At 40.2% G+C, this 65,182-nt stretch overlaps 2 protein-coding genes and 1 long non-coding RNA gene across 9 annotated transcripts in view; 1 reads left to right on the top strand and 2 right to left on the bottom strand.

The window, feature by feature from the left end:
• The first annotated feature begins 22,589 nt into the window (after window positions 1–22,589).
• Window positions 22,590–28,752, top strand: IRX2 (iroquois homeobox 2). 3 transcript variants are annotated; one of them, XM_080580565.1, is made up of 5 exons: window positions 22,590–23,394; window positions 25,204–25,609; window positions 25,945–26,697; window positions 27,412–27,475; window positions 28,154–28,752. In XM_080580565.1, the coding sequence occupies exons 1-4, from the start codon at window positions 23,152–23,154 to the stop codon at window positions 27,453–27,455; spliced, it is 1,446 nt and encodes a 481-aa protein (XP_080436691.1). In that variant the 5' UTR covers window positions 22,590–23,151; the 3' UTR covers window positions 27,456–27,475; window positions 28,154–28,752. The 3 variants fall into 3 exon arrangements, with proteins under 3 accessions (XP_080436691.1, XP_080436690.1, XP_080436689.1); XM_080580564.1 differs by having other exon boundaries at window positions 27,412–27,479; window positions 28,098–28,752; XM_080580563.1 differs by having other exon boundaries at window positions 22,592–23,394; window positions 27,412–27,479.
• Window positions 28,065–37,374, bottom strand: LOC308189913. 2 transcript variants are annotated; one of them, XR_013946721.1, is made up of 4 exons: window positions 37,052–37,351; window positions 33,630–33,766; window positions 31,321–31,465; window positions 28,065–31,225 (listed from the first exon to the last, which is right to left on the bottom strand). It is a non-coding gene; the product is annotated as an uncharacterized lncRNA (long non-coding RNA). The 2 variants fall into 2 exon arrangements; XR_013946720.1 differs by having other exon boundaries at window positions 31,321–33,766; window positions 37,052–37,374.
• A 15,618-nt stretch (window positions 37,375–52,992) lies between these two features.
• The window catches only part of LOC308191055 (uncharacterized protein), an 18,090-nt gene continuing 5,900 nt past the window's right edge, over window positions 52,993–65,182 (bottom strand). For 2 of the 4 annotated variants that reach the window (XR_013947680.1, XM_080583026.1), the window contains 2 exons: window positions 62,012–62,059; window positions 55,052–56,242 (listed from right to left, as the gene is read on the bottom strand). Coding sequence is in view for 3 of the 4 variants with exons in the window: in XM_080583026.1 (XP_080439152.1) it covers window positions 55,999–56,242; window positions 62,012–62,059 (292 nt within the window). In the remaining variant the exon portion in view is untranslated. The other 2 variants (XM_080583028.1, XM_080583027.1) reach the window with 2 other exon arrangements.

The raw sequence follows: 65,182 nt of genomic DNA, 5'->3' as shown, positions 1-65,182 counted from the left end.
TCAGTGATAGATGTCCAGAGCCTTGAGACGGGTCATGGGTCAGCAGGAGAACATCTGAAGAGTAATACAAAGGAATTCCAGCCACTCCAGCCAGTAAGTCAGCTTTATCAGGGGCCCAACTTAAATGTCACTATGCTAATATATGTGGCATAGGGAATAAACAAGAAGAGTTAGAGATGTATGCACACCTGCCAGGCTACGACCTCACTGGCATTACAGAGAAATGGTGGGATGGCTCCCATGACTGGATAGAAGGATACAGGCTCTTTAGGAAGGACAGGCATGGAGGGGCGCCACCCTCTATGTCAGTGAGCAGCTGGAGTGCATGGAGCTCTGCCTGAGGATGGATGAGGAGCTGACAGAGAGACTGTGAGTCAGGATTAAGGAGAGGGCAGTGACAGGGGACGTTATAATGAGGGTGTGCTACAGGCCACTTGATCAAGAAGACCAAGCAGATGAGGTTCTCTGCAGACAGATAGAAGCAGCCTCACATTCGCAAACCCTAGTTCTCATGGGGGAATCTGTTGGAAGGACAGCACAACAGGGCACAGGCAATCCAAGAGGCCTCTGGAGTACACAGATGACAAATTCCTTTTCCAAGTGATAGAGGAGCCAACAAGGAGAAGTGCTATGCTGTATCACATTCCCTCTAACTAGGAGGGGGTGGTGGGGAATGTAAAGTTCAAGGGCAGCCTTGGCTGCAGTGACCGTGAAATGGTGCAGTTTTGGATTCAGAGGGCAGTGCGGAGGAAGCACAGCAAGCAAAACTACCCTGGACATTGGGAGAGCAGACTTTGGCCTCTTTGTCTGGATAGCCAGGGGTCGGGTTGGGAAAGCTACACTCTTTACATCTTTACATTAGAATTACGTTAGAATTAAATTTGTCCACAGACATGAAGGACAACAAGAAAATCTTCTACAGGTACAACAGTGATAAAAGGAAGAGTAGGGAAGTTGTGGGCTCTCTCCAGAAAGAAACAGCAGACCAGGTCACCTAGGATCTGGAGAAGGCTGAAATACTCAATGACTTTTTTGCCTCAGTCTTCAATGACACATGGCTCCAGACACATGGCCCTAGAAGGGCAAAGCCAGAGACAGGAAGAATGAAGAACTGCCCACGGTATGAGGTCAGGTTTGAGATCATCTAAGGAACCTGAAGGTGCACAAGTCTATGGGACCTGATGAGATTCACCCGTGGGTCCTGAGGGAACAGGTGGATGTCGTTGCTAAGCCACTGTCCATCATATTTGAGAAGCTGTGTCAGTCCATTGAAGTTCTCACTGATGGGAAGCATGGTTGATAGCATGGGCAGTGGGATCGAGTGCAGCCTCAGCAAGTTTGCTGATGACACCAAGCTAGGTGCTGCGATCAACACCCTTGCAGGAAGAGATGGCATCCAGAGGGACCTGGACAGGCTTGAGAGGTGGGCCTGTGAACCTCATGACATTTAACAAGGCCAAGTGCAAGATCCTGCATCTGTGCCAGCACAATCCCAAGCAAAAATGCAGGCTGAGTGGAGAATGGATTGAAAGCAGCTCTGAGGAGTTAGGCCTGGGGGTGCTGGCTGATGAGAACCTCAACATGAGCCAGCAATGTGTGCTTGCAGCCCAGAAAACCAACCATATCCTGGGCTACACCAAAAGAGTGGCCAACAGGTCAAGGGAGCTGATTCTCCTCCTCAACTCTGCTGTCATGAGACCCTGCCTAGGGTACTGCATTCAGCTCTGGGGCCCCCAGCACAAGAAGGAGATGGAAATATTAGAAAAAGTCCAGAGGAGGGCCACAAAGATGATTGAGGGGCTGGAACACCTCTCCTGTGAATACAGGCTGAAGGAGTTGTGGATGTTCATCCTGGGGAAGAGAAGGCTCTGGAAAGACTTTATAACCACCTTCTACAGGGGGCCTACAGAAAAGCTGGGGATGGACTCTTTGTCAGCGAGTGTAATGATAGGACGAGGGGGAATAGCTTTAAACCAAAAGAGGGTAGATTTAGATTAGATATAAGGAAAAAAAGTTTTACTCAGTGGGTGGTGAGGCATAGGAACAGGTTGCCCAGAGAAGTTGTGGATGCCCCATCCCTGGAAGTCTTTAAATAGAGGTTGGATGGGGCTTTGAGCAACCTGGTCTGGTAGAAAGTGTCATTGCCCATGGCAGGGGGGTTGGAATTAAATGATCTTTAAGGCCCCTTCCAACCCAAACCTTTCTATGATTCTATGATCTCTCACGTAACTCTCAATTTAGTATTCCTAAAAGCTGAAATGTACTGCTTGGGAGAGGGAATTCATAGAATCATAGAATCATAGACTCATTCAGGTTGGAAAAGACCTCCAAGATCATCTAATCCAGCCATCCCCCTACCACCAATATCACCCACAAAACCATGTCACTAAGCACCATGTCCAACCTTTCCTTAAACACCACCAGGGACAGTGACTCCACCACCTTCCTCGGCAACCAGTTACAATGCCTGACTACTCTTTCTGAGAACAAATTTCTCCTAATTTCCAACCTGAACCTCCCCGAACTTTCCCTGAACCTGAACCTGATGCAGCTTGGAGCTATTCCCTCTTGTCTTTTCACTAGTTATCTGAGAGAAGAGGCCAACACCCAGCTCCTGACACCTTCCTTTCAGGGAGTTGTAGAGAGCAGTAAGGTCTCCCCTGAGCCTCCTCTTCTCCAGACTAAACAACCCCAGTTCCCTCAGCTGCTCCTTATAAGACTTGTGTTCCAGATCCTTCACCAGCTTCATAGCGCTTCTCTGGACACATTCCACGGCCTCGGTGTCTTTCCTGTAGTAAGGGACCCAAAACTGAACACAGTACTCAAGGTGCGGCCTCATCAGAGCAGAGTACAGGGGGATGATCACCTCCCTGGTCCTGCTGGCTACACTATTCCTGATGCAAACCAAGATGCCCTTGGCCTTCTTGGCCACCTGGGCATGCTGCTGGCTCATGTTCAGGCAAACATTGACCAACACCCCAGATCCTTTTCCTCTGCACAGCTTTAGAGCCACTCTGCCCCAAGCCTGTAGCATTGCAAGGGGTTGTTGTGGCCAAAGTGCAGGACCTGGCACTTAGTCACGTTGAACCTCATCCCACTGGCCTCTGCCCATTGATCCAACCTGTCTGGGTCGTTCTGCAGGGCCTTCCTACCCTCCAGCAGATCGAAGCTTCCCTCCAACTTGGTGTCATCTGCAAACTAACTGAGGGTGCACTCAATAAGTAACTTAACTGAGTAGAGGTAGCTGAGACACTTCTGGTAGTTACAGCTGGACACCGGAAGCAGTACAGCTGCAGCTGGGAGTTGTTGTACTTGGACTATATTAGCTATACCACTTTCAGCACTGCTCCCAGCTTAATACAGCTTTATTGCTTCTTGTATTTCAGCTAATTTGTTCAGAATTAGTGCAAGTGTCTCTGTGCAGCACCGTACAATGCCATGTGCATATACTTTTTATGTCCTGTAATGCACAGGATCTCAGACAAAGATGATCTAATAATCGTTTCTGGCCTTAAATTGCATGCAACCATCATCAGTCAGTTCCATTAATCTTCCTTGAAGGAAAGACACCTGAACATAGCAAGACAGTGAGATACAGCAATAAAAATTTTGAAAATGTTTCTCATATGCACCCTGCTCTCTCTCTACTTCTGCCATTAATTACTGGCATGAGTCATCCACTGCCCATAGAAACACCAAGGCATACTCGGACTTCACCTGGCTTCTGCAGGGGCCATAGATTCAGGCTCATTTCCTAGGCAGTAATTAGCATAACTTTAGTGGAGGATAAGGAAGAGACAGTTGCACATGAAGAAGTACAGTATGCTTATCAAAGCCCCCACGTTTTACCACAAGGATTTTTAACTAGCCCATAGGTCCACAATGTTAAGTTGGCCCTACAGCCCTTGCTATTTACATAAGCATGAGAGAGAAACAGTCTTGGATTTACTCCCTCTGTTTTCGTGTGTGTCATGTAAAATACACTGAGTTAGTAAGTTGCAATCTGGAAATGGGTAAAAGCTTTGGATCAAAAACTCTGATGGATCTTGGCCAGTTTGTGCAGAAGTTACCAGAACATGGTCTCATTGCTCCACACACAGAGAACAAACAGCTGGAGGGTCTAGGCGTCCACATGATGGGACTTTGAGAGAACCAAGCCTGGGAGATGTGCTGATTTTCTCTTCTGGCATGTGAGTAGGTTTATTTTGGACAGCATCTGTTTTATTTTTTTGTTCTCCGTTGTATGTCATGTTCCTTTAAAAAGGGAGTGACTAGGTCAGATGGACCCCCTGGAGGGAGCAGAGATTCCTCCTTTCCCTGGAGAGCAGATGAGCATGCTTGGGGACTGGGTGGAAGGAGGAGGAGGAGAGGAGGAGCTCCCAGGCTTTGGGATGTAGCAAAGAGAGGAGAAGAGAATGGGAGCCCCAGTGAGAAGATGGGAGCCTGCTGTTCATGAAGAGACTAATGAAAGAAGCAACAAACATATGTACAGCCAGGCTCCCTTGGTGACAGGAAGAAAACTTCCTAGGGATCAGAGGACTGTGCAGAGTTTGCTGCAACCCAGAAAGTCACAGGGTTGACTGAAACCAAACCTGAAAGAAAGCACCCAGCTCATACAACACAGGGGGGAGAGGGGTGAAGATGTTATAAACTTTTCCTACTTTTTTTTTTTTTTCTCACAGAGAAAAAAATGTTCCTGTGTTTATAAAGTTAAACATTCTCGTTTCTATTCCATGGAAACCATCTTTTTGACTTTAAAAGATCCTTTGGTCTCTTCAGGGACCTCGCAGTAAGGAAAACCTCTAGATCATCATCAAAGCCTTGGCTGTCTTGTCATGAGGTGCAGAACCAGAAGTGACACCCTGTTTTGCTCGTCAGGACTAGAGATATGTGAATGACAGAAATACTCTGAAATAGTTAATTAAATTTCACTTGTGGCATGGGATTACCTCTGAAAAGTGTATGAAAAAATATGAAAAATATATGTTAACACCTCCTTAATAATCCTTCATTTAGTTTCTGAAGGTTGAACAGAGAAAAAAAAATGATTTAGTTCACTGATAGCTCAAAAAAAAAAAAAAAAAAAAAAAACAGGGGGAGTTGTTTTGGATCAAATTGAAAATGATTTTTTTATAGATTCATGAAGCATTGCAAAAGTGATGCAACCCAAAATATTTTATGTGGGTTCAAACCTTTCAAAATTATTAAAAAAAAAAAAAAGGAAAGGAAATTTCAAAATGGAATGTCAATTCAAATGAAATAATTGAAATACTTCACTTACAAAAATGTCAAAAGGAAGCATTTGATTCTTTCAGAAATTTTCAAGGTTCTTTTCAAATTGAAACACTCAAGAAGATGAACCCAATTTTGCAAAATGTTTTGGTATATCTCTGACTCCACTGCTGGAAAAGAAAACAAACAAACCAACAAACAAAATAAAAATAAAACAGCTTCACAAACAAACAAACACTAAGAGCTAAGAAATATGTAGGCAGTGAACTTTTTTTGGCCATACAGACCAGAAGTACCCCCGAAGTGTTAGCGTAGTCATAACCAGAATAGCCTACCAGAAACCCAGATCCATTAAGAAGAAAAATTAAAAACAGATATGGCATGAATGTTTTTGTAGCTCTTTATTATTTTCCATTTTCTTTTACATTCCGTCTCCTCTCCTTTTGCCCAGTCCTTCTTAGATGCCTGTGTACCAGACATTCCAGGACAGAATGTCTTGTGATCTCCACATAAATACCTCCCCCAGAAAATTAGGGGTGAAAGTCTCTGCCAGCATAAACTGACTCCATACTCACAAACTGAGTTATGCTACCTGGGAATGTTACCTGATGACTTCAGATACAATGATTTCAAAAGCTTATTATATAGAAAGAACGATTTTTTTTGCTGTAGCTTTTGGCAGGTTTTATTCCATGGATTTTCGTAGGCTTGACAGAAGTTTCTTATTTGAATTTTGGAGAGGAAAACGAGTAAGTGCCAACATCACTCATGGATTTAAATTATTTAAGAAATTGAACAGTTTTCAGGACAAGGTGAAAGATATGCAATACTCCATTAGCAGGCTAAGGATTCTCCTAAATAAGAAGATCTGAGACATAGAGCAGAAGAGGAAAACTTGTGGCCTTTAGGACAAACTAAGCCTAAAGAGTATTTTCACGTGTTCCCAGACCCCCCAGAAATCTACAAGCACATCAAACTGTGCTGGGGGAAGAGTGCCTTGAGCTAATGCTGACCTGAAGTGCTAAGCCATACGGCCTGCTGCTGTGCCATACAGATGCCCCATCTCCAACTGTCAGCTGAGTTTACTGGTTTCAATATCACACCTCAAGAACAAAGTTACATGGCTTTTGAATCCACGCAGGCTCCCAAAGCACCATGTAGGCAAGATTCTAGGTCACTGGGAAAAATATTGTGTAAACGTGTCGATATGGTTTAGGCTTATGCTGTCCCTATTTAATAATGCTGGGTGAATGTGGACCACAGCAGGTTTCAGGATACAGGCAAAATCTGTTTGATGTCCCTGAAACAAAAAGTATTTGTCCTGCTCCAAATGGATTGAGTCCTCTGGTGCACATGAATTCATATGGAGGATTTTTTTTTTCAGTATTTCTTTTAAGAACAAATCTTCCTTTTCTTAAAACAATTTTATCTTTTTTATTTTTTTATTTGCAAAACAAAATTCATTGCAAAGCTCTCTCACTTTTTTTTTCTTCTTCTCTCTTTTTCCTTCTCTCTTTTTTATTTCTATTTCCTCCTCTATGTTTCTCCTTCTCTTTCTCAATTTAATCCTTTGAAGGCTTATTAACATTATAGGAGTACCAAGTTTCATCTTTGCCATTTTATTTTTTTCCTGGAGCAGCTCTGAGAATCTTGTGTTCTGGGTGTTCTGGCACTGTTGAATAAAGAATGAGGATCTTGAACAAAGACTTTCTTTGCCCAAAATCGTAATTAGTTGCTGAAGTTGCTAACAAAAGCAGACACAGATGAACAAAATGATTCTAGACCTTAAAAAGCTTGTATGATGACAGATTGAAGAGATAGCGACTCTTTAAGGAAAAAAAAAAAAAGTCATTTTTGTTCAGAAGAACAACTTTATTAAAGCAATACAAATTGGGTAAAAAAAAAAAAAAGAGCACAATTACTCCACAATTGTGTGAACTGGTGTTGTACCTTTTTGTTAAATACTTTCCTCTGTTGGCTAAGGTACCCTCCTTGAAAAAAAAAAAAAAAAAAAAAAGTGAAATCAGATTTGAAAATGATTTTAAGTTTCTTTGCTTTTGCCACACTGAGGACATCTAGACCTCAAGAGTGGACGGAGCTTTAGATAAAAAAAAAATCACATCTACATTTACTGAACCTAGCTAATGCAAGAGATTTACACGATGAATTTTGCCATCTTTTTCAAAAGTCCAAATAAATTAGGGTTTCCAATCTGCTTGTATTTGCTCTTTTGTTATCACACCCAAACAATTAAAAGAATGTGAATAGCTTACAGAGGCACAGATTTCTTTTACAGAAGCCATGGTGATCTGTCTCCATCATATTATTTTCAGCTGGGTATTTTATAATTCTGTTTTTAATTAACATTTCAACCAACTTTCTTGGTACTAAAGTAAGAATTCTCAGCCCTGAATTTCCCAGAATAACCTTTACAGTAAAAGAGTATTAGCAACAGAGCTGTTCTCTGAGACAGTAGCTATTTAATTCTGATTTCTCTTACTTGCTTTTTGAACCCTTCTGAGTAATTTTATTTTTCAGTTCTTGTTTTCAAAGGCTGTAATGCTATTATTTTTTTTTTGTATCATTCCTCACCTCCCAGATTTTAGATAGAATCTGCTGTCCTGTAACACCACATTAAAGAAATTGGGTGAAGAAAAAAAGTAAAGAAATTCTCCTAAGAAGGGGCCGAGTTCTCCTAAAAATGTGACAGAAAGTCATTTCATATGGAGTAAAAGAGGATTAAGAGAGCTCAGCAGTCAAGTTACAGGACAGAAAAGTAACAACAGGGTAGAGAGGGGGCTTGTATTTTCAATAGGTGATTGACCAGATTTCAGTACCTTGTTTGTGGTTCCTCTCTACCTATCTTGGGCATAGAGGACTCTCAGTGCCTCAGCAGACTAGCTGAGTGTAGCACGGCTGTATGACTTGAACAAGGCCTTTTTTTTCAGATGCACAAAACCTGAGCACACTGCCCAAGGTTCAGACAGGTCATTTTTTGCCATTCATTCCTCAAAAAAAAAAAAAACAAACAAAAAAAAAAAAACAGTTCCTGCATAAACCATTTTTTCCAGGCTTTCAGGCTCTGTGTTTTTTGTAATTGCAAGGCCTAGGAACCAAATTCTTAATCAGGACATTAGATACTCAAACATTTCAGAAGTTTTCAGAAGTTTTCTTCTGTCAAATACCAGTTTTGGCCAGGGTTTAGGCTCTTACTAGCCCAAAACACATTAAGGCCAATGAGGTACAGGCTGCTTAGTATGTCACTGTCTTTGAAAATGTCTTTTAGGCCTGTAAATTTTGTTGATGCAATAGCAACAATATTTACTTAAAGCAAGGCTGAGATACTGATGCAGCTTCTTCAGACAGATCTCAACCATGGAAAATTTATATTTTGTTCTTGAGCTTTATCCCCCCATATAGGGTGATGTATACATTTTATATAAGTTCCTATGATAAAATATTGTGTGTTTGAAAGCTTGAAAAATTTTATACATATACATGTTATTTGATAGAACTTCTTTATATTATCCTACTGAAATCTAGAGTTATATATCACACAGAATAACATGTACAAAAAGGAAGGGAGGGAGGGAGGGAGAAAGGAAAGAAAGAAGGAAGGAAGGAAGGGAGGAAGGAAGGAAGGGAGGAAGGAAGGAAGGGAGGAAGGAAGGAAGGAAGGAAGGAAGGAAGGAAGGAAGGAAGGAAGGAAGGAAGGAAGGAAGGAAGGAAGGAAGGAAGGAAGGAAGGAAGGAAGGAAGGAAGGAAGGAAGGAAGGAAGGAAGGAAGGAAGGAAGGAAGGAAGGAAGGAAGGAAGGAAGGAAGGAAGGAAGAGAATGTTGTTGGTTTTGCTTTTATTTTTGTTTTTAATCAGGAAGATCAATAAAAACATAATGTTTAAAAGTACAAAATATTCTAGTATTATAGCCAAAGTAGTAATCTACCTTCCTACCTGGAATCCAACATCTGTTCCCACACCTGAATTTTCTCTCATGTTGGTGTTGACCTCCAGGCATATTTTAGAAACCAATAAAGATTAAGTGTTCAGCTTCAGAAAAAGAAAATATTCCAAAGAACAAATTTAAGAGAGTTTTGCTGAAAATATCAATAATGACATTCAGCAAATGAATTAAAATAATGCAATACAAATGCTGCAAGAAGGAAATAATTTATGATATGGTTCTAATAAGAGTTGCAGAGAGAATAGTCTCTCTGTTCTGAATGCTGTTTCTTTCATATTCTTTAAGATATGAAGAGACAGAAACATAGTCAGCCCATGAAGATATCATTCTTGCCCAGATGCAGACACTAAGAGAGGGAGGAACATGCAGACACTAAGCAGGGATGAACATCTCAGAATCCTTCCTTGATTATCTAGTCAAAGGTATAAAACTTAATTATTGCAAATATGACAAGTGGATATCTCTAACTTGCTCAATGGCTCATGGCTCATTCTGTTTAGGGTTTTGCCTTATGTATACTCTCTGTGGTTACCTACACCAGTCTAACCCTGCTCTACACTCATTCCTACCTCTCAGCTGGAACAGTTGATTGCTTCCACAGTCTTTCACTTATTAATATTTTCTGTGATTCTTCGGTGCTTGACATCTTTGTTATGACCTAACTTATGCTGAAAGTCTTAATGTGTAAAACATAATTTATATTCTTAAAGTTACTAAAAGGTTTGTAAAAGTCTGTTAGTATTGCTACCTCCTCACTAGTACTCTTAATATACATATCCTATTTATTTTGTATATTAGAAGCAGTCCTTTGTCATTGTGCATTTGCATAGAACTTGATATTAAGAGGATTTGATCTAAAAAATATTAAAGAGTCATATTAAATATTGGTGAAATAATTATTTTACTTCTTTTTTTCTTAACTTCACTGAATTTTCCTATGAAAAATACTGTGAACCTGAAAATCAAGGCATAATCACGGCCTATGTGTTTCATTGTCAAAATACTGGGTAGTAACTTTAAGAAAACTATGTCTGGTAGGCTATGTGGCCAAATAAAATGGAAAAGGGAGGAAGCAGGAGAATTAAAGACTAGCCCCAGAAAAAAAAAAAAAAAAAAAACTTTCTTTCTTTCTTTCTTTCTTTCTTTCTTTCTTTCTTTCTTTCTTTCTTTCTTTCTTTCTTTCTTTCTTTTAAGCAAACTTGTAAACAAAAATTAGGAAAGCTAAAAGACAATTCCATTGATCAGGTAAAAACAGACTAAACAATTAAACAACAATCAATAGCATATTCAGTGTACTGTTTCTTCTTTCAATTAACTATTTGAAACAAACATTTATAGGGAAATAATTCTTTATAACCCATATTTTTGACAAAGTTTGGAATTAATGAATTATCCCTTCATGGATGATTTTTAATCCAATTCATGGAAATATTTTTAGTGGATAATGTTTACAAATCTGATAAGGTGCATAATTTCAGATGAAACACAATTGGTGTTAGAAATTAATTACCTATTCTTGATAAATATAAATGTTTATACTGATGTGCCCCTGTATATGTCATATTAACTTTGTGCAAAACCAGAAGTTATTCTTATAAAAGTGGTACTGACCAATTTCTTAAATTGATGTATTTACAGAAATAAGTTTTGTTAGTTTATGATGAAATTTCACTAAAACTTTCTGATGTGTCTGACTATTGATCTGAAATTTATATGGCAAAATGAAGCTCATGTAGCTCTTTAGATGAGAATATATTTCCTTCTGAAGTTCACCATTGCCAAGTCATGGTCTGTCAGGCAGACTACTATGTTCTGGCTTAGCTAACAGAAGGTGAAGAAACAGCAGCAGGGAAGGAGAAGAGTGAGAGGAAGCTCATTAAACCAGAGGACTACTGTCCTCTTGTTGTCATTCAGGCTGGGTCCCGGAAAGCTGCAACAAGAAAAATGAGTAAATTTAAAATGGACTTTGCATCCCAGGGAAGGATGTTGAAGGGATCAGGGGTGCAGGTAGTGTTCTCATCTCTCCTCCCAATGGGTGACCGGGACCCAGAAAGAAGTAGGAGAACAGAACAGGTAAATGACTGGCTGAGGGGATGGTGTCTGGACCAAGGCTTTGGGTATTTTGATCTTGGGCAGGCTTTGAGAAGCTGGGTATGTGAGCTTCTGACGGACCCTGGCTCAGCAAGTGGCGCACAAGTGTATTGGGGAGCAAGCCCTCTGGACTTACTACCAGGACTTTAAATTAGGTTTGACAGGGGAAGGGAGGGGAGTTAAAAGTGACAGAGAAGGGCTGGGGGATGTTGTCACTGCTGACGCAGATGAAGATAATAGGGAAAATCCTCTGTGTTGTCCCATAGAATTGTCTGAGGGCTCCTCAGAGAAGGTAATAATATTCCCGATACCCTGTCCGGAATCTTCTTCTTGCATCCCTCTAGGGGTAACTGAGCCTGCCTCTTCCCTAAAATGCCTGTATACCAATGCGCAAAGCATGGGAAATTAACAGGATGAGCTCGAGATCTGTGTATGGTCATGGGGCCACAATCTCATTGCAATCATGGAGACGTGGTGGGACAGCTCGCATGACTGGAACACTCTCATGGAGGGCTATGCCCTTTTTAGGAAAGACAGGTTGGGGAAGCAAGGGGGAGGAGTTGCCCTTTATGTGAGGGAGCAATTAGAATGCACCCAGCTCCACCTGGGGGAGAGAGAAGAACAAGTGAAGAGCTTGTGGGTGAGAATTAAAGGGCAGGCTGGTATGGGTGACACTGTTGTGGGGGTGTACTACAGGTCACCAGATCAGGGGGAGGAGGTCGACGAGGCCTTCTACAAGCAGCTAGAAGTAGCCTCATGATCCCGGGCACGGGTTCTCATGGGGGACTTCAGTTATCCAGATATCTGTTGAGAAAGCAACTCGGTTGGGCACACGCAGTCCAAACAGTTCCTTCAACACGTTGAAGATAATTTTCTGACGCAGGTGGTGGAGGAGCCAATGAGGCAGGGGGTGCTTCTGGACCTTGTTCTTACCAACAGGGATGGGCTTGTAAGGGATGTGAAGGTTGGGGGCAGCTTGGGATGCAGCGACCATGAGATGGTGGAGTTCAAGATGGAACTTGGTGGAAGAAGTAAGGCAAAAAGTAGGATTGCTACCCTGAACTTTCGGAGAGCCAACTTCGACCTCTTCCAGGACCTACTTGGGCTAGATTGCTAGAAGGCAAGGGTGTTTGTGAAGACGGGCAACATTTAAACAGCACTTCTTGCAAGCTCAGGATCGGTGCATCCCAAAGAGTAGGAAATCGGGGAAGGGGGGCAGGAGACCTGTGTGGATGAGCAAGGAGCTCATCAACAAGATCAAAAGGAAGAAGAAGGTCTATGAAATGTGGAAAAGGGGCCTGTCATCTTGGGAGGAGTATAGGAGTGTTGTCAGGGTCTGCAGGGACGCGACAAGGAAGGCTAAAGCCCACCTGGAGATGAAGCTTGCAAAAGACATAAAGGATAATAAGAAGGGTTTTTTTAAGTATGTAAACAGTAAAAGAAAGTCTAGAGGTAATGTTGGTCCCCTGCTGAACGTGGGGGGTGTCTTGGTAATGGGGGACGCTGAGAAGGCGGAGATACTGAATGCCTTCTTTGCTTCGGTCTTTGCTTCAAAGACTACCCTCCCCCCCACACCCAGGACTCCTGGACCCTGGAGGGAGGAGAAAGAGTCTGGGAAGTGGAGATCTCCCCCCTGGTTGATGAGGGAGTGGTTCGGGAGTGTCTGAGTGGGCTCAACGCACACAAATCCATGGGCCCTGATGGGATGCATCCACGTGTGCTGAGGGAGTTAGTGGAGGTGATCGCCGAACTGCTATCATCTTTGACAGGTCTTGAAGAACAGGAGAGGTGCCTGAAGACCGGAGGATAGCCAATGTCACTCCAATCTTCAAGAAGGGCAAGAAGGGGGATCCAGGAAACTACAGGCCAGTCAGTCTCACCTCTGTCCCTGGAAAGGTGTTGGAACAGCTTGTCCTGGATGCCATCTCCAAGCTACTGGAAGAGAAGAAGGTTATGAGGAGTAGTCAGCATGGATTCACCAAGGGGCAATCCTGCTCGACCAACCTCATTGCCTTCTATGATGGCATCACCAGCTGAGTAGACGGGGGGAGACCAGTGGATGTCATCTACCTTGACTTTAACAAGGTTTTTGATACTGACTCCCATGACATCCTGCTAGCAAAGCTGAGAAAGTGTGGGATAGATGAGTGGATAGTAAGGTGGGTTGAAAACTGGCTGACTGGCCAAGCTCAGAGGGTGGTGATCGGTGGCGCAGACTCCAGCTGGAGACCTGTGACTAGCGGTGTTCCCCAGGGGTCGGTGCTGTGTCTGGTCTTGTTCAACATCTTCATCGACGACCTTGATGAAGGAATAGTGTCCACCCTCAGCAAGTACGCCGATGATACAAAGCTGGGGGGAGTGGCTGACATGCCAGAAGGCTGTGCTGCCATTCTGCAAGACCTGGACAGGCTGGAGAGCTGGGCAGGAAGAAATCAAATGAAGTTTAACAACCGCAAGTGTAGAGTCCTGCACCTGGGAAGGAACAACAGCTTGTATCAGTACAGGCTAGGAAATGACCTGCTGGAGAGGAGCTACATGGAGAAGGACCTGGGCGTCCTGGTGGATGACAGTTTGGCCATGAGCCAGCAATGTGCCCTGGTGGTCAAGAAGGCCAATGGGATCCTGACGTGTATTAAAAGGAGCATGGCCAGCAGGTCAAAGGAGGTAATCCTCCCCCTCTACTCTGCTCTGGTCAGGCCTCACCTGGAGTACTGTGTCCAGTTCTGGGCTCCCCGGAGCAAAAAAGACAGGGAGTGTGGCGGAGGGCCACAAAGATGATACAGGGCCTGGAGCATCTTCCCTATGAGGAAAGGCTGAGAGACCTGGGTCTGTTCAGCCTTGAGAAGAGAAGACTGAGAGGGGATCTTATTAATGTTTACAAATATCTTAAGTGTCAGAGACTGTGGGATTTGGCCAACCTCTTTTCAGTGGTTTGTGGGGATAGGACAAGGGGCAATGGCCAAAATATGAAGCACAGGAAGTTCCGCACCAACATGCAAAAGAACTTCTTCAAAGTGAGCGTGACGGAGCACTGGAACAGGCTGCCCAGGGAGGTTGTGGAGTCTCCTTCTCTGGAGATATTCAATGCCCATCTGGACTCCTACCTGGGCAACCTGCTCTAGGGAACCTGCTTTGGCAGTGGGGTTGGACTCGATGATCTCTGGAGGTCCCTTCCAACCCCTACAATTCTGTGATTCTGTGATTCTGTGAAGGAAGGAACTTTTGGTATATTTCTGTCTTTATATTCCAACAGCCTTAAAAATTTGTAAAGATCGGAAAACTATAGAAATTTTGGTGATTCCAGGACAGAATTATTTGAGAAAAAATGTCATAGTTGAGGCTGTTGGTTTATCAGTTTTTTCTTCCAGCTCCTATTGCTTCCTATCTTTCATGTACAAGGTCTTTGCCAAAAAGGTCCCGGATGAAAAAAATAGGGTGGTGTATTTGCATGAGAAACAAAATTAAAACATTGTGTACTTCTGGTGTTTGAGATGATATCACATAATTCTCAACTGTAGTTTCAAAACTCCGTGTTCAAAAGTGCAGAGGAGTTATAATCTTCTAGGACTTCACTAATTAGCAATTGGGGAACTTCCAAGAAATGAAAAAAAAAAAAAAAAAGAATAATTTCTCTACTTTCCTTTTAGAGATTCACTAAAAGGTCGTGTGTTTAAAGGCTGAGTTGCATAAAGCAGAATTCATTGTCTCCTGATAAGATTGAAGAGATTTGTTCTTTTAAACTACTAGAACCTATACTTCAAATGTAAAATGCCTTCCTGAAAATGTGAGAAAAACTGTTGATAAGCTTGTGTTAGTATTAATTTAAAGTAGATCTTTCCGAGGGCCTCTTCAAACCTTTTTTTCTTTTTTTTTTTTTTTTTCCAGATGTCATACTACCAAAATGATACAAGCTCTCTAAAACTTCCATGGAGTGAAGAGTCTGCCTATACACGGTATTACAGTATTTTAGCTATGACAGAATCCCACTGTAATGCTGAGCATAGACAACACACGACAAAGTCAACAGTTCACTCATTCCTAAAACTACATTTATATCAGAAGGAAAAGCACAACATTTCAGCTAGTTTTTGTTCTGTGCTTCTACTGGCTGAAATGAGTCATTTGTAGAAGAAGAAATGTGCACGTGATTAGAATTCTCACAGGCAGGTTGACCACCAACCTTTCTCAGATGAAAGTGTCTTAAAACCTGTACAGTTAGAGGACGAGAAGGTAAAGGCCAGATGGTCTGCCTGCACTTCCTTTATGTGATGTGAAGGAAGATTTTTAACTTGGTTCAGTAGACATTCTATTCTAGCATTGTTACAAAGTGGGGAAAATCCGTGAGACCATATGAGTAAAATTAGATCGTATTTTTTTAATAAGGTAGAAATGGTATTATGTGTTTTGTTGTTGGTGGTGGTGGTGGTGGTTTGTTCGTTTGTATCCAAAATAATGTATTTTTTTACCATTTATATATGAAGGACTAGTGGTATGAAAAATCCCTCCTCCACAAAAAAAAAAAAATTAAAAAAAAGAAATTCTAGAAATTCTCAGAAGCTTGTGTTAGTATTAATTCTAATAATAATTAGAATTAATTCTAATAGAATAATTATAGATAAATAATAGAATAATTAGAATTAATTCTAATAATAATTCTTCTCTCAGAAATTCTAACTTGCAGTAAAACTTGAAGTTAAACAATAATAGTATTGCTATTCCTTAGCTAAATGTAAGGATCAATAGAAGTGCAACACTGATTTAGAGGAAATTTCAATTTAAAAGAAAATATCAAGCTAAAAGCTTCAAACACCCTTCAGTTTGCCCATTAGTGGAAGAGAAGTACAAAATTACTATAAAGCTACCTGAATGTTTGTGAACTATGCTGCATCGATTTAAATGGACTTTGTTATAACTCATAGTATCACTACACACATGAATATTTAATGCTTTTCCTAAGTATGCCTACAGTTTTTCTGTATTTTTCTGTCTACTTTTTGGGTATCCTGGCAATTTTGAAGATATGATGGAGATAGGTGATTGTTCTGAGGAAAGGAACTGTCTGGTGTTAAATGGATACAAGAAGTCTCATTTTTCCAGCAGGTTGTTTATTGGAGAGAGCAGAACTTTCTGGACTGGGGGTGGGAGCTGAGGGGTTGTTCTTGATCTGGAAATGTGTTTCTGGGTCTGTAAGTGAAGGATATACACATATACATGCATATAAGTGAATGAACATGTGAATGAATGAGAGAAAAGCACAAAGCAGGTGAGCAGGTGCTCTCTAGTGTTAAAAACGGTGATCAAACAGATGATGGCAATTACGAGAAGGGGAAGGGATCTGGCAGAGTTACTTCAAAACTGTCTAAAGCAATTTTAACCTGACAACATGCTTCCACGTTGCCAGCATAACCATGGGGAAAAAGCAGTAGGAGAACTCCATTTATATACATATCCTCAGGTTGATGCACACCCAGCCACCAGCCTACCAGTATTCCTTAGGCACCTAAGTGCCCAGACCTACTTGTTGGCTATTACCATGACAGAAGAATCCGTTTTTAGTGTGAGCCCTTAAAATTAAAGCAACCCTGGCCCCTTCAGTTAAATCATCCCATTTTGCCTTTACTCTGTCCATCATCCACTTTGAAAACATACCAGGCGCTGAAGGGATTTAGCCTCCCACTAACTCTGCAGCAGACTTTCCAAGACACATTGGCCAAGCACGAAACCTGCCGGCAGAGACGTGGCATATTGGCTGCCTGGCTCCAGAGGAGCTGAGGAATGGGGAGTATGTTTTCTCCTGGCAGCAAATGGGGTGTGGACCCCTCTGAGCCCCTCAGAGTGAGTGACGGGACCTCCATGCCCCTGCCTGCCCCACTCAGATTTCTCGCTGGTGAGTTCAATCCTCCTATCAACTCAGATACGCTGATTTAATTTTTTTATTTTTTTTTCCTGCCTAAGAAGGAGGAACAATCCCACCTGTGGATCGTACACTTGTTCTAGCCCTGAGAAACACTGCCTGCCTTTCAGGTGAAAATAGCAGGCTCCAGGAAAGCTTTGGAAGGCTTTTATCTTATCCTTATGGATATGTATTTGCTTATATTTCCCTAAGCAGAAAATGACTAAGACTCTTAATAATAGTGTGACATATGGGAAGCAAATTTTCTAAGCCCCAGATCTGCTTTTTAGAGATCTGCTTTAGTTGTCTTTTTTTTTTTTTCTTTTTTTTTTTTTTCCTTTTTTTTTTTCCCAACATACACCCCCAGTAACGTCCCAAAATGGGAGAGCTAAATTCTCCTAGAGACGTGGCCCGTTATTAGTTCAAAATTTCGAAGCCACAGATCCCGTGGGGGAAACAAAACAAAACAAAACAAAAGCTACAAATAAGCGGTACGGTTAATTTTTGTCTATTTGAGCGCATTTGCATGTTATAGAGAGTCGTTTAAATTCTCAGCGCTTCCTTGGGCAGCCCCTTCTTTCACTGTGTTTTCAAAATGAAATACACTATTGTACTCTTACTGAACTGAAAAGAAAAAAAAAAAGAAATCTAGGACTAGGGTTAGAGTAGTGGCCATAACTCATTCGATCAGCCCACCTTTTAGTGCAGGTCTCGTGGAGCGACAATTAGATGGTATTGTTAATAAAAGTAATGACTGAAATATGAAAAGAAACCTTAGCGAAGACGCTTACATGAACAATTACGCTGCGAGTGCTCGGGAGATCTGGTGAATTCATTGCCACAGCGCCCCCTCCCATATACAGCTTGAACTAAAGATTTCATCCTGAAGATGGGGAAAGAAAAGTTCTTTCTTTTCATTTCTCCCTTTCTGTTTTCCCTGCTCCTTGCTGTAGCCCTGCGAGCAGACACGCGGCAGAAAGGCTCGTCCTGCTCATCCTGTCTCCTCTCGTTTGCACAGGTCGCTCCTGTAAAGTGCTTCGCTCAGAAAGAGCCTCACAAACCAGGCTTCTTTTACTAGAAAACTGGACAACACCGCTTGCACAGTATGCGTGTGTCATTTGTTATTTTTAAATACAATAGTCTATTATTTCACGTCGTTGTCTCTTGGAGATGGTGGCGACCCCCCATTTCATGAGAGAAAGGAGAAAGCATTCCCAGACCATTGTGTGGTTATGTCACAGGAAACCGTTTCTGCTGCGCATTGTGTTACATCTCCAAATCCCACGAAGTTCCACTTCGCTCTGCTCCAGAAGTTGCTGTGACCAGTGTCACGACGATTGGGTAACCGGCATTGTCCGGAAGATGGGCGTGCGTGCCTCCTTGGGCCACAGGGAGCCCTCCTGAGGCAGGGAAATCTCTCCTTCACGCCAGCGAGATTCGCTTTGCTCTGCTCTGCTTTACCTGGGTAACTTTCCAGGGCAGAAATTCGGGGCAGATTGCCCCCCGATCTTCCCAAAGTCCAGAGCACGAAGGGGCGCATGCAGCCGCCGCGCAGAGCGAGGCGACCGCACTCCCGCAGCAGGGGCACGGGCGCTCTTCTTCTCCACAGACGTTGGCTTTCAACTTCATCCGCCCGAAAACTTCAGCCTCTATCACTAGTGCAAGGAGATGTAGCTAATAAATGGCAAACCGCAAAACCTGTCTCCCAGGACGGCAGTGAGCGATAGCTGAAGAGGGGGGCAGGGTGTGTGTGTGTGTGGGGGGGCTCTTGACTAACTTCTCTGATGAGCTGGAGCAAACTGAATTAAAGAAGACAAGGCGAGAGCACCGCTTAAAATCTAGGAAGGTAAACGCTGAGCTAATGAATAGATTACTCAAAAAACGCAGTGTGTAAAGTTTTAATGTCTCTTTGTAGGCATGTTAATTTGCCACAGTTATTACCAATAAAAAGTGCATGTAATACTATTCTACTGTTTAACAGCGCAAGTTAGACGGCTTTTTATTAGTAACGGGTAGTACTATGGGAAAATTAGATTTCAGCTGTGAAGCCAGGCAGATGAAAAACCTCTTCCCTGCGAAAGGTACTCGAATCAAACCGAGATAACTCCGAGAAGAAGTTAAATACGACCAAGTACGCTGACCGCTATTTAAAAGCGCTTTTGACACGGTTTTCTCGTTTGTTTAGTGCAGAGACTTTGCCTAAGACTGAATGTCCCCACTGGCTTCTCGTTCTCCACGTTGTATATCCCCACTAGCTTCTCTTTCTCCACACTGTGCAGAGTCAAATTAGTGGTGTACTTGTCGTAATAAAATGCATAGCGTCTCCTTGCAGTGGGTAAATCCATGCCTTTCTGAAGCCATACAAAAATTATGCAAATCAAATCAACGTAAGAACTTGTCTTTTGAAATGATAATATTTTACCCCATTAATCTCTGATGGAGAAATTAACCCCGTTTCTGTACATAAAGCTACATTTTTAGATTGCACAAATTAAAACACGAGAAATATAATCTGTTGCTCTTTGTGTTAGGGGGAAGGGGGTAATGTTCTTGATTTAAACATTCCTTCCACCGAAATCACAGAAAAAATATTTTCATGGACGTAAGACATGCAGATGGAAGCTAAAACAACACCTAGATTTTGCACGGATGGGCACGTATACCTCGCGTGTATAACATATGTATATGCGTGTAGATACGTATGGAGATTTGTATCTCCTGTGTGTGCATGTGTGTCTGTGCGTATCTACACACACTCTGAACTGAATTATATCGATTCTTCTGGGATCACGGTATTTATTTAAGTACTCTTCCCAGGTCATAACTGTAACACTCACTTAATAGCATTAATCCCTTGTTATAATGTAAACACGACGGCCATTGTATTCCCAATCTGTATTGTTCCACTAATTATTAAAGAGGAGGAACTAAAATCAATCAATTCGTGTAGATAAACGCTTACTTACACCACCCCTGCTGGAAAGAGCAGACTTGGCTTCCCAAATAAAAATGCAGAGAGTATAGTACATTTTGCAAGGCATGCAGGTTGACTTAGAGAGATTCATGTATGACTTTATAATGTTATAATTAATTTTGCATTCTCAGCTCTCCAGCTGCTATTCTGTTCAGAAGCAGAGCTCATATACTTAGAAATCGGTCTGCGGAACACAGGAATTGACTATTCAGATGTAATCGCATGATATCGATTATTCCATAGAACTACTGAAATATGAATGTGTTTTATATAAAGCTCTTGTTTTTAGAGTTTCTATTTTTATTTAATATATGCGCATTAATCATCAAGCAGGGAAGGAAACGTCTTTTCTGTAATCTGTTGCACTGAGTTTACCAGTGGTTTATCACTCTCTTATCAGGAAGTCGGGAGTTAATGACAAGAAATACCTGTTGGTGTTAACCTCCTCCCCCTCACCTGCCTTTTCAAGGACTGCTTCTTCTACAGGCCAGCTGATAGATCTGGATGGGAATTAATCCAGTATGTCTGGTGGCCAGATCTCTGCTGCTGCTGCGTGCAGGGGCAGGGGTATACCGGTATGCTGGTTTCACATTAAAAAAATAAATAAATAAAATAACAAATCAGATAGAAAAAAGAAAATGGAAAGCCCAGATCGCTTCAGACAGTACACGCATCCTGATACTTGACCGTAGTTTTAAGATGGCATTTTCCCCGCTGCGTCCGCCAGAGTATAGAAACGGCTTCTCGACGTGTATTTTTTATTAGCTGCATATTTAATTGTTAACAATAGGCTGTCCTGCTCGCCTGCAACTCTCCAGCTAGTGCCACCTTCCTTCTTGTCAGTTTCGAGCCGGTTCCTCGGCGTACCTGATGAGATGCGCGTTCTCCATCCTACCCAACGGCAATTACCCGAGGTATTCTACCAAGTCGGCCGCAAACGCAAAGCGACTTTATTTGCTAAAACCCGGGACAAATGCTCACCCAGAGATGCTGAAAAAAATATATATATAAATAAACCACGCAGTTTGATGAACCTTTTTTTTAATTATTTTTGTGCAAACCTCAATTCTTATTATTTTTTTTTTCCAGCAGCGCAGGGGCTCCTAAGCCTGCGCACGTTGAGGGAGGGGGGCTGGCTGGCAGCGCGGTGGCTCTCAGCGCTCCAGCCCCGGCGGCTCCGCTCCCACCTGCCGGCTCGGGGCGCTGGTGCGGCAGGGGGCGCGGAGCGGCCTAGCCCACCGGCGGGGCGGCGGGGGGGTGCCGCGGGCCGGCTCCAGCGCCGTGCCCTTAGGGCGGAGAGAGGGAGCCGGGGGGCACGGGGGGGACCGGGGAGCGCTGCTGGAGAGCCCGTCCCGGGAGCCCCAGGCCGGAGCTCGAGTGGCTGTGATTCCCCGCGGGGGTCTGAAGGGTCCCTGCGGGCGACTCTTAAAAGGATACATATATATATATACATGGATAACTATTTCTATGTATTTAGACCTGTACCGAGAAGGAAAGCTCGGTGCCTTCGTCCTCCCGTAGGAGCAGGGCTGTTAACGTCTAGAAGCTGGTGGGTGGCCAGGGCCGAATGGAGGGAGGGGGCAGAGGAAGAGATTACATTATTTGGGAAATTAATTACATCGCGATTGTATTCCGAGAGATTTATCTGAACTTCAAAAGGAGGGGAGGGAGCAGCTAGCCCCCCGGAAGGAGTCACCCAGGCCTCTTCTCCACGCACCACACCAGGAAGAATAGAAATGAAAGAAAGATGAGGATTTTTTTTTTCCCCTTCGTGTGCAAACGCGCTACATGACCAGCTTTAGACTGTTCGTGGCAACTTAGAAAACTATAGAGCTCTCGCTGCCAGGAACAGCACGATCCTGGATCTGTTGCTTTGAGCAGTTGCTCTTCTTTTCTGCCATATAGGGCAGTACTTTTACAAAGTGCTCTCCCCTTGTACCCTACCCAGCTCCGTCGAGCCTGGCTTAGCGTACCCACATGCGTGCAAATGCACATACATATGATACGTGTGCGTGCGTCCAGTGGGAGCTGCTAGCTCTCCAGAGAGTGTGTGTGTGAGGGGATGCATTTATTTATCATACGCATGATTTTTTGTTCCCCGCCTGGACCCAGAAAGCAGGCGACGGAGTGTAACCGAGAGTGTGTGAGAGTATTTATGGCTCCGCGAGTCCGCAGAGGAGCTGATGAGCAGTATCGTCGTCTGGCTTCAGCAGTGTGCTTGCAGCCGGGGAGGCTGGCTTGCATTACAAAGCCTGCCTTCGCTGGTTTCTCGCCTGCCTGCCTGCCTCCCGGCCGCGGGAGGAGACGGAGACGGGGCCGGAGCGGGAGGGGGCGGGCCCGCCGCGCTATGCAGATGAGCGGTGGTGACGGACAGCTCTGTTTTCCAATGTCCCTCAGAAACTCGAGTGTTCCTTCCCTCAACTCTTCACTTCAGACTCTATACTTCCCCCAAAATACAGGCTCGCAGGCGCTGGGGGAGCTGGCTGGCTGGCTGGGAGAACTCCATATACAGCAGCCACTTTTCTGATTTCGGGGGCTCGCTTTTCTCTCTCTCTTTCTCCCATTCTCCCCTTCTGTTTCTCTCCCTTTCTCTCTCTCTCTCTCTCTCTCTCTATTTATTAACCCTCTCCTCTTCCGTCTCTCCCAGATGCCCTTCCCCTCCCGGTTAGATTTCTGACCGCTCGATTTATTTTCCCCTTTTTTTGGGGGGGGGGGAGGGTGTTCTTTTTTTTTTTTTTTCCCCTCCTGTTTGTTTTTATTCTGAGCGGGTGTGCATGGGGGGGAGCATATAGCAATTCCGATTCTCTACATAACTGCACAGAGCCAACCGGGGAGAGGGAGAGAGAGAGAGAGAGAGAGGGAGAGAGAGAGAAAGAGAGAGAGAGGGCGGGAGAGAGGGAGAGAGGGAGAGAGAGAGCACGAAAGCAGCGCCAGGAGCAGCGGCAGCAGCAGGGCCGGTCACCCTCGCCCCCTCCCTGCTCCTGTGCACGCCAGTGCAAGCCATGTCCTATCCTCAGGGTTACCTCTACCAGCCCCCCGGCTCGCTGGCTCTGTACTCCTGCCCGGCGTACGGGGCGTCGGCGCTGGCGGCCCCCAGGAGCGAGGAGCTGGCCAGGTCTTCGTCGGGATCGGCATTCAGCCCTTACCCGGGATCGGCAGCTTTCACCGCCCAGGCGGCGGCCACAGGCTTCACCAGCCCGCTCCAGTACTCCACAGACCCCGCCACGGGATTCCCCTCCTACATGGTAACTACCGAAGAGAACCCCTCTCCTTCTTCATTAGCATCCGCATTCTCATCCTCATCATCTTCAGCCTCTCTCCTCACACACTCGCCATCAGTCCCCGACACAGCCGGACGGAGGCCCCGCACCAGCGCCGCAGCCTCCGCGCTGCCAGCCCCGCACCGCGGCCGGGGCCGTGCGGAGCCGTGCGGAGCCGAGCAGTGCCGAGTCGAGTCGGGCGGAGCGGGGCCGGGCCGGGGCCGAGCGGGGCCGGGGCCGGGGCCGGGGGAGCTGCCTCGCTGTGCGCCCCGGCCGAGAGCGGTGCCGCCGTGCCTGGGACCCGGGCTCGCCCCGCGGTTCCCGGAGCCGTGCGGGAGCCCTGATTAAAGAAATACGGCTTTCTCAGTCAGTTGGGCTGCAGGCTTTCATTCCAACCCCCCGGCCCCTTCCACCACACACACCCCCCGCTTTCTCTTTTTTTTTTTCCTTTTTTTTTTTTTTTTTTCTTCCCTCTTTTCGCTGTGGTAGGATAGCGGAGGGTTTCTTTCCTTTCTTTTTTTTTCTCCCTTTTTTATCTTTTTTCCACTCTCTCATTTTAAGTCGGTGTTTAGAGGCGCTGCGGGCTTTATCCTCGTGTGGTTTTATTTACTTTCAGTGTGTTTTGTGCTAATGGTTTAACTGGATTTTGGGAATGAAAAGGAGCATCTGTTTGCGATCTGTGAGCTTCGCTTAAGCCCAAGATGGTTGTGGTGGCCGAGTTTCGGATTTCACTTTCTTCTTATTAGTTAAAAGGAGCATTTGCAATTGCGTGTGCATAAACTATATAAATAAAACCATAAAGTATATAAATAAACTGCACGTCTAGATGGTTATATAGTTTTATAAACGTACACACGCGGAGTCAGACATGTATCTAGTCCGCATACACAAAGACCTGTACCCGGAATTTAAGACTGGAGCCGCTGTCGAGATCCTAGGAGGGGATGGCAGCAGGGTAGTTTGCTCTCCCTGCAAAGTGACAGGGAAACTACTTGCTTTCTGTTCGTAAAATGCGGTGCATAAATTGTCGTGCAGTCTTTATTCGGGGTAGGGTAAAAGATCTGAGGAACTCGCTCGCTTGTTTTTTCTGTTGAGAAGCAGTAGGCGAGTGGCTGGAAGTTGCAGCGAGGTTGTGAACTGTGCGGGATATTGGGTGATGGTGCGCCTGCGAGTCGCCGATCTGCAGGGTTCAGAGACGTGCGAAAAGTTAGCGAGTTCCTTAGCGATATCTAACTTTTCTTGCACCATGCAGACTTAAATAAGCGCAATTTAAACGTTAAAGGGCGAATTAAAATGCTAATTACATCGCATTTGAACAATTCGAAACGGTGCATATCTTCTGATTTGCAAATTGGATTTGCAATGCATTAGTGCAGTGAATTGCTAAGTGGCGGCTTTGTTGTATTTTCTATAGCAAAAAAGGAAACATCTTTTGAACCTTTGAGAGAAATGTAGATATCAAGACACTACCTGTAGGGCCTTTAAAATGTCTGCATGGTTCAAAAAAGATATTGGGAAATATTCAATTACAAGGAGCTGAAATTAGTCAGAAAGATTAAAACATCGCCGGTTTTAAGTGTGTGCCTGTGCCTATGCGTTGGGCGGAGGAAGGGGGGGTGGGGTAGGGGGGTCACAACTTAATGGCCTTTGGGTGCTGTTTCTCCCCCTCATAGAATATGGATACAAGACACCGTCCCGGGGAAATACAAATATAACCGCCGATCTCGCCTTGACAACTTACTAGTGGCTATCAGCAGTAACAAATTGCCAACCCCACCTTTTTGTTCTGTCCAGGGCTCCCCTTACGACGCCCATACGACTGGGATGACCGGAGCCATCAGCTACCACCCGTACGGCAGCCCTGCCTACCCTTACCAGCTCAACGACCCCGCGTACAGGAAAAACGCCACCCGCGACGCCACAGCCACGCTGAAGGCCTGGCTGCAGGAGCACCGCAAGAACCCCTACCCCACCAAGGGTGAGAAGATTATGCTGGCCATCATCACCAAGATGACCCTCACCCAGGTCTCCACCTGGTTCGCCAACGCCCGCCGGCGGCTCAAGAAGGAAAACAAGATGACCTGGGCCCCGCGGAACAAGAGCGAGGACGAGGACGACGACGAAGGCGATGGGGCGAGGAGTAAAGAGGAGAGTCCCGAGAAGATGCCCGAGAGCAACGAAACCTCCGCGGAGGACGAAGGTGGGCGCGGGGTGACGGCGGGCGCCCGGCGGCGGCGGGGTGGCCCCCTCCCGTGCCGTCCCATCTCAACGCGTCCCCCAAAAAACGGGCAGCTAGTTGGGGGGGAAGTGTCCCGTCCCGTCCCCTCCCGTCCCGTCCCTTGTAACCGGGCTGCCGCGGGCTCCGCTCGCCGCCGGCGGCCGGGGAGGACTGGGGGCGTCCGGTTGGGGCGCGGGGGGCCGGCGGGGCGGCGGGGGGCGCCGCGGCGGCTCGTTTCTCGGCCTCTGCCTCTCTTCCTTCCTTCCCTCCTGCCCCCCCCCCTGACTCTGCCTTTCTGTGCCCGCCGACCCTCGCAGGGATCAGCTTGCAAGTCGACTCGCTGACGGACCACTCCTGCTCTGCCGAGTCGGACGGCGAGAAGCTGCCCTGCCGAGCCGGCGACCCCCTCTGCGAGTCGGGCTCGGAGTGCAAGGACAAGTACGAGGACGTCGAGGAGGAGGAGGACGACGACGACGAGGAGGACGAGGACGACGAGGAGGACATCGAGGAGGACGACGGCGGCGGCGGGGAGCGCGACCCGCCGGCCAAGCCCGCCACCTCCTCGCCGCTGGCCGCCGTGGAGGCCCCTCTGCTCGGCCACCCGCACGCCGACGCCGCCCGCAGCGCCAGCAAGGCGGCGCTGGGCGGCCGCGCCTCCCCCGGGCCCCCGACGCCGGCCAGCAAGCCTAAGCTCTGGTCGCTGGCCGAAATCGCCACCTCGGACCTCAAGAGCCAGAACCTGGGCCAAGGCTGCCAGCCAGCGGCGTTGTCCTCGGCCACCCCCGCCTCCGCCCCGCACAGCGCTGCCTACTCGCCCTCCTCCCTCCTGGGGAGGCATATTTATTACACCTCACCTTTTTATAGCAATTATACAAACTATGGGAACTTTAACGCTCTCCAGAGCCAGGGAATCCTGAGATACAACTCGGCAGCAGTGGCTTCAAACGAGGGACTAAGTCAGACTGTCCTAAATGCCAGCTCTGTTCACAAGCAGAGCAGTGACTCTTTGAAAACGATCACTAACCAGCTAGAACAGCATTACAGGCCCTCTAGTTATGACTCAAAGAAAGGTAGGTGACTTATTTTTACCGCTTTCTTCCCCCTTCCACCTCGTCCCCTGTCCTTGGCCAGTGTGAATCTCTTATACACTGTAAATATTGAAACCTTATCTGAACAAAACACTGAGCACACTGTCATCGCTGCCACTGGCCGCATACTGAAGATGGGCAGTAGTGTAATCTGGGGATTAAAAATTGCATGTCACCATCCTATCAATACTTGCCTTTAGGAACGCAGAGAGGAAATTTAAAACACGACTTTTAGATCACTCCGCACACTGCAGACACAGCTTTTAATGCCATTTTAGAAGGAAAACTAAATCCAAAGGTATCCAGAGAGCACTGTTGTCATTACCTTTAATTTATTTATTTTTTTTTCTGACAAACTGGTTTTGCTCTCTTTGTTGCCAGTATTCTCACGGTTTTTGCAGCTTTGGGTTCGGATAATTGCTAACCTTGGACATGAAGTTATGCGGAGCGTGACATTTTTAATGCTTTTTTTTTTTTAGAAAGTTTTATGCTAATATAATCGTTATCTTATTAAAAACAAACAAAGAAACAAACTAACAAACAAAACTCAAGATAAGGGCAATTATAGAATATCACCCAGTCTTTTAAAGGACTTAGCTATGAATTCTGTGTGAGCGAGAGTTGGGACGTACACAAAGTGTATAATCTAGTTAGCTAGCTGTGTCCTGTGACTAACTGAAGGTTATATTTTGACAGATCCCACTGAAGTCTGCACAGTAGGAGTACAACCATACCTATAGAAGTGCAATCACACAGCAATGCAAGTAAGTGAGAGCATTTTCTATTACGCTGATCATTTGGCATCAGGTCTAAGAGTGCACAGATCTAGACTTGCTTAACGTTAATTTCTTGCTTCATTACATAAGGCTCTGATTACAAAGTAAGACACTCTTTTCTGCTATTTTTAAGCCTCTCATTACAGCTTTTCTTTCTTGGTTGGTCTTCATTTTAAAGTCAGGTTAGACAGTTCCCTCACCTCCCATACTCTTTGCTTGTGTGATGCAAAGCCTTAAGGACTATTTGAATGTTACGGAAAGAGAGCTTTAAAAAATATTCTTGAATGTATTGTTGTTTAAAAACAAAGTGCTTGTGCTCACGTGGCAGTGCCGTAATTGCATATTTTAAGTGGGGTTTCCCGCTGTGACCATATATTTGAAATAAAAAGGGAGAATTATTAGAGATCGACATGCATCTTAAGCAGGGTGTGTTATCTATGAATTGCCCCTTGCCTGACTATCAATGGCAGTCTTAATACCTCCATTATCTAGGGCTAACTAAACAACAACAAAAATCGCCTTGTCGATATTTTTCCAACTAATTCTTTGGCTAAGATAAATTAGATGAGAAAGAATTTTATCTTTTTTTTTTTTTTTTTCCTTCAGTTTAATGGTGTTAGTGTGTAACTGAAGGATGATCTGGTTCTTTCCTTGGTCCACAGGTAGGTGTCACAATTGCTTTGAAAAAAGTCAGCAAGCCATCATCTCTCCCCGAGCTAATATATATAACAAATCTCTAAATCCGGATCACATCTTGTGCCACTGTATAAAAGAAGACCACAGAGCACTATTAAATCTTCAGACTCTAATTATTAAACCAGAATTTTGTTGGACATAATGTGAGTTTTCTGGTATAGTATAGTTTCCCCAATGTATGTGTGATTTTTGAAAACAGATCTGTTTTTCTCAGGATATCTTGAATTGATCACTTCATTGCCACGGTATATATTCGATAGGTGTGATAGGATTTATTGTAAAATTTATTTGTAAAAGATGTATACTGTAGAGATAATAAAGACGTGATTGGAGAACTTGAGTCCTTACAAAGTGGAAACAAATTTGATATTTATTTTTGTAACGATATAAAGCTTCTAGTAATTTATGCAAGTTGTATTGCAATGGAATCTGAACTTTTTGTAAATAAATTTTGCCTGGTTTTTATTTGAAACATTGATGGTTATACAATCTTTGGTTGTTTAACGAGAATTCTTTACTAATTTATATCTCTAATTGTAAATAAAAACAGACTAGTCTGCAACAATATGGTGTTTTTCATTCATTTTCCCAAAAATAACAATTTATTATTCAGAAGATGATGAAAGTTATAATTTCACTTGTACAGCTTAGACTATAAAATAAGTAAGCAATACAAATATGTTACAAAGATATGCTTTACATAAATTAATTCCTTCTGGGTTGTTCCTTTATACTGAAGGTTTAAATACTCACATGTGTGCAAGTACATATTTATATACATACTTGCAAATGTGTAGAGAGAGTGATGTGAATACAGGCATGTTTCTTATAAACTATTTATGTTGGGTGTGAAGTAGCTCTTTATTAGAGTTAACACTCTTTAAATTCACCATTTCCAGGGAGAAAAAAGAATCATAATCAGATAGGGCTTATTTCTAATTTATTTGTTTTTGCTTCTAGCTAAAACAAACAAACACAAAAACATAAAGAGAAAAAAGTCCATTTCCTGCTTTTTAATGATCTTTCCCCTTTTTTGTTTATATCAGTGAATCATATCTTTAATTTAATAGTCACATAAGAAATCCACCTTGATTGGACTCATAAGATCAGCTAACTAATCATTTTAATTTTCAGCAAAATAATGGGAATCCTCATATAATATAATTTCAGAAAAGAAACGAAGAATCATTTATTTTCCCCAAAAGATAAATTGAGTGAATATAACGTACGGTTATAAAACAAGAATAATAGCTTCTTAGATTGCCCTTTAATCAATCATACACTTATTTTTCAAGAGGCTCATCTATTTTATTCCATGATTAATAATGTTCCAGCATGAGAGCATTATTAGATCCCAGCAGGGGAGATCCTGAATGCTTTTAGCTGCTTTGGAATGGTCAGTTGGGGTTCATTATGGTCTGATATTGAACAATTTATAAAATCTTGTCTAAACATCTGCCAGCTCAGATAGGCTGATGTGTCTGAAGATGGGAAATTGCTGGACCAGTTGATATTGACAAACGGATCTCTCTCCAGTGGCTTTTTGTTCACTGAAAATTAGTGGCCTCTTGCTCAGGTCTTGTTAGAAAGGGCATTTGAAAGTGATCCTAGATACTTCAGGCATCAGCCTTGGGAATGTTAACTGGATAAAGAGCCATGCTACTCTGGAGTCAGGAAATACATTGTGGTAATATTAAACAGGGGGAAAGGAAGCTGTGCTTCTTAAATACATATACACAATCCCCATGATCCATCTCCCCATCACCGCCCTGTCCCCCCCCCCCCCCCCCCAATCATATTTTACCCCTATAAAGCTGTCCAAACGATTGAGAAAATGCATGTGTTTTTCAGCTGATAGGGCAGAAATTAATATTGTAATTCTGCAGAACTCTGGGATCCATCTAGCTAAAAATAAAACACTGAAGATCTTTACAGCTGGAGGCCTACTCATCTTCTTCTCATGTCATTGACTGATACTTCCCTGCTCCTAAAACATCCCATTTTAAATTGAGGTAAAATGTCATTCTGTCTGTGTACAGTACAATTAGATACCAGCTAAAAAGTAATTCATTTTTCCCTCCTATTTAGTGCATGATGTAAATGCAAATATTTACTTTAATAATACTCAAACCGTCTTTTATGTGCAGTTTGGAAGATTTTACAGAAGAACTTTTAAGTTAGGTGAGATGCCTAAACTTTCTCTTTCTCACTCTGCCTCCTACTTCATCTGCCCCCACCACCCACATTTTATGTTCCAGGTCTCTGTTGGACACAACGTGTACATTTCGATTGGTAAAAACCAAAAGCTGTGGCAGAGATTAAAAAAGGCTAACGACATTCCTTTGATGTTTATACGCCCAAAGACTTATAAAAGATTTCCATAATTTACCCACCCTTGCTAGTATTTAGACCTGGATTTCTTTCAGGAAAGAAAAGTAGAAAGACTTGGAAAACTCGCTTTTAAATATTCACTATGTATGTAAAACCCAATGGACTTCTCTCATCCTCTGAGAAATTCACGAGTGGTTCATGGATACAGATGGGCGACACCCAAATGATTTGGCAAATAAACATTTTTCTTTTTTTTTCTTTTTTTTTTTTAACCAGAGATTAATGGGCAAGAACTGCATATTCAACGTCATTTGAGATTTAATAATCAAAATTGAAAGCAGGAGGAAAGTGTAGCCCTGTTAAATTGTTGGCACAAACAATGCGTTTATTTCAGGATAGCAAGAAAGAGTCATGAACGATAAAATACATCACTTTGTGTGCAGTTTATTTCATAATGATGCCAATCAACCCACTGGGATTAAAATTTCACACCCCTTTCTATATTTACTCCCTCTTCCCCCACCCCCTCTTTTCGGAGCGGAAAGACAAACCCTCCCTTCTGCGGGGCCAGAGGTTTCATTAGAGCTGATTTATTGAAATTCAGGCTTTAATCTCAGGTGGGATCCCCGAAGAATTGGCGCTGTCGCCAGATAGGAAGAGGGTCGCTTTCCACTTTGCACTTCCTGGGCTGCTTTTTTCCTCGCTCCCTGCGAATGTCAACATTTGTTCTCAATAACAGAGTTATTGTTTCAGGAAAGCTGCTCACCAACTGCCTTTGAGAGCGGAAAAAAGCGTCACCCACCTTTGTTCGACTGGAGACGGGGGAAGGGATGGATGGGGACGGAGGTAGCACTTAGCCCAGGCCGGTAGCGGACAGACGGACAGACGTGGGAATTGCTCCTGGACATGAGCTCCCGGTTGAAAGGGAACGGGCTAAGGGGAATTAACTAAGGGGACAGTTAATATAAAGCGCAACGGGCGGCTGCAGAAATAACAGGAATGATAATGAAAACAGTAACAACAACAAAAGAAAAAGAGGACGATCTTCCCCAGCGTCCATTCTCGGAGGAGGTCTTGAGGTTTGGGGGAGAAAGGTGATTTTTCAGGTGAAGAAACAAATTGCAAAGTGCAGCGTTTAATCTAGTCTACCTGGTGGAACCCGCCTCACCAATGTCAAATACGGGGAGCGGGAGAAGGCCGGGGCCAGGGCAGCCTGGTCCGGCCGCGGCCACTCCGTGCCCAACCTCATGGGAAAAGAAAAGAAAACAAAACAAAACAAAACAAAAACCAGCCCTCTCGCCACTGGAAGTTTCTGCATCCTCCACGTGTTACATCTCACTTAAAGGCAGTTCAGACTCACCGCACTGCTGAGAAACCTTCGCGGGGATGTAATCAATACCGGAAGGATTTTATTGCTTATTAACTTTTTGAAGGAAAAAAAATAAAAAAAGGAGGGAGAGAGAGAAACGGAATTTACATACAGGTCGATTTGTTGCCTTCTGTATTCAGACTTTTCCCGAGTGCTTGGGCAAGCTTCTCACGATCCAGCTACTCGAAAAGAGCCTTTGCAGTGTAGGAATTGAATAATAGTGGTATATGTATATATATATACCTATATTATTAATAGTAGTGCTGCACATTAAATAATATGAGTTTTACCCCTTTATTTTTAATCCAGTAATTTATAACTCAGGTATGTTCCTGGCCTTTAAAGAAATAAAAGAGAAGGGGAAAAAAAAAGTTAAGAAACAAAGGGATCCTCGGTGAATATTCAAAGCACCCATGCATCTAATCCCTGATTATTACTCGGTGACTCTGAAGCGGAGTCTTTATTAAAACGGGAGAGGGGAAGTGCGGCCGGTAGGGCACCCGATGGCAGAGATGCTGCTGGGGGCTGCGAGGGGCTCTGGAGGCAGGAGCGCGTTACCTGCGAGCATCCTGGCCGGGGGGATAGCCGGACTCCTGCAGCCTGAACCCGTGTTCCCGCCCCCAGCCCCCCCTCCCAATCCCTCCCCCCAGCCTAGAGTCACAGGGGAATGTCACCGTTTCACGTCCAATCCCGGCCGAGCCGGCGGTATTTTCCCTTAGCAAAAGCAAGGGACGGAGCGACTCGGGGCAGGCACCGTGCGGCTGCTGAGCCGCGCCCCTCACTTTGCTCCGTTCAGGGTTTTGGGGACCCAAAGGAAAGACAAGAGGGCTGGCACCTGGGCCCGGCCCTCCTCGGAAAGAAAGGCAGGAGCGCAGGCCGGCTGCAAAAGTCACTTCTGCTCCACCCGGGTTTGTGTCATCCATGACGGGGGATTTCAAAAGAGCACATATTTGCGAGGAAAAGAAGAAAAAGAAGAAGAAGAAGAAAAAAAAACCTTCGTGCTCTCCGTGCAGCGGCCGTGCGGATATTGTCACTGCTCGGGCTCTTAAAAACCGTCCAAGGGAAAAAAAAAAAAAAAAGTACATTTTTATAGGGAGAAGTGACAATTTATTGTGTATAACTTCTGATCAATTATTAATCGTTAGTGTCAACAACAGGGTTATAATTACCTTCACTTATTTAAAGGAATATTTATTTTTTCTTCTCTCTGATCTGGTAATTAGTTAATGCTCTGGAGTAATGAATTCAAAGCTGATTTGATAATGTTTGAGACAGGGTTTTTTTCCCTCTCTTTTGGCAGCCCCTCTCTCGGGGGAAGGTGTCTCCCCACCCCAACCCCGTTTGCAGAAGTGTCCATGTAAAGGCAAATCGCGCCGCGTTTCACTTTTCAGACTATAAATAACGATTCTGGGAGGAAAAGGGCAAAATGACAAACAAATAGAGCGCAGCTGGGATGAATAAGGCTGATCAAAGTTAGCGGGGGCCGACGATTCTCGCAGCCGCAGCAGATCTGAGTCCCATAAAGGTGCCAGCAACTCTTACCTCTCTCCCCGAGATCAAGGGAGAGGGTGAACAGGGTATTTTAACCCCCTGACATCTTCTCGCGAGCGGTGGAGGGAAGGGAAGGGGAGGGAAAAAAAAAAAAGAGAGAGCGAGGGAAAGGAAAGGGCCGAGTATTTCGTGTTTATCGGAGTTCTCAATGCTTTCACGATCGCGTAGGCAAGGGAATAGGGGGAGCTTACCTGGTGCCCGCGGAGCTCCCCGCCCAGCCTCCGTAGGATGCGCGGTGGGCAGCAGCGCGAGCCTGGCTCCGCTCCACTCCTCGAAGCGGGCGAGGCGCAGCCGTGCGCGCTTAAATGATCCTGAGCCTGGCTTAGCCCTGGGGATGAGGAAGCAAGAAATTTTATATGTATATATATATATATATTCTTTTCTTTTTTTTTTTTTTTTTTTTTTTTTTTTAACCTTCCTTGTGGGAGCTCAGCAGAGTTCCGTCATGGAGAAGGGCAGCCCGCAGGGAGCGTGGCTGCTGCCTGGTTCCCAGGTTTAGGGCGTGGGTAAACCCCCGGGACCTGGCAGCCAAGGGCGAGTTAAGCATTGAAAAACTCCCACGGCCCCCTACCACACATGCATGTGGTGCTGAGCCGAGGTAGAAACTTCACCGTTGCCCCCAACCCGCCCTCCTAGCTTTTTTCCAGACCTCCACTTCATTTAGCATCAGGCGAGGCTTCGGAGCCAAAGAGCACTTTTCGTTTTTAGCGCGGTGAGGCTCATTTTACGGTAGATACGCGTGAGATGGAATATGTGTATCTAATATATGTAATAGGCATATATTTTATATATAAAATCTTTCCCCCGTGCAGCAAAACTGCAGTGGGAATTGCAGTGCAAAATGCAAGTTTGAAAATTAATTCATCCTGACAGGTTTGACATCGCCCGGCTCCCTTTTTCCTGCAACTCTTTCCGCAAATGAATGCCGCTTCCACAGTGTGTTTTAATTTGTCACGTCAAGGCACTAAAAGGCAGCAATATATACTTAAGCCAGTTAACATTGTAATAACAGGTTTAAAGGAGCAATTAAATGGTAGTGAGTCGCATGTCTGACTTTCTATAGGCATTACCACATCAATGGTACCTTTTAGACTGACTATAACTTAGCATGATTGTCTCAATTAGTTTAGCTACATGATAGTTATTGTGAACTCTTTGTGAGTAATCAATGTTACGCAAGCTTATGGGAAGGAGTCTTAAACAGGGGTGAGCACTAGCTAAGAAACATGGACCTCCTGTTTCCAAAAAACACCTTTCTCCCCCCCTCCCTCTTCTTCATCTTCTTCCCCCAGCCCGAAAGAAAGAAACGGTAATTTATAGTCTTATAAATCTGTTTCCGCGACCGGTGTAGCTGAACGTAGATTTACAGGCAAATAACTACTTCTGCCGCGGCTGATAAACGAAACAGTCTCTTGAATTCAGCGCGGATGGCGAGTCACCCCGCTACATTTCTGTTTTTTTTTTTACTGTCGTCTGTCCCGGCAGTTTATGGTCACGATTCGGCCCCGAAGCACAAATAACTTTGAGGGACGCTCCCATGAAATGGTTTGTGTGGGTCCCGTGCTTACGGGCGCCCAGGTTTCACCTTGCTGACATCGGAGCGAGTCCGAATCGGCGTGTGGCAGAGAGAGACCGGCGTGTACGTGTGCGTGTAAACCCGAACCTGGGTGCTTGGGGAGAGCGGCGGGCAGAGGGAGGAATGGCTGCGAAGCTGGGTTATAAATACAAAATAACGCAGCGAGGAAGGTCCTGCCGGAGCAACCGGCCGTTTAGTAACTTGTTAGTTCTTCTCCACCTACAAAATCTTTCATTAAATACCGAGCCACGGGTGGCTAATGCAAAATACAGAGAGCTGCAAATTTAGTGAGACTTGCGTGAACTGCTTCAAAAGACTAACAAGTTTGTAATGTTTTCTGTCACGGGGATTAAAAAAAAAAAAGGCAAGAGAGAGCGTGTTCTATTAAAATTTAAGATAAACATGTTGCAGGAATTTCTGTTGGTGAAGTTATTCTCATTAGTCCTAACAATGTATCACCATTAGACAGGGCTGGAGTCAGCCTCAGTCTCAAGATTTCTGATCTGCAAGCTTTTTTTTTTTTTTTTTTCATGCACATTACATTTCTGTCATGCTTTGCAGCAGAACACGATATCCCCAAAGAACCCAAAGAAGAAAAAAAACACTCTGACAGCAACCATTAGTTAAGAGTGCAATGAATAAACCCCTTGCACAAGAGTATCAGGACTAATTAAGATTCTGTTTAGCAGCCCTGGATGGAATGTTAATGTAGCTTTGACTAACTGAGAATAAGTAGGGGGAAAAACTGCATTTTAAGAGGAATGCTGGGGTGATAACATCTCTCACTTCTTCTGTCCAAGGTCTGCCCAAGCCTGTTACAAAGTCATTATCTCAAATTACTCCTGTACTTCAGTTTTAGAGGGTTTGGGCAAGATCCCCTGGCGTTGAAGTGCTGCCTAGAGCCTTACAAAGCCAATACTCTCTAAGGGGATAAAGGCTGAATCAACCCACTATCTCTACCTTCGAGAGTTTGCTGGTACCAGTTCCTTGGACAAATACAGCCAGGATTCTGGAGGCAGATTAGAATCTATTGCTGGCGTCTCCTCGCAAATCCCTAAAGGGTTTTTGACCCTTTGAAGTTTCGTCTATTTTGCTTACACAGAAGTTTACATGATTAAGTCAGGATTTTACAAGGCTCAACAAGGCAAATTTAGTCACCTCGGAACACTCAAAACCAAAAAGAAAAAAAAAAAAAAAGCAAAACATCCAGTTGTCCTGCCACTCGTTTTGCTCCAGGAATATTAGAATACTGTGATATTCATGGTGATTAGTTTAATAAAGAAGGAAAAAAATATTTGCGAGGCTGTTTCAGCAGGGAAGGACAAAAAAAATCTCTCTCCTCTGGAGTTCATTATTATTATTGTTAATAATAATAATAATTATTATTATTATTATTCACTTCAATAGTGTAATTTCCCCTCCACCACTTCCACTGATCATAAATACAGCTATGTTTCTTGGAGAATGGATGTATTTTCCCTAAGTCCTTCCTAGTGTTTCTAACATTTCCAGCCTGCCTATACTCCTCCTCAACCAGGCAGTTGTGTTCTTTTTATTCTCACCATGGAGCAACAAGCATGCCTAATCCTTCTTTCTGAAATAAGCTTTCTCAAACACTTTACTTGCTAAAAGCAGCTTCTCACACCACAAATCTTTGCTTGGAAGGAGAGGGTTGGGGACTGACAGCATAAACTGGAGAGGAGGAGCGGAGCTCTTTCTCGGGAATAACTACCTATTTAAAGAAGTCCCCTGCAATCACAGAGGGAGGTCTGTAGCTAGAGGCTGCAGCTGCATCTGGCCCACCACACTTGCTTTGCCATTTGTGGAACACATACAGTCTCTCTTTTTCTCTTTCTCTTTCCCTTTTTCTCTCTTTCTCTCATTATCTCTCCCTTTCTCCCACCAGAGGGAAGCTCACTTTGCCAATGGATTACTGCTGCAGAGTTATTTTCTGCAAAGGAAGGAATGATCTTTTCAGGCTCTAAATAGTTAACGATAATAATAATAGTATTATGATAAATAAATAAATAAACAGACCTGGCAGGCTGGAAAGTTTCTGTAGCTGGATCAGTGAGTTGCAGGGACAACAAGGGCAATCAAGCGAGCTGCAGATTTCTCTTCCTCAATTGATTTATAATTGATGAATGGATTTTCTTGTGCAGCTGCAGCGTGGTTAAAAACTATTGAAGAGGTAGGTGTCCTGGGAGGTGTTATTTTGTAAGGGAGACAGTTAGGAGTAACTGGGTGCGTTTATCAGCAGGAGATCTGAGCAAGGAACATGATTACATTAGCTGTTAGTGGCTAGGATTCAACTTTCCACAGGCCTCCAGCACCTGCAGCCTTGGAGGTGACTCACATGGAAATCGGTTCGTGCCTGCTGCCGACCGTATCGGGGCATTGATCTGATGCAGAGCTCCCCATTGATTCAGCCAGCAGTCCTGTGCCTGTGTCACCAGCACGCCATGCACTGCTGGGAGAAAGCAATCAGGTATAATTTTGCAACTGAAGGGCAGGCAATGCATTGTAGAACCTCTCTCATGTGTTCTAAGGAAATAGAAAGTGTTTTCAGAACCTTTAAGGTGGGCATAATTCCTATTCCTGTCATGACTTTTCCCTCTCCCAGTAGGGATGTACTTGTAAGTTAAAGCATTTGTGGAGTACCTTAAACAGCAAAACTATAAAATTAGTATCAAGAGAGATGCAAAGTTGTTACTGTGTCTCTGGATTGTGGGTGTTCTCCACAGGTCTGCATGAACTGTAGGATCAGGTCCCCGAGGGGGACTTTCTATGCCTTCTGGACTAATATCATAGATTGTATGGGTTTTGGTGTGGTACCTTGTTATTGCATTACTCTCTGGGAAAAAATAAAAATAATAATTAAAAAAAAAAAAACAACAACAGAAAGGACAGGCCTCCCTCCAGCCTTTATAAAGGGGCTATCTTCAAGAAGGGGACAAAATGTTAAGGTAAGAGGAATAGGAAAGTCTTACTTTGCTTTCTCTCCTTGAGATTATTCACTTTCAGGATCGTGTTCTTTTTGACCTTAAATTCATCCAAGAATAAATGCAATGTTTCCCCATATCAAGAAAGGCTTCAGCTTTTCTGGGGGCAAGAAGGTTATCTGGGATCCAGACAACAACATGCCCCCATCCTGTGTCCTTGAAGGGCTCAGGCTGGCACATCTTCTCCAAGCAGTCCCAAAATTCTAGCTGCTTAGAGGAGGCAGAGGTACAACTGAGATGGAGATGTTCCTGCTGGTGACAGCACAGTGCAAAACAAATATGAAATGTTTAGAGCGGAGACATAAAGCTATTCCCAGCAGAGCTACTCAAGAACAAGGAAATGCAGTCACAGTCCCACTCTGTCTCTCTTCCCAGTGCAGTGTCCCTCACATTGCTTTTCTGCACTGCATCATTGGCAAGGGGGGGTGAGACCCGCTGAGAGCTGTGCAGAGGTGGCTGAACAGATGGGTGCTCACAGCTCCTGTAAAGAGAAGGCATGGATGCTTTCCTATGGAGGAGGACTCTAGCATATGGACATTATCTTCCACGAGCTTTGAATGGTGGGCGGGTGTGGTGGTGAGGGGAAAAATTTAAGCCACATTTTGCTGCTTTTGCATTTACTTTTGGATAGCTAAACACAGGATAGGTGGCTTCATGCCCAGGGAGTGAGCTGCTTTGGATCCAGTTCTGAGACATGTGGCTGAGGTGTCTCAGTCAATTCTCCTGCAGCTGCCAAAAAGCAGGTGAGGTGCAGTCCCACTGACTGACTGGTGAGAGGGAGTGCAAGGGGAAAGTTGTGGGACTTATTTCCTTTCTATCTCTATCTCCTCCTGCTTGCTCTTCAGCTGCATGGGAATAATCTTATTCTGAGCACGTTTCTCTGAAAAAAACTACCCAACAATGTACAACTCTGTGTGTTTCTATAGCTTTTCTTCTTTTTATGTTCGGGTTTTCATTTGTCTTCTGTTTTTTGAACTTCATTTGTGCAAAATTTTACACTGTAAGTCTACTCATTTATAAAATAATGAAATGTGAAATTCTTGCTTCATTCCTCAGTTCCAGGATCTGGGCTTTGAATAAAACCAAGAAACAAACACAAAACAAACAGCCAAACAAATATGAGATTTTTCCTTTAAATACTGAAATCTCACTTAACTTTAGAATATTATATTTGTAGCAACGTGACTGAATGATTGCATTTCCCCATATTTAGTCTGTATTAATGTTTCTAAGCTAGATCTTCTTGCTTTATTGGCCCCCATATATAAGTTTTAAATTCTCATTATTGCTGCAAAATGTGGTTACAGCGGAAGAAAATCTCCCTCCTCTGGATTTTTCATCATAGAGTATTTAAATTACAGAATATTGTTGGTAATCACATAAAAACTCATCACTTTGCTTTCTTATGCTGAATTTGCAAAATTGTCTGTAGCAAATAAATTGTTTATATTTTTCTGCAAGTTACAAAAAGAAAACAAAACAACAACAAAAAAAAAAAACACAAACATTCAGCAGAATCCTCCAAACCGCCTTTGTACAAAGCCTTTTCTGAGTTACAAGCACACATAACTCTACTTCAGCTGACTTCTGTGGGAGTTAAATGTTCAGTAAGTAGTATTCAAATTAACTTTTCTTTATCTGTAACAGCAAGAAAGAAATTATAGCCCCACAAATGACATAACAACAAAAATGTTTACATGCATTAATAAACAGAAGAAACTTCTCAGTTAAAGCACAACTTTTTGATATTTTAGAGGACTAGAAACAATAAAAATGTCTGTGGAAATATGGTCCATAATATCCTTGAAAAATCCATACAGCTGAGTCCAATTTCTGTTATTGAATCCAGTCCTGAAAAAAAGTGGTAAAGTTGAAATATTCATCCTTAAGTTATTTTAATGTAGTGTGCATATAAGCTTATTTTTATTAATGGAGTAGGTTTCTGATTCTGAAGACAATAAGTCACAGTGTAAATCCATGGTAAACTTGTTTTCAAGCTAATGAAAGAATCTGACAGCAAATAAACGTGTACATTTTCTCTCCACATTATTTATTTTATTTTATTTTATTTTATTTTATTTTATTTTATTTTATTTTATTTTATTTTATTTTATTTTATTTTATTTTATTTTATTTTATTTTATTTTATTTTATTTATTTTATTTTATTTTATTTTATTTTATTTTATTTTATTTTATTTTATTTTATTTATTTTATATATATTAGTCCCTTCTGTAATGCCTGAGCATGAACATTAAGCATAAACATTTAAGGTGACTATGTGAATCAGTGGGAGATATGGCTTCAGTAGTCTTCTGTTTACTTCCATTATCACATTGTTGTTAGAATATTAAAATGAAAAAGCATATAATAGAGATGTAGTAAAAATATCAGTTGTGTGAAAGATAGTCTTAAAATATGTCAAATCATTCATCAATAGTTAAAAAACTGTTTCTAATATTTTCCTATTGTGAATTAGCTTTTTTTGCATTTAAATATAAAAATAAAATAAAATAAAATAAAAAGTGTGTGTCAATTCTAAAACCCCAAATCTAAAATGCGCCTATTGAATACAAACATATTAATTAAACAATTGGCAGAATAATTGCTATTTGGTAAATGCCATCTTTTTAGATGAAAATTACTATCATGGATATCCACAACGGATACCACAAACGAAGAGAAGTCCAGTGGACAAAAATTGTGCGGTCATTTAGTTAATTACTTTATTGTAAAACATATGTATAAGGGCACAAAATTAAAAGCCCACAGACATTATTTACGTGATACCCACATTTGAATTTGAAGGCTAAGTTAAATGCTTTTTTTTTTTTTTTCATTTTTATCAAAAAGATTCTCTGAATCAGATCATGTAGTGGAGGATTGAACTCCACTACAGTGGAAAACTGAACTAGATGCCTCTGGAGCCCTTGGTGGTTCCATTATCATGCTTCCAAGGCACACTGGGCATATAAGAAGGAAGACTATTGTCCTGAGTGGGAGGATTTGGGGATTTTCTTGCAGAAATCTGCTACGAGGCACTCCTCTATCTCCATCTCTTTGCCATAGCTCCTCTCCCAGTCCGTGATTCCAGATGCAGCTGTTTAGTAGATTGCAGATCAGGGCAAGCAATTGCATTTGATGTGTGGGGGTCATATGTAAGACCCATATGTAAGGGGCGGGGGGGGGGGAGTAGGGGAGAGAGAGAAAAAATAGTACTGCCTTGCAAATGTGTGAAGCACAACCACAGTAAAAGGAAGATGTGTTGGGAATCAAATGATACAAAATGTGTGAGATCTGATATTTCCTTATGTATGTAATTTCCACATTTTAGAAAGAAAACCAAAAAGATAAAAATAAATTGTGCTGTAACTACCTCTTACCTTTTACCATCATCAGTAAAAATCCATCATTTTCACATACACCTCATTGATCGAACTGAGTGACACCTATATCATGTAGAGCCAGGTGGAGGAGCTGGCATTGTGCTGACTGCTGGCAGTGCAGCTTCACTGTCTTCGTCTCACCTCAGTTGATGAAGCCATTGGATGTTTCTGGAACAGTGTCTACTGGTGTAAAGACTCTGTCTATTATCGGACAGACTTTGCCATAATAGCCATTAACAGATGTAGAAAGTAAAGAAGAGCAGCTCTTGCTGGTTGAAGCTAGGAAAATAAATGCCTAATATTTAAACCACTCTCAAGAGAAATGTGGTGTGTGTACATGGAGCAGAGAGGAGAAGGAAATCACATGTCTACAAAAATCCAAGCTTTATAATATTCAGCCAAGATTCATCTACATGCTGAGATGCAGCTATCATCTTGTAATGCAAAGTTTGGAATATCAGATTCAAGGAAATCTATGTATTTGTAAAATACATTTTACTTTAGAAATGTGATATCACATTACTGTAGCCCCACAAAATTACACGTTTAACATATTAATCTCTTCAAATATGTTAATAATACATGAATCAATACATAAGGCTCTATAAGTTGACTTTAAGGGAATATGGTTGCCTTTATCCAAAAATGTAAACACATTCAGAGGTGTTGTAGATAAACTATGAGGTTAGATTTTCCATTAATTCATTCAAGATTTAAGCATGCAACTACTATTATACTCTGTGTCTCCTATATGAAACCCTTGAAAGATAAGCAAAATCTTCACATAAAACAGTGAAGTATATTGTTTATCCCATTATTTTATTGTCATATAACGAGAGTATAGGAATTTGAGGAAAAAAAAGACTTTTTTTCTTTTATTTTCTTTCTTTTTTTTTACTTTTTTTTTTCATAATTTATCATTAAATCAGCCTTTGCACGGGAAAATATGTATACTGATATTTTAACTAGTACTTTCAAGATAAAAGCCTAAAAAAGAACAAGGAGAACTGCAAGACATTGAAGAAATTTTTGTTGCAGATTTAAGTGCATTTACCTTTTTACATAACCATTAGGTATATCTTGGGTGGAATTGGTCTCTGGTATTACTCAAAAGAGGGCTGATGAATTTATCAAGGGGCACCTGGCCCAATGAGCTTAATGGGAATTTAACATGAGAAACATACGTCATGTATTTCACACGATTACACATAAATGCAGGTAAACAGGAAATCTTTGAAATGCATCAGAAATTACAATGAAAGCATATGGTTAAAAATAGATAACACTCAAAAATGAACACATATATTTATATATAAACTACAGATGGAACTGGAAATGAGATCCCTAGTTAAAGATGGATAACATTTTCTTATGTAAGATTCTGGTGTGTTTCTTATTGTTAGATGTAATCATTCAGACGAGAATTTTTATGACTGATGTCTGCCTCACACTGTGTGTCTTGTTTTTATATAAAAAGAAAGCTTCAGCAAAACAGTTTAACTGTTTCCAGGAAAGATGATAGGGAAAAATAGTTTGGTTTGCTAATGTTAAAAAACTGCGTGACTTCATTGAATAAGCCACTCTAAATGATGTAAATTTAGGAAAGAGGGTATCTTGAGGCCAGAAAGAGATGCTTTTTTTGCTTTTCCTATAAAACTACACACTCATTTGGCAGAGTTATTGTTGGGTTTACATGATATAATAGCTTGTTGTTTAATTATTTGTAGATTTCATCTCTATTGTGTATGTACAAGGCTAACTATCTCAGTGCAGAGCTAAGCAGGTAATTCCCTATAATTGTTCCTCTTACGTGCCTCAGTTACTCTAAAAGTGAGGGCAAGAACGATGTCTTTTTTTCTGCTCTCATTCCTCTTTCATGACCATCTATCACTTCAGGGCAGCCTGAAGAACAGCAGGTTAATCAGCCTTGAATAAAAATGTGAGTGGGGAGCAGAGAAAATAGAAAGAGAGGTGAAAAGAGCTTGTGGAGAGGAAAAGATAGGGGTAGGACCAGAGAGATTAGAATAGACTGCAAAAGGTCTGTAATCACTAAAATGCATCTTCTTCCATGACATGGGGTAGAACAAAGGATTTTGGTTTATCAGGATTCTTCTGCTATTTCCTACATGATTAGGGTATCACTGGCAACGTAAATCTCTTATTCCCCATAGTAGTGGCTCCATAATCCCTGTTGACCATACTCTTGCCTCAGGCGATAAACTTCTGCTTGGAATTCAAATTCCAGCATCATCGTCCACGATGTGAGAATTGGAAAGATTTCATGTGATTAACATTTTTGTCAGACTAAGAAACAAAGAAGTAATTATATTTGTTCCTTCCTAGGCCCTACATCATCCCACTTAATCGTCTGTTGGATAGACAGTTCTCTGTGAATGAGAAACTGTTTCAAAAATTAACCTTAGCTTGCAGATTTGCTAATTTTCGATGTTTGGCCTTGCAGCCCCAATGTTTTGTTCAAATAAAATTCTTGAATACAGTAAAAGATAGAGAAAAATGACACAATCAAGCTTTTACTCATTGATTGGCAAAATTATCTGTGTTTTTATGCACATGTGAATTGCACATAGATGTGCATTATATATATGTATATGTTACGTGTTCTCTCTTTTCATATGTTCTTTGTGAAATGAAGATGGCATAAAGAGCATTAGAGAGTTACATAATCTAATAAACAGTCTGATAAAGTAACTTACCTTATTTGAATGAGGACTGCAAAATCTGGCATGAGAATTTATAACATTAATGTTATTCAGATGTGAGAGTTTCTAGGATTGCAACTATTGGCTGTAGCTATTTAGATTTTCTGTTTCTTCCAACAACATTAGTGCTGCAATATGCTGTAACTAACTGATTGCAGCAAGACACCATGCTAAATTTATATATACAGAGCTCCCATATCAGTCCAAATATGTATGCAGATAGCTAGTGTCAATGCAGGCACTGAGCCATTTGTAAGTTTAAAATTACTGGTTTACATTAATATTTGCAGGATTTGAGCCTTGGTTATTTTGTTGTCTTCCTAAATGGGAAAGGGATATGGACAAGCTGAACTGCCAGATGTGTTAGTCCTGCCAAAGCATTTGTAGTGTATCTAATGCTTTCCTTGAGCCAGTTGGTCAGTCAGTCAGTGATTCTCCCCCACAAGAATTACTCCTAGGAAGAAAAACAAAAGTAAGAATTTTGCAGCAGAAGGAGAATATAAGAGAGGAATGCACTTTTCTCTCTCTCTTTTTTTATTTTTTTTTCCTACTTCAGAGAAATAAGACATGACATAATGCATATAAAGTAACAAGCATCTAACCCTTGGTGCCATCCAAGTAGTAATGGCATAGAATAATATCTATTTGTGGAAAATCAGATGAAGGAAGATTTTAAAGATTTCTCAGTTTGTAGATATGCAGATTAATAATCGCACTGGCAAGAATGCAGATCCCTAGTTTTCATGTATATATATATATCCCCAGTTCTCTACATACTTTACACAGACACACACAGACACTCACACACTTCTTTATTGCATGATGGAGGTTATTATTTAGACACATCTGCAGGAAAGGTTGACCCCAGACATTTCATTTCAGAATGTTTGGTAATATATGATTAGTATTTATGATACTGAAAGAACTATTTCAAAATATTTTTACAATAACCAATCAACAGTGATAAGGAAAGTGAAAAAAAAACCAACCAACCAAACGAAAAAAACACAAGATCATATAGACAACATAAAAGCCATATAAAAGCCATCAATCAAGGATATTTTTGGTATGAGATTAGAAGGGAATTCTTATCTAAGAATAATGGCTTTTTCATTAAGGCAGTTCAAAATAGCTTGAACAGACCTAAGCTTGATACTTTCTGTGGTTTTACAGTTAAAAAAATCTTACTTTGATGTGCTCATGTCTCACCAGTAGCCCTGTGTTGTGCTTCTTTTGCACTGCAGAATAAAGTTTCATGTGTTTCTAAAAGTGATAAAATATTGTCTGGATACAGCAAAGGTTGAGGAAATAAGCAATACAAATTTAGGGATAACTACTCTGCCCCATGGACGACTCACCATGCTCATAATGTCAACTGCTCATACTCTTTAGAACTTTGTGTCCGATGGGAACTGAAGCACTGTGGTATGGTAAAGGAGATCTGTTCTGTTATATTTTGCTGTTTGCCACCGTTTTACATCAGATGTAGCATCTGAGGGTGAAGTTTTTCACTGAAGTCACAGAGCAAGAGCAATGTTAGGCTGAGCAAATTCCATGCTCCTGAAAGAGTTGTGCTCAGGTATGGCTCTACACAGGTAGTATTTTTTTTTTTTGTACCATTAAAAACAAATTAAAAAAAAAAAAGACAGAGAGAAACTGGGTAAGATCTCGCAGTAGAATTGCTGATGTTTTATTTTGAATGCATAAGAATATTCATTTGGGACAGATGTAGTTCCAAGTAGGACAGTTTTATATTCCCAAAACTGAGGAACTTGTTACTGACCCCTCTTGCTATAGGGAAGGCAGCTGGGGAAGAAAAGTGGAGCAGATGTGGAGAATGGGGCCAGTTCTGGGAGCCAGGCTTGCAGCTTGTGCTCCAAGTGGAGGGATGAGGCTGTGGTGGCTGCATCATCCATGTGAAGTAGTGTTATGCTCATTTTCATTTTCACTCTCCTGAATGTATTCCTCTATCAAGCCGTTGCCTCAGGCAGCAGTTTGCTTGTTTATTTTGTTTTTCTCTATAAGCCAGCTTAAAAATAAATAAATAAATAAATAAATGATAGATATTATATCACGAGGGTCCACTATAACATTTTGTTTTAAAATCTCTAGATTTTATAGGTTCGTCTTTATACAAATTAATAATGTTTTACACAGTGTTTTCAAAGGTAGAAGTGTGTATTGTGGATGTTTAGATTATATTGTTGTGATATCCTCTTATAGGCAAAAAGAATGAAAATCAGCAGGAACTGAGCAGTGTGTAAAACCCCCAAACACAATACTGTTATAAAATACCTTTTCAATATCACAAAAATCCTGGAACCCTTTAGAAATATTAGCAGAGTATAAATTATTATTATAAGTCATTTTTACAGTTTGTTTATCTCATGATAGAACAGGGTTCTTCACTACTTCAGGCTGAGCAATAAACCTTTACCATACTCAAGGGCATCACATGCAGTACGTAAAAGTGACGTTTCTTCAGATTTCTGTGAATTGATTAAAGTCAAGTGGGTTGTTTAGGTTTGCACACCTTACCAAAAGTTCACTAAAATTGTCAGAAAATCTTCCTTTTATTTACTTGGGATGAAGTTGTAAATGGAGGTAGGTTTTCATGTTTAAAAAAGTTTGATTAAAAAAAAATAAATGTTATAACTAGTCAAATCCTTTCTTGGCTGAAGAAACTGAAAAGGGTAATTCCTTGATGATTTCAACCAATTCAAGAAGATTAACCTATTTTACTTGTCAATGATAGGTAAAGATATTTTTATATATATATATATTTTGGAGAATGATAAAGAGTTTTATGAGTGCCTTTTAGCAATAAACTGAACACAAACATCATGATTATTGAGTACATTGTTCGATATAATTAAATTGTTATCAGAATCATGTGACTGGACATCCAAATAACTCAACAATGTTTTCGGTATTTTGGTTGAACTCAGTTTACCCTTTTTCATTTTATTTTTGTTGTTGTTGTTGTTCATGTTTTTGTTCTTGTTTTCTTTTCTGCAAAGGAATGGTAAGTCTAGTTTGATCATTTGGCCAAAAATATTTACTTCATGGAGTACATTATGATTTGATTATAACTGCAGCTAAAAAGGAGGGTGAATTCCCAGAAAGTTAATATTTCTTGTTAAGCAAATCTGGAATATAGATCAACTGCAAGTATCAGATATGATGAAAGTGAATCTGGAATTTCTTATGTCTCCTCTAGTAAAACATAAACAGATGCAAAATGTCCAACATCATATTTTTGGTCACTTTTTGATGCCTGTTGTTATACCTAAACTTCCAACATCAGAATAAGTTTCCTGTATACTGAGAATTTTACATTGTACAGCTTCAGAATTTTCTTTTGAAGAGCTTTATTTAACCCACAGCTGTTCTGGAGTAACCTTCTGAGCTTTATATTCATTACAGTATAACATTAAGAAGGTCCTGACAGCAGAATAAATTTACTTAGCTTATTTGTTTAGCTTTGCCATTTGTATGTATTTGGTTGAGGTGAGACATCCAAAATAAATCAATTAATTTGTGCCTTGATTTAGTGTCTTTAAGGAGTCTTGTAACAATAACAATAAAAAAAATAGCCCCCCCCCTCCCCCCAAATTTACTCCATAAATTTCACTTTTGAATAAGTTTACTCCCTAGCTAAATCTCACTCAGAGAGTTGCCTTACTTTCAGGACAATCATCTTTCTGCAAATCCACACAGGAATATCAGTCTTATTTCTTTTAATCACCAAATCTGAACAACTAAGTATTCACTTCATTAAAGGCACTCAGAAATTCTGACCAGCTGTTTTCTGCTGCTTGGCTGAGGACAAGGTGGAGAAAGACAAGCAATTCAATCCTCAGCAACCCTCAGTTGTGTTCAATGTAATTCTGCCACATAATTACACTTTCATGATTTTATTCCTAAAGTAGAATCTTCTGACATGTTTAAATTCATGTGATACACACAAAAATTTCCAGAGATTTTGATAATCATCTCAAACTAACTCGTTTTGTCAATTGTGGTTTGTTTTGTTTTTTTTTTTTTTTAAAGCATTTTAAATTACAGTTTTCAAATGGATTGAAGAGGGAGTTATAATTAGCATACTAGTTTATATATAAATGACAGATTGGTTACTTGCTCTGTTCCTGGAAAACTCTTTGCTGTTCTGGTTCAAATACAAAATTCTGGAGAATTAAGGACTCTTTCTCAGAGATCAAGGTGACTGCAGTATGGAGTTTTTAAAGCTGGTAGTAATCTTTATGCACTGGAGAATCTTTGGAGAATCACTGGAATCTTTATGCACAAAAGAAATGTTGATTGCAACTGAAGAGTGACTAAAAAAATATCTGTTTGATTGTATGAACTGGCAGGCCTGTTGCTTGTGAAACTAAGTGCTAAGATTTCAAAACATAAATCCATATCCAAAGTCCAGAATCTAAGCAGATGTAAATCAGTGGAGTTATACAGACTTCAGCTAAGCTCTGCTTATTTATACAGCTGGATCTGGCTATTGGGTGCAGCAAAAGTAGCCGAGTTGTCCGATTTGGTCATAATTCAGAAGAACTCCTAGAGAAAGTTGGGCCTGTCCTTGGAAAAAAAATTTAGTATTCTGTAGGGAAAACCAGGCAATTCTGAATGGGATCACAGTTTCCTATCCACCATCACAGGAAGAGCTGAGCAGGGCAGTGTGAAATCCTGCCCCTCCTAGGGGTGCAAGTGACCCAAGCCTGGGTACCTACACTCTTTTGCACACCACAGGTTTGTACCTTCTCTCCGGTATAAGGCTGCTGCTGACTTTTGAAAGAATGAACAGGACACAGTTTTGTGAATATAAATAAAGGATTTTTTTTTTCTTTTTCAAATTCTTAGTAATTTTATTTTGTCTTATATATAGTTTCTTTCCTAGGATGGTGCCCTAATCCTTGAGCTAGGGGAGTGGAACATAGTGAGCTGTAGACCCTATTTCCATTACATAGGTTAACTGAAAAATAATGGGATAAAGTGCGTTCATTTCCCCTTGCCCTGGGGTTTTCAAATCGAGGAGCAGCTTCTTGTGATGCAGTTGGCAGCTTGACTTTATTAGAGCCCATTGGTCATACTCTGCAGGTTGTTATATGAATCAGGCAGCTCAGGCAGCCAGAACTTGCTCAAGAGGCAAGAAATACCAAACACTTACTAGACAGAATCTTCTGGGGATCCAGGTTTAGTTTGGGACCCCCTCCAAGCTGGTAAGCAAGATGCCCAACTCCTCATCCCAGCTAGACCTAGAGCAAATCTGAGCTTACAAAGACAGAGGACAGTAAGGTTGCAATTGCCTTTGAGGGTAGGCAAAAAACAAGAAAAGATATTTGCATAATGATTTTGGAATTAAATTTGTCCTAAAGTCCATTTCAGGTGCTGTATAACTGATTGATTTGCTCCTCTAAAAGCTTACTCTCAAGACCTCTTCAACCTGTGATTATAAGTTAGTCAAAATGCTGTCTTTGAGCAAAGATTCTCTACTCTACTTGGTAAATATGACCAGTTACAGATCCAGGTAAGGATCTTAGAAAATAATGTACTAATTTGCTCTTGATGTAATTTGTAAATTATGTGCTCTGATCTCCTTTTTAACCTTCTATAGAATTTCTATAGCATTCTACAGTATATTTATGGATTCCTACAGAAACGATTTGTGTTTAGTTATAGAGTTTTTGATAAAGGTTTTTTATTATTCAAATAATATTTTTTTTTCTCTGTTATATGGTAGAGACAGAAATTGTAGCACACTGTCATCATGGAGATTTGTAAGTAAAAAAAGAAAGAGGAAAATATGTAGGTGGTAGTTTGACACTACTTCATGGACATTTGTTTCTCTGTCATGGTTACTGAGGTTATACTCAGCTGTTTGCAATAAAGATGAGCATCACTAGGAAGGGAAATAATATTTGCTCAGTGTTTCTTTTTTCCTTCAAATCCCATTGTAACACTAGTTTTTCCTATTGCTGCTGTTCATTTAATCAGTAACTTCATCTCAATGGGCTTTCATGCCCTGAAGAGATATATAGGCTTACAAAGATCAGATGGTGCAGGGATATAAAACCGGAGACTTGCTGACTATATAGTTGAGCCAGAAAACTGCAAAACTGTCACCTGCAGTTTGCTAAAGACTCACAAGACTTGTCTTTTTAAAGACCAGGAAGGAAAGACATGCCCAAAACTTCTGCATTTTTATCTTTCCTGTTAGGAAAGTAAGGCAAACGGATTTGGTTCTGAGACAACCAACTAAAGACTAACAGGAAAGATAAAAATGCAGAAGTTTTGGGCATGTCTTTCCTTCCTGGCCCTTTTGAGCTATTCTGAAGTTAACTTCTCATCCAACAAGAGTTTTAATGATTACCAAAACAAAACAAAACAAGCAAACAAAAAAACACAACCCAAACCAACCAACCAAAAAAATCAAACACAACAACCTAGGTTTGCTGCTAAATCCCTGAAAGGACTGAAGGAAGTTTAATAGCTTTCATCTAGGTGTGTAATTTTTCTGTGCCATATGGGACGATGGTTAGACATTCAGACTGGTCCTCACAACAGCCAGTACGTGGATCCAAAATCTGACCTGGAGCATAGAAGAAGGAAAAGAATATTTTATATTGTACTAGTGAGTGTCCTGTAGTCTTGTCAAGCCTACAATGTCCAAAAACAAATGAGGATTTTTCAACACTGAGTATAGGTTGACATTATTAAACAGGTAATTCCTCCAAACAAAACAAAACAAAACAAAACAACAAACAAACAAACAAACAAAAACAAACAAACAAAAACACAGATGAAGGGAGATGCCACACCTTTTCTAAAATGTGTATGGAAAAGATAAAATGTACCTATGCAACTTCCAGTAACTCTGCTAAATTCATGAGCTCTGATTAAGCAGTGTCCTGCCAAGAAAGAGACAGCTTCTGATGCACACAGCAAGACTGTGGAAGTCTAGGAAGCTCCACTTAAAAAATGCAAAACCCCATGGATTTGTGTCCAGTATTTTGATATTTTACTGGCAAACATCAAAGTCTGAGATAATCACCCTGAACTCATTTTACAGCCAGTGATGTGACAAACTGGGTCCCCAGAACCTTAGTTAAAGGCCTGAGGACTTAGGGGCATGCAGTTACCTGGATGTGTGAAGAAGCACTTAAGGCACAGATGTTTTTTAGGACTGGGTCCTAACCATGTCCTGAGAACTTGCAAGCACAGACAAAGTTACATAAAACTCATCAGACTACTTCCATTCTGTGAACTGTAGGGTTCTCTGAGGTAGGCCAGCTAGCCTTCTTGATCAGTCCATGACTTCTGATAAGACTCCCAGCTGGAACAAAGGTGGAATATATGGATGTCATCAGAAACAGTAGTGATTTTGTATAACCAGCCTGCTTAAAAGCTGGCAGATCTCAGATTTTATGACAAGAACTTTAATAGATTAACAGGATAGTGGTCAGAATTCTCAACAACGTTAGCAAAATAAAAGAAAAAAAGAAGAATTCTTAAGATAAAAAGTTTGCTTTTTCACAATTAATTTAGTAGAAGTTAATATCATTTTAATATTCCTTTGAATTTGGCTTCAATAACAAAGTGAAACTAAAAAAAAAAAAAAAAAAAGCTCAAAGCTCACAAAAGAAAAAAAACATCCCCAGATATCTTTTGATGTCTGCCAAGCTTTTGAATCACTCACTGTTTGTCCCTCCAAGTGAAGGAAGGCAGTCCTGTTCAGCTGAGTGGTGAGTCAAACTCAGTGGGTGCAAAGAAAACTTGTAGAGGCCTGTGCAGGATAAATATCTTTTACCATGCTTGTCACCATGCCACTCAGTTACTGCATGGAATGATCTATTGCTGCTGCTGTTGCTGACACAACCTTTCTTTTTTTGTCTTTTTTTTCTCCCCACATGCTTTTCCTGCCCAGCGGCATCTGTTTTTGTTCAAAGAGGCCTATGCCTTCCCTCACCTTGATGCTCCATTGCTGTCTCTTTCTGGCAAAGAACTCAAAAGATTTGGCCGGAAGGTTGCACTCAATCAATCCTGCCTTTAGGGTGTCCTAGAAGTGCTTTCTTGGATCACCATTGCTTCCTCTTTCCACACTCCAGTTCTCTGCATAGGAGGTACTTGAACATATGTACATCGTTGATCCAAGCCATATGTCCAGCCCATTACACCTGGGCCTTCCATGTGGATACACTGCAGGAATTCATCACTGGTCAGCTTAGTGTAGCATCTGACTCAGAGCAAGACACATAGGTGCCTCTGGTGGAACTTCTCCAGCTGGCAGATGTGCTTTCTATACTATGTCAAAATCTTGCGTCTGTTCAGCACAACAGCCTTGTACAATTTTAGTCTGCATTGTAGTCTGATCTAACATCGATTCCACATTTACTTAGAAAAACTGTAGAAAAACTCCCCTAATTCTGTGAATACAGGAAACTACCTTTCCATCAATATTGGCACAATCATTTGAAATAATTTAAAATTGAGTGAATTTATGTGCAGCAAACAGCTCAGTTTTGCTGTGTATAGTGGAAGGGACAGCATGATTTTCTCCATGTTGATTGACACACCATCTATTTTTTCTCTCAAATTTATGATTAGGTTGAATTTTTGTGTTTGTTATAGTTGTGGAAGTACCATATTTTTCTGTTAAGATCTGAGGATCTTGAATGATGTGAGCCACCACTGTGTAATGTTGCATACTCTCTGTACTCTGTTTGGTCATCTTAGGTCTGGTGTTCCACCCTCCTGCAGCTGAAAAGTCCTGAGAGTTAGGTTACATTTGCATTCATTTTACCCAACACCTTGGAATTATATAACATTTTCTCAGTTAAATGCTTAAAAGACAACTGAGAACAACATTCCATTTCATAAACAGTAATTTACAAAAACAAATTAAGAGACTTGCTGATCAAGGTCTGAGCAGCGTTCTGTCTAAATAGAAAGCAAAGGCAGAAGGCAGAGGAAGGAGAGAAGGGGAGAATGGTAGGGTAAACGGGCAATGAGGGAAAATGTTGAAGTTAAAAATGAAAGAAAGAAGACTGTCATCATGGCCCTTATCAAAGGAGCAAATTAAACTAGAACACAAAAGCCAAAGCACTGTGTAAGCAAGAGGATGCACTCAAAACACACCTAACTGAAGTTAAAATGAACTTCAGCTCTGGATGCACCAGTGATAACAGCCTCTCAGCAATATTCACCTGAATTAAATGTTTAAGTACTGTACATAAAACATTTCTGTGAAAAGGTAAATTAGATTGTGACCTGGTATAATGGTGGAGCAATAAGTGACAGATACGGGTTTGTATATATATATTTTTCCTAAAATTAGGAACTCAGTTCCACATACTCACTTTAACACCAAAGGTTCTGCAGTGGTAAGCCTTTATAATCTCTTTGACACCAACTTTCATGATACTTTTATTAACTGGTTTCATGACTATGTAAATTCAGCTTCACATCTGTGTACCTAATAGGATCAGATCAATGAATCTGGACAAAGAAAATGGATCGGTAGGTTGTGCTTTTTCCTCTTCTCCTTCTTCTTCTTCTTCTTCTTCTTCTTCTTCTTCTTCTTCTTCTTCTTCTTCTCATCATCATCATCATCATCATCATCATCATCATCATCATTATTTTATTTCCACATTAGCACAAGTTTGTAAAGGAGCTTTGCAGTTCAAGAAGTGTTTGGAGTTCAGACTATTGCTGTCAACAGCTGGTATAGTAGCTCTTCACATGCATTGACTTATCAGCAAAATATTTGGAGTGCCTTAATGATAAACAAACATAAAACATTTGGCTTAGTCTCATTTGTTTTAAATGATTGATAAGATAACACCATGTTATGAAGAATCAAACTGAAGATTTGGAATATGTAATTATAATCTCCCAACAGGATCCCAACAGGAGTTCCAGAGTCTTTTTTGAAACAACAGTGTTCTCAGATTACAAGACATTGACAGAAGTCTTAGTTCTGTAAGACACATGAAAAAACAAACAAACAAAAAAACAAAACACTTCAAATTAAGAATGATAATTACAAATAAGAGACCTTCCTTCTAAGTCTTTTTCATCAAGAAATGCCAAGTTGCCATTTAAAAGACATGAAACAATTTTATCAGATTTTTTTCCCATGCAAAATATTTGCACAGGAGATGCAAATAGCAACAGCACACAAGTACAACTGTATAGTATGCAAGACCATATAATAATAACCCTATTTGAGGAAGCAGAGGACTGCTTTTAGGACTGATTTTAGAATTGTCCAATATTACAGTATGGTCTTAATTTTCATGAAGAAAAAATCAAAAGACATCTTTTCAATTTTCTTTTACAAATCTTAGGCACTCCTTACAGATGTTCAAATGCTCAAAACAGAATTTGAAACTGTAATGTGAATCCACAAAAGGAAGTTTAAAGTATATTGATCGACCAGTTCCATATTCAAGAAGTCATGTTCTTGTGATTAATAAAGATAGAAATATATATACATATATAAATCCAAACTACGTGTGCTAAAGAGTTCTAAATCCATACATAAACACATGGATAAGAAAAAATTCATAAATAAGGATGTGATATCTCATTGATTACATTGTAATTTGCAAGCATAACCACAAGTCTGTAGGGTCCTCACTGTGCTCGCTGCAAATTTTGGAGCCAAACTTTAGGCATCTAAGTTTATAAAGGGCTGCTACCTTGTGGTAGATTGCAGTTGTATGTGCTTATAGAGATATTTGTAAGGATATGTCTGAAGAGATGGCATTCTTATTTTGATCAGTAAAAAAACTGGTAACCATACTAAAATACTCTCAGACTGAATGCCATAAACCTTAAGTTAGGCATGGAGATACAAGGCCAGCTACTACAATCATTTTAATTTTGGAAAAAACTTAGGGATGTTGGTAGGTCGATTTAAGTGAATGTTCAACAGCTCAGAGTTTGATTGTTTTTGAATTAGAATCTTGGGGTCTCAGCTATAGCTGTTATGTATATAAAAAAGTTAGTAATTTACCACAAAATATTTGTTTTTCACTTTTGATTTTTTACGTATTAAGCAACAACAACAACAAAAATGAATTATAATAATGTAATTTAATAGTATATCAGTGAGATACAAAGAGCAGAGAAATAACTTGAGTTACATACAAATCAAGGTCTGAGATACTACCTGCAAAAATATAACATAAACTGCATACAATGTAAAGCTTTTCCACTGAAGTTGTACAAGCTGTAATAATTCCATGCAACATCCAATAACATCCACATCAACTTGGCTCACAATAGGACAATAAAACTGTTGTTATTTAAATTAAACTATTAATCGTATAATACTTTCTTCATCTTGGTTTGATGATGTTTGAATTATATTTAATACAGATTTAAGGACACCTATACTTAATGCAATGAATAATTCTAGGCTATCATCAACTCTAGTTATTTCAATTTGATTTCCTTTAGTGTAACATAAGTATTGAGTCTTGACTCTGAAAGGACCTGACAGATACACAGTTAGGAGTTTTTTGAGATCTACTTTATTTAAAAAATACTTTTAAATGCTAACACTGCATTGAAATTATAGATTAATATTTCATCTTAACAACCTATATAGGAAAGTCTAATATTGTTATTCTGTCCATACTGATTAATCTGAACCATAAATTTTAAAACTGAGATGCAGGAAACTATGGATATTTATTCTTTTAACAACTGAAAAGCCTGCAAGGAATCTTTACAGAAAATGTATGGCACCACAGTGACACCCCCCTCCCCCCCAACCCGCCCTTTTTTTTTTTTTTTTTTTTTTTTCCCTCACAGTTAATTAAGTGTTCTATTTTGGCTGAGAACTGATTTGCAATACTTCAGATAGGATAGCTTTCTTTACGGCAAAGCAGGATGATGATGTCAAATTCAAACAAAACACTGGGAGTTAAGTTGAGAGTGGTTACTTTTGGGGGGACAGGGGCAGAAGAGTAAGCATACTTTACTTGTGCATGCTGCTGTGTTGTGTTTCCTCCAGAACGTACTTGCTGGGGCTGGGAGCTTCTCTTCCTCTGGGGAGCCACTGGCCTGCCACATCCCAGCACAGGGTGAGCAGCCTCCCCACTGCAGGGACAAACCAGAGCAAATCAGACAGCTTAGTCCCTCTGAGCACAGTAAGGAGCTGAAAAGAGTAGGGAGCAAAAGGGAGCACTGTTGAAAAGAGTAGGGAGCAAACAGGGAGAGCAGGGTGTTGCAGAAGGCATGAAGAAACTCAGGATGAGGACTCAGAGCAGTTTTTTTTACAGGTTTACAAAGGCAACATGCTGGAGCCAAGTCGGAGGACAGCACTGATGTGCATGCAGAGAGAGTTTTAACAGGGTCTTTCACTTCTGTCTTGTCTTACCTTGGCATTTTGAATTGTATCTGCTCTATTCAGGTGGTTGCCATATGTGTCTAAATACAGGCATCATTTATGGCTAAGTACCACCTGACTTCTGAATTTGTAAGACCTCTTGGTCTTAGCAAGGTACTGACAGTTTTACCTCAAAGCTTCTAATGCTTCTGTTTGTGAAGATACTCAGAGTCCTAGTAAGAGTTTACAACCTTATGGAAGGCTTGAGAAATAATATCAGAATATAAATGAAGATCCAAATGAATATTTTCAAGGAGGAAGTGCGCTTACCATCAACTGTCATTATTTTCAGTATTAAGTTTCGTTAATAAGAACCTCTGATGTTTGCTTAGGTTTTATGTATAATGTGAGGTTTGTAAACCAATGCAAGAAACACCCAGTTCCTGGCCTCTATTTTTGTTCTTGTTCTCATAAAATATTTGGTTTATTATTATTATTATTATTTTTAATTTTCACTATTGGGCTTAAAATCTTTTGTAGTTAAGATGTAGTGGATATATGAGTTTCAATTAAACTTCTTATTTTCTTCTAGTCTTATGTCATGACATTTTTCTTTAAAATGGGTTCATGTATAAGTCAACTGACATAATTCATAGGTACAAAATAAAAAAATCACATGAAGTTGAGTTTTACTGTTTTTCTTCTAAGAGGATTTTCTGGTATTTTGCTTGTACAAGCAACTGAACAGTATGTGCCTATCAAATGTGAAAGAAAAAGACAACATTTTAAAGAGTTTAGTTGGCATAAACATTAAGATGGGATTCTACTACACTACACTGTGGTTGCAAAAGAAATAACTGATAAAATGATAGTTCAGTCTGTTCCAGGTATTCCTTCCTGCAGAAGATTTGTTGCACATCATATCTGTGGGTAATCATGCTGCTGGTATAGCAGTTACTGAACTGTACCCCTTGTACAATATTTTACCTGCAGGAGGACTGTAATGTTTTACCTACATTCCTCTACTCACTGCTTTGTAATCTACACAGAAGTAGTAAAATGTTTTAATAGCAGAGTGTTATGATAGGTATCTTGTAACAACATAACCTCATTACTTTATAGTATATCCTGCAGAAAATTTGCAAATAGCATAATTAAAATAAATAAATTTCCCACTAAATTAGAGTGTGTTTTGCGACGTAGAAAAGTTCCATGCCTTCACAGGTCAAATAAACAAGCTAATATGATTTCCACAGATTTCTTTTTGTCCTTTGTACTTACGTGGAAGATTGTGACTGCCTCCCTCAGATATGGGCCCTGTTACAATATTCCATCCCATTGTCACACTGAGATGCAATCTTCACAGGATTTTGTGTGATAGTTTGTGTGGATGTCTTTGAATTACTTATTAAATAAATGTGTTTTCAGAGATTGGTGTTTCATGATGAACTCAGCTGCACTCCTGCTGCAAGATAGGCTCTGGGTTTGACCTACTCTAAAGGGGGCAAGGTGAAAGAGTCATCTGTCCATGGCTTTTTACAATGGATTTGCTTTGAAGCATGCTGAAGACCTTAGCTTTTCCCACAGTTTTCTGCAGGATGGTGTGGGATTTTATTATAGTTCAGTGTTGGTCATTACTACATTTCTGTACAAAGTGAGGATTTCTAATATACATGTTCCATGGAGCAGTTAGAAACGTGCCATTTAAATTGACGTAATTAACTTGTGAAAGTACAAATAGATCTAATTTATATGGCTGACAACTAGCACGTGAAATTTCTGTCCCTTTTTTGTATTTTACCAAGCTTTCCTCTCAAATATATCATAGCATTATCAAACGAGGAAAGCATTTTTTGCAAACTCTGATACAGAGGAGGGACTTGTTCAAAGAATATTTGATTTCAAAGAAGCCCAGACAGCTGTCTCTGAACCTCTTAAGAGCCCCAAAGGATTCTCATTAGGGAAAAAGCAACTGACTACAAGCGGAACACTGTTTTTGTAACAGATCTTTGTGCTGAGATACTTACCTGGAGAATATGTTTCTAAGCTATTGGCCAAGACCCAGCAATCACCCTGATACATATTGAGTTTTATTACATAATTTTCAAAGACACACTGCAGATTGCTGTGGGTTGAAACTTTTAGCATAGTTGGTCTGAATTATAAATTATTTCACCTTATTTCAAACATTTCCTGTAAGAACAGAGTCAACGCTAGCCTGGATAGTCTGCTTCCCAGTAGTCTTAGAATTTAAGCAGGTTAATTGTAGCCAAATCAGTTCTGTAAAAGCTCGGTTAAAAGTCATCTGCATACTGACTCCCATATACCACCTCCATCCTTATTGTTCAAACTATTCTGTTATTTATTGATGGCAATCATCCATGCTGATAATTACTGTCCATTTAAGAAAAATGTTCATAAATATTTTTCAAAAACCCCAAATGCCAGTTTGAATTTGATCTTTGTTATTCATGCTGCATAAACACCACTTTGAGCTAAGTTTTGTTGCTGTAAGTGTTCACTATAATTATAGAAAAGCAGCCAGGATGAATTTATTAAAGAAATAAACTTAATTTGATTTTGATGGAAGTAGAAAGAATCTAGCAAGGTTAAATGATCCAATTATTACAAAGAAACAAGACGATGTGGTGAACTATCACTAAACTTTAATAACAAACAGAAAAACGGTTGCTATGAGCATTCCATCAATTCTTCAACCTCAGCGAAACTCATAGATCAAATATTTCAATACAAGTGTTTGTAGAAAACTGCTAGATAGAAAACTGGTCAGTAATGATGATATCCTTGTAGATGATTCATTCTTGGAGAATTCTCAGTAAGTTTCAAGGTGCAGATATTCTCCACTATGGAGAACTCTTCTGAGTGGTTTTCCATGTGCTTTTTATTCACTACTTGGTCTTATTTGGCATTACTTTAAACTATCTGAGGGTAATGTTTGATGGTCTTATCTTAAATGTTAAAACTGTATCACAATAATCTTCCTCATCTTGAATAAAATATGCTGTTTACTAACTTCTTTAGAAGGAACACTTTAGAAAAACTATTTAGAATTTCCATTTGCATTTTTTTAATTATATATATATATTATATATAATTATGTATATTATATGTATTTTTATTTCTTCTACACAATGCTATTTTTAAATAATAAATATAAAAATATAAATAAATAAATATAAATATGATAATATAATATATATAAAAAAATAAAAATGGGGAAATACTTTTTCTTTTTTTTTTTCAAGATCAGAACAGTTGCTAATATGCAAATAATAATAATAATAATAAAAGAAATTATACAATCTTGTCTGTATCATAAAGAAATGTGAAGGAAAAAGAAAAAATAGAGAATTCTAGAAAAGAAACTACTCTAGAACTAGTTTATTATATGGTTTTCATGTTAAAAAAATAATCTTTTGTAAAAGAAAAGAGGAGAATGCTTCGTCACCATTCAGTAATCTTAGAGTTCCTCAACTAGTTGTGATTTTTGTGTATTCAGTAGCTTCAATGTATTTCTGTAGCACAGGCTTGCCTGGGCTTCTGCTGAAGCTTTCAACATTTACCATTTACGTCATTCTGTGGTAAGGCATGCCACCCTAACTACATTGCTTTAAAGAAGATCACCTTTTTTTTTTTTTTTTTTAACCTTCCTCTTGCTAGCTTTTAATGCTTCCTAGGTCTTCTTTATAGTGCAAGTGATGGTGAACTGGCTACCACTGTCCACCCCTTCTCCCCTTCCATCCTACAGATGGTTTTATCATACCTCTTTATAGTTCTTTTATTTTCCAAACGGAAGAAATTGAAATGTTTCTTTAATAACACATACTCTTGGTTGTTCTTTCCTTCCTCTGAATCTTTCCATTCAATGGAAATGGAAAGATTATCCTCCTGGAGAAGTGGGGACGTTATCTTGTGTCATTCAAGATATATGTCAGCCATCTGTTTACTGAGTGACATAAAATATTCTTTGTTCTCTTGCCCTTCCTTTTTAATTCCTAATGACTGATTTGCATTTCTGACTGCCACATCAACATCAGGTTGATGTTTTCATGTAATTTTCTGTCATAAACCCAAGATCTTGTACTTCAGCAACTGTGTTCAGCTTAGGGACCATCCTTTCATATGGAAAGATAAGTATCAGTCTAGGTTTATAAAAGCTTAATGTCATCCATGGTTTTATTGCGCAGTCCCTGAATTTCATAAAATACCTTTGCTGCTCTTAAGAGGTTGCCTTTGTTTTACTATCCTGAATATTGTCATCAGAAGTTCTGTCAGCCGGTTATCCTTCTTCCTGTGACATGAAAAACATGGACTCTGGAGTAGATCAATCCATTGGAAACCTCCTTCCATCATAAGAATTGACCATCTCTTCCTATGCTCTTGTTCCAACACACTAGCACAGTACTTATCCATGTTATGGCTATGGATTTTATCCTATAACTACATAGTTTTATTGAAAATATTTAGGATGTTTATGGAAAATATCCTTCTCTTTTATCTACATTCAGTTTTTGAACTCAACAAAGTATCACGACTAATTTTAAAATGTTAATAAGCACTGAAAAGGTAAATGAATTGTCTCCATGTTTCTCCAGAAGAAAATTTAACACTTCTGCCATATGATTCAATATAATTAATGTAAAAATATTATGCTGTTTCAAGTACTTCTCATCATGATTATGTAGGGTACTGGCTTAAATTTAGACAGTTGTAATAATAGGCTGTCTTCTCTCCTCTATGAAAATTTTGTTTGTTCTACTTAAATATTAACTATCTTATTTCTGATCAGTTCTTATCCCATGAAAAAAAATCCCAACTAGAACAATTTGAGATGATTTTTCTGTCTAACTATTAACGAAAGGAAATATGAATCTGTACTGAACATATTTCTTTAGGAGGAACAAGTAAAAAGAAAAAAATATTCATCATAAAAATGAAAGTCTTAGAGCAGAAACATGCAAGCTAGCATCTTTAAGTGTTAGAGACAGCTGCTCACTAGTAGTAGGCAGAAAAGTAATGTCAAATAGAAATGCAACAAATACAGGTGAGTATATTTAAAATTGTAGCTGGAGATAGTTTTCTGTAGGTCATCACTTACTGATGATTTCTAGAGAAAATCATATGTTATTACAGTAATGGTAACATGAGAATGCAGTCTTTTCCAGACTGACCATAACCAATTATGTTGTGCTTAACATTCAGCTGCTTTCCTTTTTGCTACACTTAAAATACAACATCTGGAGGGCCTCATTAAATGAAGGTTAGATAATTTACTAATAAACTATTTAATTAGGAATTTGACAGTAAGAACAGGACTAAAGCTCTAAAGCTTTTTTTTTTTTTCTCCTTACTTGCATTTATTATTGATAAAAAAGAAACCACAGCAGTTGCTGTAGTTTTTTTTTTTCTTGATCTTTGAAAGACACTTTTAAAACAAACTTACTGTTGTTAGAAAAGACCAAATAGAGAATCCACAGTTATAAATTAAAGTAGCACATTAAAATAGAAGAATGGTTTACCTAGCTTCTTTCTGCTTTTCAGATGATTTTGTCATTTTTTCATCCATTCTAGAAAGTTAGAAAATAATCAGTGAATTGTTTTTACACTATATCATTCTGCTCTCTTTATATCAGCAGCATCAGTAGGGAATTTTTTTTCCTAAGTTTTTACATATGACTATCTGACATAAAATACTCTTCAACAGTGAACCTGTCCTGCACTTGCCTGCTTTAGCATGTATTTCAATCATTTCATCATCAGTCTAGCATGAAATACCTCTTGCTGTAATGAAGCTATCTATTCTGGTAAGAATACGGAAAGGGCATCAGTGATGGGTATCTTTTGAGATGACTGCTCCTGTTTAGTATCAACTGGGTTGAGACCTTCTTAACATGTTTCAATTGTGATCTTTTAAAGCTGTCAGGATGGAATGATTTTCAGTCACTTTGTTCCAGAGTAGATTTAAAATCGTGTCCCAAAGGTGGTAGATTAATAGATTAAAACGGTAAAGTATTAATCTAATGCACTGTCCTGTCTCCTTACCCATAACTTATAGTATAACTGTCATATGATTATGGCAGTTCTCCAATGAAACAACATACCAATGTTTTGTTCTTTATAAAGAATTTCACTGACTGGTGAATTTTTTATTTCAATATATTATTCCGTATGGAACAGGAAAGTTAAACAAAGAGATCTTTGCAGAATGAAAGATAATAAGAGAATTTGCTTTGATTATTTGGACACATTTGATATTGATTTAATTATGTGTAGTAAATCTGAGTATTGGTTGGAAAAAACAATTTTTCTGGAAACATTTTTTTTTTGTACAGTTACGATTCTCATGAAGTCAAAGAATATTTTAATGCTAAACACCTTAATCTACTTCAGGTTCTTCTCAATAGCTCAACTGTGTTTACATGTGGAAACAAATCACTGTTTTATGGAACAGAAAAAATATTTTTTTCCTTCCTTCTTTGCTAATTGTGACGGAATATATTCTATGTTCACTTATTTGTTGCTGTGTAAATCTGGGAAATATATATATATATTAATTTCAATTTCATTTTATTGTTTTTTTTTTTTAATGACCGTCATTAGCTAAGGAGTTCCTGAGATAAAACTGTCTTTAAAATGACCAACTTTTGTACCTATTTTTAGAATTTTATTAGAATAGTATTTTAAAAGAAAGACACTCATACGTCTCTCAGGAAACTTCCTACCCTGCATTATGAACCGTCCCAGAAACCAGGTATTTTAGAAGCAATTGGATTTACCTTTTAACTCTGTGGAACAGTGCTTTGAAGTATTATGGGCAAAATGTAGAGCCTTTCCTTGTTTTGAGCATGAATATTGGCTGGAAAGCAAGAAACCTATGACCACAAGGTGCAGTCTGTTTTCAGTCAGTGGCTGAAATCTGCTGGTATATGATTGTATAACTGTCAGCACAGTTTAACTTACATGTTTGGTGAGATAAAGGCAATGTAAGTAGATCTACCAAATGTCAGTTGGCTTAAATTTGTGGGTTTGAATAATTCTCTCCTCTGCTCATACTAGTATTTCTTGTATATGCTTCCACTTTTCAGACATGTGAAGCTGTACAGCAAGATTTCATGCCACACATGTTCACTGATGTTTTTCACATTTAAGCCACCATTCTCCAAAGACATGTCAAGAAATACACACTGTTCTCATCTCTTGGTTCTCATCTCCTACAAGTATCCAAGAATTTGCATTTCTCTGTGTTAGTTCAGGCTATGTAAAGGACTCCTTAATGCAGCAGAACCAAAGCTCAATGCCTTATTCTTAAAGAAAAAAAAAATAGGAGAACTATTGGGTTGAACATTACAATAAACTGGCAAGAAAAAGTCTGAGAAATGATTTACAAATCACTTTTCAAACATATCAGAATTAGGAAGCCTGCCAGGGGATCTAAAGGAACAAAGGATGAAGAGCAGCACAAATAAGATAATTTTATAGTGGATATTTTTTTTTCTCTCTCTCTCTTTTTTTTTTTTTTTCAGTTTTGTTCATAATTTCAGTTTCGGGAGGTTCAAAAAGTACAATTCTGTTGGGGTGCAACTCACAGTATCTGCCTCAAAATAAAAAATATCACTAAAAGGGTCAGAGGAATAAATCAATAAATGGAACACTAAAAATTATCAAACAGCTAATATTCACCTACCTCGCAGATTTTATAGGTTCCCTAGGATGTGATAGCTGAAATATAACTGTAGAATATAGTTTCCTTTGTAGAAAAGCCCCAAGAGGCAGATTTCTATGAGATCGTTCAGGGGCTATTAGAAGTATGTAAGGTATGTATGTACGTTCCCAGAAAATTGGTAGAAACTACAGTAAACGATAGAATTAGATAAAATGTGAATAACTATATTAGGGGTTAATGTAACCATGAATATAACATACTAGGAAAGAGTCATTAGTTTGTTTCTTTGTTTGTTTGTGAAAATAGTTCTAGTAAGTTAAAGAACCACAAATTCTTTGAAGAAGTCAACAAGGAGGTGAATAATGAAGATCAGTTGAAGTAGCTATTTGGTTTTCCAAAAACAATTTTATATGCAGGTTTTTCCCAAAAGTTCTTGATTGATCTGTTATGAGATCAATCATTTTGTGCTCACATGGATAAATATTTTTCATAAGATGAGAAAAAACATGCAGAAATAAATATTCACAGTGGAAGCAGATCACCAGTGGAGTCTTATACACATTTATGACATTCAATTGGACAATGATCTCTGTAGTTCCCTTCCAACTGAACTATTCTATTCTATTATATATATTTGCTGTTCACTATGCTAATACATGATTTAAAAAGAAAGCAAATGGTGAGGTGAAAAATTTCACAGGCAATACTAAGCTAATCAAGGTTATAAAAGGAGAGATGCTTGTAAAGTAATGCAGAAATGTAGTAAACTTATCCAGTAATTCTCATGATGATGAGTGAGTGGTAGATGTAATGTCAAATAAAATTAGGGGTAGAAAAATCTGAAGTGACATTTATGGGGGAAAACACTCCTAACTTTGTAGTTCCATGAAAATTATGCTCAACACTAGCTAAAATAAAATAAAATAAAATAAAATAAAATAAAATAAAATAAAATAAAATAAAATAAAATAAAATAAAATAAAATAAAATAAAATAAATTATGTAATATGACAACAAATAGAGATCA

Source organism: Anser brachyrhynchus, assembly GCF_964034855.1.
Source record: "Anser brachyrhynchus genome assembly, chromosome: 2".
Lineage (NCBI taxonomy): Eukaryota > Metazoa > Chordata > Aves > Anseriformes > Anatidae > Anser > Anser brachyrhynchus.
Note: the sequence above shows the minus strand (reverse complement) of the source record. Positions and strands in the feature narration are given on the sequence as shown.

What these genes read in the sequence shown, in the direction of transcription:
- IRX2 (XM_080580565.1), top strand. Translation starts at nt 23,152, where the DNA reads ATGTCCTATCCTCAGGGTTACCTCTACCAGCCCCCCGGCTCGCTGGCT. An exon ending in AACCTCCGCGGAGGACGAAG is followed by an intron (nt 25,610 to 25,944) that starts GTGGGCGCGGGG and finishes CGACCCTCGCAG; the next exon opens with GGATCAGCTTGCAAGTCGAC. An exon ending in TAGTTATGACTCAAAGAAAG is followed by an intron (nt 26,698 to 27,411) that starts GTAGGTGACTTA and finishes ATATTTTGACAG; the next exon opens with ATCCCACTGAAGTCTGCACA.